We start from the raw sequence: 68,080 nt of genomic DNA, 5'->3' as shown, positions 1-68,080 counted from the left end.
TTTCATTTGCATAGTATTCCCAACCTGCCGGGTATATAAAAATAAATGTTTTGGATGTATACGTTTATGATTAAATATGTTTCAATATTGAATATCTCATTCATTCAGATGGACACATTTTCAGATTTGTATTGATGTGGTAGAGCATTGACTACCCAGCGATATATTGCAAACTCACCAGGATCATTTAATAGAGTGAAGATCGCCTTTGTGCATACTCAAGTCCGTGAAGTATGACCCCAATGTGAGTTATAAGTTCTATCATTTTAATCATTTATATTATTTTATTTTACCGTTAATCGTACATCATACTTTGGTAATGTTGGATCAAATGACAATTTCTTTATGAATTTCTGGTTAGGGTTTTGGTATTACTAATCTGTTCCTATTTACAAATGATGCTTTGTTTTGTGATGACACCGATACGCTGGTAGCGGTTTGTAGCGGTGATATTCTATTAGAAAATATTGAGTTTAAAGGTAAGCTTTATCGTACCAAGCGAAAAACCAATAAGGTTAATTTTATAACCTCTATTTGCTGTAATACGTCGCTAGCGGAGAGAAGGATTAACTGCGTATTTTAGGGAGACTGCGGTATGTTCGTGTTGTGTTTCCTTGTATAGTGGAACTATTACAGCCCTGCAGGTAGGGCGTTAGAATTGTACATGTTGCCTCTACTGTATGATCGTAAAAGGCGACTAAATTTAGGATCTTATCTTTTCTCATCTTCCTAGCTAACTTATCTTTCCTAATGTCTCCCTTGACACCGCTTCACTTTTGGCCTTGAGTTGAGCGTTCGCCCCTGTGAGGAAGGCTCTGGGTTCTGTCCCCTAGCCGTGAGTGACGGCGTGACACACCAAAGTCTATAATAGCGGTATAATAGCGGTAGTTTGTGACCCTGCTTAGCGCTCAGCAAACAGGGAGAGGGACGACTGGTTCGTCCGTTGTCAGTATAATGTGACCAGGTGGGGTGTGTTGCTTGGTATCTTTGGCGGTATACTTCAGTGATTTAGTACTATAAAAAGGGCAACAGTTCCACTATATAAAAGATACAACACGAGCATACCGCTGTCTCCCAATACACGCACCTCGCACTTCACACGCGCTACACACTGCATACATGGGAGGCCGTCCTTACAGGACCCTGGCTGTTAATAGGACGTTTAAATAATCAGACACACTTGTATAGTAGAACTATTGCCCTTTCATAGTACTATATGACTTGAGCATGCCGCTGAAAACACCCAGAAACGTTCCCCACCCAGTCACATTATACTGACAACTGAAAAACCAGTCATCCCACTCCCTGCTGCTGAGCGCTAGGCAGCAGTAGAAACTACCACTTTTAAAGACTAATTATAGTGTAAGGAGAATACGGTGATTAGTTCCTCAAAACGAAATATGATGGTTTATTTCCCGGACATGTGATATGTTTAAACTAGTCACAGGCGCTGTTACAACATACTATTATAAGTATCGCTTCTATAGGCGGTAGTTGTGTTAATTTGTATTTGAAATACATTTGACATTTGATTAAGGAGTTTTGATTAAATTACATTCAAACAACCACAGCTTTTACGTTTTCTAGCTACTGTTACCAGGGCTGACCTTATCAAATATTAATCACAACAGGAAATAGAGTTGCGTAATGTTTTCAAACTTCAGCACGTGTGACAAAAGGTGTTTAAATCATAGGTGATACAAACTAATGAAAACATCAATGACGTTAGCCCGTTTAGATATTAATTAACTGGCCAACCAGTCGTCCTGAGAGCTAAGCGGGAGCAGAAACTACCACTTTTATAGACTTTGGTGTGTCTCGGCCAGGGTACAGAACCAAGAGTCTATCTCCCAGGGGTGAGCGCTCAACAGAAGGCCAAAAAAAATAGGTGGTGTCAAGGGAGGCGTTAGGAAGAGAGAGCAATGTTATTGAGGAAAAAAAGAAAAAATAATATCCTAAATTTAGTCGCCTTTTACGATGCAGGTACAAGTCTAAACCCCTACCTGCAGGGCAGTTAAGGTATCGATTAACATTGATGATCATTTACTCAAGGTACCATGTTAATAACTTCCAATAGTATTGTGATGGGCAACAACTCCGTGAGTTACGATGGAATAAAAGCGGTTTCGAACTCGTTCGAGATCAACAACTCAGTGAGCTACGGTGGAATAAAAGCTGATTCGTGATCAATAACTCCCTGAGTTACCGTGGGACAAAAGCGGTTTCGATATCAGCAACTCCCTTAGTTACGGTGGAATAAAAGCGGTTTCGAGATCAATAACTCCCTAAGATACGGTGGAGTAAAAGCGGTTTTGAACTCATTACGGATCAACAACTCCGTGAGTTACTATGTGATATGTCGTTCGGGATGTTCCTAGTGTAAATCTGCATACACAGTTTCATTATTGTTTAAACAAGTTGTACATATCATGAATGGCTATGCATAAATTTGTTGCGCGATATCAATAGTATATAATACACCTCGAGCCTATTTTAAAGAATATCATATTTTATATTTAATATTTTTATTTCATGGGTGAAGATTAAAAAGACTATTACAATATAATGTATTGCAATATCTGATTGAGAGAAACAATTTGGAAAACTTATTTTCGGAAAAACGTTTTCCTTATCATGACTACGTTTAAAAACGGATTAGTTTTATTAAGATCTGTTATTGAATCAGATTGGGATATTGCCATTTCATGATTTCCTCATTTGGAGATGCTTATCAAAAACATACATTTTATATATTTTTTGAAATACCCACATGACCAAAAATCTAATGTGAAAGATTAATAAATAGTGTTGCCGGTATAACAAATAAGTGATAACTCTACGGTACAAAACACCTCGGTATAAACATTTTAACGAATCGCGAAGCAATATTATCGAATTCATCATCTTTATCAACTACAGACAACGTAATGTCAAAATAATGTTAACGCATGTTATAAAGATGATTATGAAAAAAGTAATTGTTTGGGCAATAATCCAGCAATCAATTACAAAAAACAACATTTTAATATCCTATATTGTATATCCTCGAGGTAATAGCAAGCTTTATCAATTTGATGAAGCAGGAAATGAGTTCTGTCAGTATCCGGGGTATTGCAACAGAGCCACTCGTTGATACTCTGTGAAGATTGGGTTTAGAAAGGGACTGGAAATTTATCGATCTTTGTGACAATAAATGTTGTTTTGTCCATACGAGTATTAAGTACCGACAAAGCTAATTGTGCGTGATCCTTTTAGCGTCCTCATGAGTGGTTTCAGAAGGAGGCCATATACAAGATGTCTCTGCTATTCTATTTAAACCGTCCGGTAATGATGCCTTAGCACAATCCTATTATTGTCTTTTCTAAAATTGGATTCCTTGCTATTTATTTTTATTTTGTTTCTCTATTTTACAGTCCTAAAAATCAGGATTAATTACACGTTGAATGAAATGTGGCCAAGAAATGCAAGATCTCCGTTGTTAAGTTATTCCAAAGGATTGTTCAAGGATTCATTTAAGAAACTTTCGTTTGTATAACTTATACTGTCATGTGTCTAATTTGTTCATCACATGTTCGTTATGGCTAAGACAATGACCTGAAAGGATTTACATATACTGTGATCAGGGAGTAAAATATAGCCGAATAATGTGTTATCGGCTTTGTAAATTTAATCAAATTACATGCAACTTCGTATTTGGTAAAATTTAATTCAACTTGCGAACTACATGGATGTACATATAAATCTTTATATGGGGTAAATATTATAGTAGAAATTCACAAATGGTATTATCAACAACATCGTCGTTACGCACCTCTCACAACATACACGCAACACACAGCATACATGGGAGGCCGTCCTTACATGACCTTAGCTGTTAATAGGACGTTAATTAATCAAACAAACAAACAAACAAAAAAATGAGTACAATGCGATTTTCCACGTTACTGTCACTGGCATTGCTGTGATTAAACCCCCTCCCACACGAGTAAGGGGTAGGCGGTAATTAGAATGGACCATGTTGTCCGTGTTGTCCGTCCGTCTGTAGAAAAACCGTCGTCTCCTTCTAAACTTATGAAGTGATTTTAAAGCAATAATCCCTACACAGTGTATAAATGTGCGTAATTTATATCACTTTTTTGGAGTTATGACCCTTGTTACAGAATTAGAACATGGCTACTCCTCCTAAAATAGTGGAGGAATTGCAATGACACTAAGTGGAAATAATCCTGATATAGTGTAGATATGTACAATTGATATCAGATCAAGGTATCTCCATCTTTGTCAAGTAACGTCCCTTTGTTACAAAGAAAATAGGGGTGGGGGTGGAGAGGAGAGGGTTAGTTAGCTTTCTGGACGACATTTCTAGTGGATTTTGTTGAAGGCAAATTAAGGAGCGAACGAAATGTAAATCCACAATTAGTGTGCAGATTATGTGGAATTTATCACGATCAGAAACTATGAAAAATGGCAACGTAATTGTGTGAATCGCCATAGTAGATAACACTTAGTGTGGGTATCACACATGTCCGCCGTATCTCTCAATACACCATTAGCTATATAGGTACCTTAAAATGTCTCGTTCTGCATGTTTTGTCGTTGCATAAAAAGGTCTGCTGGACATTGGCGAAAATTGTTTTAAGTTATGAAATATATTGCCTACAACAACGCCGCCAAGCCTTAAATACAACATGAAGTTGAATCATGATCGCCACCCCACCCACATGCAGTGTATCATGTATTTAATTAACGCTATTTGTTTTTTTGTTTTTTTTTTCATTTTATTTACGTCCTATTAACAGCCAGGGTAATGTAAGAACCGCCTCCCAGGTATGAGATGTGTAGCGTGTATGAAGTGACTTCGCCACTTTGCACAATGCAATACAAGTCATTGTCATACTGAAAGACCAGTTGTAGCAATATTGTCTGACGTCCCCCTTACAATTCACCAAATCAACTTATTATTGAAATTCGTCCATCGCAATATGACGATGTATATTCTTATTTTGAGTGAGGATTTAAAATTTTAGAAATGACTGTGCAGCCTGGATAGCTTGAGGGGCGGGGCAAAAAAGGGTCGATCTGGTTATGTTTGATATACACTACTACTTCGAAACGCTATGAATCGGTGTCATTCATATTTCGTGCACATGTAACATCTGTATATATTTCGGATTCAAAATTGTACAAATACAGGAGCCTGAGGGGCGTTATCAAATTTGACAGACTTATTCTCTGAACGATATTTATGAATATTATGTGTATCATAATGTATAACAACTTTGTTTAATTTTGATTGAAAGTCACACATCCAAACGCATTCCAAACCCGTTTGGAAATTTTAGCTTTTAATATGATGAAAGCCACATTAAAGTCAACATGGATCATGTTGTAAATAATCGATCCGGAATTTAGTTACATATATATAGTCATATGACATAGCAATGTTCAGCTGTGTCCGAAGAATAAAAAAAAAACACCTTATCCTACCAATATAGAAATGCAAAACACAAATCGATTTGATGGAACTTTCCTCAAATGTATTTATCAAGTAGAAAAATCGTGAATGATGAACAGATGGTCTTTAGAGGAATCTATATAATTCACTATGTTCTTTGACTAAATCGGTTACCGCTTAATAAGGGACCGGAAGTGAAGAAGATACTGCGTGCATCTTTTGATTACAGAAGTTTCGTGACCCTGACTAATGCCATTCCCGCCGTCCAGACAACCGGAAGTTGACAGCTACTCGCCCATATGTAAGGTCGTGTCGATAGGTAGTAAAAGTATGGTTAGACACGATTATAGAATGGAAATAAATATTAACGTGTATTCTTAAATATGGTTTTAAAGAACAACTGCATTCAACGATAAACATTTTGTTAACAAAACACTTTTCATTCGGAATACTTAAGCATTGTTATTCGTACAGAAACGCGAGACAAATAAATAACTGTACAATGGTTATTCTACTATTGCATGAAGGATTGTCCTTCTCTAACTTGTCTAAGACACGAAATAGCCGGGCACATTTGTCTGTATCGTTGCTCCAATAACCGCCTTAGAATTACTTCAGTCACGGACATACGTACAGATCGTTGAATACTTATGTGGACGTTTCGAAAGACATAAAATTTGCGATTTCCTCTTGAATAATGGCTGGCGTTCTATTTATTTCCGGTAAAATTGACGCTTTCACATCTGTCCCATAATCACGTAAATGATAAACGTTTCATCCGTGAGAAATACTTAATAAAAGATGCTTGATGAAAACATTACTCTACACCGGAAGATCATTACGTTACGTCACTAGTCATGTGATCAGAAATTTTAACGTGAGAATATTGAATTCAAATTACTGAAATGTGTCAACTACGATAACACTTTAAACAAAAATCGATTCAATTGGATTAAATGTTCATTAGTGATTCCGATTTCTGTTAAACTATGATTAGACCTAATTCTTATTGGAGTTAATATCCGCCAAACGGTTAAAGGAATCATCAGGATGTGCTGCCAATGATCAAAAGTCAAATCAGAACGAATTAAAGTCGATTTAACGTTATCCTTTTATTAAAAGCAAGGCCATAGCCAGGATAAAATGGGCTGATAGTGTCACCCCCTTAATTAAACCAAGATGTGTTAAATTTGACGCCAAGCACTACTTTAGTGACAACGCATTTTGAAAAGGAATGACAGATCTCAAATGCTATTTTGTTCTTCATTCAACGAATGTAAGCATTAGTTTGTCTGCTCAGTATGGCATGTATATAATAAAAATCATAACATTTTATTCCATTTTTTAATATTAATATACTGAAATTCGTAGCTAATAAACCGGACATATTATATATTGTAAATTTGTATTTTGTTTAACGTAATCGCCTGATGTTTTTGTTATCCACAAATCTTAATTCATGCATACAAATTAAAATACATTACATAACATGATATAGAAGACTACCAATATTTTTCAATACAACATGAGCTCCTCACATCTTTCCCGAAAACATAACCTACAAACAAAATCGTACCTCTGTTACCTCTGAGTAAGCATGCTTAAGTTTGAATATTTGGAAACGTACTTTAGGAAAATTCAATCTCAACATCGTATTCATTTATTGCAATTAATCTTGTTCGACTAGAATATTTGAATCACAGAATAAGATCAACCTGTGAGTGTAGATACTGTACTTATGTGCTTGAATGTGTAGACTTGACACTATCGTGACATTGAGTTACATGATGTCGATTCAGCACATTATCGAGTTATCACCCATATATAGTTACTTTTGTAAATGCCAGGATATGCGTGTACTAAATTAATATCATTTGTTCCGCTGTATACAAATATATCTGTAACTAAGTTACGGCTTCTTCCTAGCATTTCTTGGGTTATATTGATCGATTTAGTGGAAAACGTCTAACTAACAGTATCGGACCACGTATTCTATGAAATTTGCCTAGATAAGGCTATGATGATGAAGAGAAGCCTTTTAAGGTGTTGGTGGAGAAAATATAACATAGAGGAACTCTTATAGAGAACAACCAACTATATAATTTTACATAGACCACAGTATTAAACTTTGTTGAAGTTTTGTACTGTATTATTAAAACAAAGGAATATTAGTTAGCTGTTGTGTTCTATAATTAAAGTCTAGGTTCTTATATAACACTAGATGGAAATAAAATCTGGGTCCTTCTTCACAAACTCCAACTATGGTAGCTATATTGAAATCAGGCGCATTTTGCACTAAAAATCCCGAAATTTAAATATTTTTACCTATTCATTATTAAAATTTGCATTATTATTTTGAACCTAAATCTCAATTTGACTTTGGAAATTATTATTCTTTTTTATTTAGTTTGTTGTTCTCTATATTAATACATTAAATTGGTTAAAGATATATTTCATGTCATTTTTCACTCTAACAAACTGTTTTAAAATATACAATGGTCGAATATGAATATATATGCATGATGCTTTAGTTCAATAAAACGCATCAGAATGCCGTTCAGGAAGAGGGAAGACAGAATGCATTTTTTTCGGCCATTGACCAAAGACATGTTTAAAACGTTCTGGTAATATCAGAAACTCTCGTTGCATTATGTAACCGGCATCGGCGATAACCTAATTATAGTTCGGAACATCCCGATTCGTTTCACGTGACCAACAATGGCAATACCCATACAGATCGGAATAGCTCGGCAGTTTCCGATCTATTTAATACGTGTATACAAAAAGTTAAAAAAAAAAAAACACAACTATAAAACAGTTTTTTCCGCCCTAGCGCTTTCTCGGCTCTTGCCGGTCTTCAGGGGTTTGAATTCTTTTATTTGTAAAACATGACGTCAAAGTAAGATTACGTCATAACATGGTACATCAAGATATTGTGAATGGTCCTGGAAGAAACTTACAAAAAATGAGGACAAAATAAAAACTAATATGAAGTTCCTTTAAAAAAAGATTTATATATGCTAGTAATCAATCATTTAATAACTTTGCGACTACAAACTATTTTTAAAAAGTAGATAAATATGGAAAGTTCAAAACTCAGAGACGCGGAAAAATATGTAGAACACTTTCAATGTTTTTTTCTATCAATAAATAGAGAGCGAATAATAGACTATACAACTTTAAACTGTATGTTGCCAATTCTGTTAAAGACGCCCTTTCCTTCTCGATACGTTTGATTGATACACTAGAATTAAAATTGCATCTAACATGGTTCGTGAACATCGATATCCCGTAAGTCAGAACGGCAAACACACAAGTTCATCCTTCGGACTACCATTTCGGCTTTGTATCATAAAAACTAACACAAGACACTTATACAGACCGACTTTAATAACCGGTACATACAAATGTATTAACGACATCACAGAAAGATAACTTAACCAAATTTTGATTTATTGTTCAACAGAAAGTGACAACCATTCTATATAGATACTTTGTACTCAATATAATGTTGACAACCATTCTATAAAGATACTTTGTACATTCTCGACATTGTGACGCGGTATTTAAAACATTAAGATAGTCCGGTCCAGCTTCGGCTCCAGCTATTGTTGCACAACAATGGCGGAATGTCTGACAACGACAATGGTCACTATCGATCTGAAACAGTGACAATACCCGCACATAGAGTAAATAGCCAGTGAACACATGAAGTATTGTCCCAACGGTTGTCCAGGGGAAGACAGAATAAGATCATACATCACATCGGTCAAAGTTTCTTCCTTTTACCAGACGCTATTTTGTGCTTATTTAACAATAAGCCAGATATTATATTGCTTGATACCCTGCCCTTTAATTTCTATTTCATCAAAAATGATATATTATGGTTTTCGTTTACAAAATAAGCAAGAGGGCGTAATACCGAATCTAGTATGATTGTTTGCAGTAATAAACAACATATCCCAAAGGGTTCTTAACGCCCACAAAACAATGATATACGTCTGACAATGAAGAGAGATGACCTTTTCTCTGTTTTTCAAACATCGGTTATCAAAATCTAAGATGACGGCCGGTTGGTTATCTTGTTCACCGATCGGTCTCAAAATGCAATATGCACAAGAAGGGCCATATGGAAACCTGCTTATGGAATTTGAGCCAGATTCCTTCAGTATGATTTGAGAAATACCAGTAACAATTGTTAACGAACGGACGAAAAGCAATTTGTAAAGCCCATGGACATCGCCTGATTAAACACAATATCGCTTGCATATTTGACTGCAAGACATATATATGAACATCTAAATTGATAATGAAATCAATAATATCTCAAGCGTTTCGTAAATACCTCTTGAACTATAGGATGAACTAGATATACTATTTTGAAAAAGTCGGATCATAAGGTGTCCTTCATCGCATTATACAGTAGTTACTACTGTTTACACGTGCTAAGCCATAAGTGTAGTATTCAAAAAGTGGAGAGTCCCACGCGCGTCTATTTACGGCCGCGCGTGCGTCTTGCGTGCAGCTGGGCATCACCACGTGCTATGTTATTATCATGTAAAGACCGCACAAGAGGAATCATTTGCATAGAGATTGATTTTATGTATGGTAGATCCTTCAGCAGTCGTCAAAAACCTACCGTATATGCCAATTTGGGTCTGTTTGTGATGGTTAGCAAATTAGTGTCGAGACTTAGTAAACAAAACTATTGATGTTGCATTTTAAATCATATCATCTGTTACTCACGGAAACCTAAGCAATGTTTGGAGAGCATGTTAATTTAACCACCGATGACACACTAGATTTGCTTAAAATACCTTGGCGTTTATTGTAAGCCTTCACTGGAGATATTGGCGAAACGGGTATTATGTCCAAAAGGTAAAGGCTCAATTTGTTGTCTAATATTATTTTGTCTGTATTTTTTTGTTGAATGCGCGCCCCTGTGAGGTAGGCATTTTTGTCTCCTAGCTGATACACTCCAAAGCCTATAAAAGTGGTAGTTTCTGATCCTGCTAAGCGCTCATCATTAAGGGAGTGGGACGACTGGTTCGCCCGTTGCCATTATAATGTGACCGGGTTGGGTGTATTACTTGGTGCCTTGGTCAATACACTTCAGTGATAAAGCACTATAACAAGGGCAACAGTTTCAGGAAAGTAAAACGACTGGTTGTTTATCGGACGTTAATTAATCAAACTAACAAAATTAACAACATACCATTTGAACGTTCTATGTTTACCTCGTGTTATCACAATCGTACGATGAACCTCCATATCTATACTTGTGGAATTAAACCTATTCATCGTAAGTATTGTAATTCTCAAAAACTCTTCTTGATTCGTGAATATGAAAGTCACGGCACATATATAATTGTTAGGGGTATCTGCTGTGTAGACAGAATCAAATAACACTATCTTCCTATACAATCATTTTCTACTTCGTCCATAGCATATGAATCATGTCAAAGTTGACAAACAGCTTCGACATGTTAAGACATCCAATATAAACTGCAATTTCGTTCCGCTAGTTTCGATGTTACGTTACTCCCGTAAAAGGGCAATGTCGTGAAACAATGTCGACATTTGTCAAAGACTTTCCCCTTTGAAACCAGTGTCTATGCGCTTTGTTTATCCCAAACGGATTACGTTTAATACATTCGTCAAGATACAAAAAATATCCTGTCTATTACAGTTTTATGTCCCTGCTCCGGATCTAAACTAGGCAAATGATACAAGCACATGTTTTTCAATAAGCCGCAATTTTTCCATTTACTAATTGTGTTTCACTTTTTAGACACAAATTCAGAGTACAAAATTATAAGATAATCAAATGCAACACACTTATGCTCAAACTTATAAAAATGAAAACGGTAATAGGAAAGATGAACGTAATATTTCATTTAAATAGGTTATCCCGCAATAGAACCATTCACTTTGAAAAACAATATAATAGTTTGGAGGTTCAAGTGTTTCAGTAATTTCAGAACTTTAGTTATATTTCTTCCAAAAAAGCTTCATATAACGACAAGAGACTTTCAGTAGGAAACGACACAGATCATATCAAGTATCAGACCGCAACCCTGATTACGTGGATAATCGCCAACGCTTTTGATAATACCAGCAGGGAAATATATTCTGATGTCAACAGGGTCAAATGAAATTTGGCCGCAAGTAATGACGTGACATCAGAAATCTAAGATTGTAGACGGTGGGATCAAATGAAAACATATATATGACACTTTGAGTTTATTGCCGACACGAGATACGGTTATTTTAGTAGTGTCATAAACAACGATGTTCATTTGTACTCATTCCTACCAATATTCATACGCTTACATTCATATTTGCTAGTTTACTCAAATAAAAGTATAATATCATTTTGAATCTCCAACAGTTTTACTTATCAATGTGAGTAAAACCTTACATCACAACTAATATTATATATGAGCAAATTAAGAATAGGCCGTCTTTGTGTTAACCCGGATAAAATAATATCTTCCATATTACATACATGTAATTTAAAATACTTTCAGAAAACGTTATGAAGTAGTCTTATGTTTGGAAAAACGATTTATGATTTCAGTGATGGCATAATAAAAGGAAAAGCATAAAGTGATCAATGTAAGATAAATAGAGGTTACACAACGAGTGGTTGTTGGAAATAGAATTTATTCCAAACGAATGAATTATATTTTTAAAGTTACAAAAGACACGAACTGAACTTCAGCGAGTGGCTTTTGTAACTTTTAAAAAATAACTTAGAGTGTGGAATAAATTCAATACCCAACAACCACGAGTCGTGTGAGCTATTTCTACCACAATCACATTCGCTTTTAGTCGATAGAAATACGACGAGGATAAGATAATGTGTGTTTGCCGAGATATGCAAATAAGATGTAATGATATTTTTATCAGCAAAAAGGCACTAATGAATGTTCAAAAGTGGTATTTTGATAAAGAATCCATGGATATCAAATTTTTCTAATTGGAAACATCTTTAGGATGGAAAAAATCTCATTTAACGTCTTGTTTAGTTTATTTTTTTAAAGTTTCTTCAACAATTTTTGTTTGTTTGTTTTATTTATTAACGTCCTATTAACAGCTATGGTCATGTAAGGACGGCCTCCCATGTATGCGGTGTGTTGCGTGTATGTTGTGCGAGGTGAGTGTACTGGGAGACTGCGGTATGTTCGTGTTGTGTCTTCTTGTATAGTGGAACTGTTGCCCTTTTTAAAGTGCTATATCACTGAAGCATGCCGCCGAAGACACCAAGCAACACACCCCACCCGGTCACATTATACTGACAACGGGCGAACCAGTCGTCCCACTGCCTGTATGCTGAACGCTAAGCAGGAACAGAAACTACTACTTTTATAGACTTTGGTGTGTCTCCGCCAGGGGACAGAACCCAGAGCCTTCCTCACAGGGGCGAACGCTCAACTCAAGGCTTAAAGTAAGGCGGTGCCAAGGGAGGCATTAGGAAAGATAAAGTCAGTTAGGAAGAAGAGAAAAGATAAGATCCTAAATTTAGTTGTCTTTTACGATCATGCAATAGTGGCAGCAGGTACAATTCTAACGCCCTACCTGCAGGGCCATTCTTCAACAATATACCACTCATTATCGAACTATACAAAGGAATGCGCACGGCATAACCGTGCTGATTACTTCCCGCCAAATACTCATCAAGTAATTGTAATCAAGTTCAAGTCCGTTTCAGACTCGTTTTATCCAAGATCATTTTCCGTCAAAACGAGTTACACAGATTATACAAATATAAAAACGTCAAGTTTTGACAGAACGACCACGACACATACTGTACGCTTTCCAATGGCAGTTTTGACGTCAAGCGGCGACCACAACAAACATGTAGCATGACGTCACTTGATTATTAATAACGATGACAAATGATGACGTGGCACTGAGGTATAAGTAGTTTGGTCAAAGTTTACTGTGACAGCCAATAAGAATGCGTTTTTACCAAGTGTGGTATAAACAAATTGTTACTCAATAGCTGCATTGTTTATTTGATACCCTGAGAGTTAATTAACACCACATTTTGTAGTAGAAAGTGATAGAACTACTTTATGATAAATTCTGATGAATGAAATAAAGCTTTTCTTCATGTTTTATTGTGTTACTTTCGGTTATAATATCTACTTATTCTGATTTTATGGGGAATTTCAAGGCATTTTATATATTTATGTTTTTATTTTGTCTAGTCGACAGCAATAATTGTCCCCAGAAATATACATAATATGGAGAAAGGAAATTGGTTTTTATGGATATATATCGAATCTGCTAAACAAAACACATGTAACAAATTACTGTGTGTAAGATTTTTTGAAGTTAGAATTACTTCTTTGCCCTATAAGATTTTTTGTATTGATAGGGATTTTCTTGGAACTGCTTCTCAGTTAAATAAGTATGTATAATGTATAATTTAAATTGTCTAAACCCGATGTCACTGGGACTACTGTATTTGGTCCGTGTAGTGAAAGTTCCAGATTACAAAAGGTTTAATTATGATATATTAAGAAGAAAGATGACATACAATTACGCACACCATAAATACACAGGGACCCGGATTAGACTGGGACCGGCTAGTTAAGACAAAATATGCTGTATGAATAACATAACAATGATTTGTTGCTGTTTCTATTTGCGCAAAAATAACATTAAAAAGTAAACCGCAAAAATATACATCTACATGCATATTAAGCAGATTTGATATTAAGATCTGTTTACGTTAGGTAATGGAAATCATTTTCAAAAAAATGAATTCAGTTCCCTGATTTTTCTTTTATTTTTTATTTTTCAATATTTACGTAACTTTCATATAAAGACATGTGATAATTTTGTATATAAACACAAAGCTCCCGACCTACTTTTGTTCCATTTCATATTTCCTGGACGGAATATTTGCAGAGAAATGAAAATAACGTACAAGACGCGGGGATACAGCACAACAACTAGCTTATAATATTAATGATATTTAATGAACAATGTTTATTCTTTTGTATTTTAGACAGTGACGTTTATTATCAGGTTTTTTAAAGAGTACATATGACTTCCATAAATCATCCTAAAAGGACAGAAATATATGTTCTGAAGAAACGCGGACATATTCATGGATATATTTGTGGAAATTAGACATCTATCTCAGTGAAGTATGTTCTTCAAATTACAGCAATACGACAAACATCAGAAGAAAATTGACAGAATGGCTAATGACTTGAGAGTAACTGACTGTGAGCTAGTCAGGGATATGGCTTCACTGTCTAGTCGAGGCGGGCTTGATGGCTTTAACATTATGTAATAGTACATAGAAAGGGAACGTAAAGCGTTTTATTAAATTGATTAACCTTTCTGTTGTGATAAACATATATATTTCACTTGCTCCTCACCATTCACGACATTTTCTATTCACTTGTTATGTATAAGATTAGGCGATTGTAACACAAATCGATAGAAATATATCAATGGATACTTAGGATTGTCTTATTTGAGTTGTTAAAACCGACAGAGCATAAACGATACTCATCATTTGAACAAAAATCGTTAACATATATATGTGTGTGTGTAAGTAACATAAATAAATATAAATTTATTTATTTTGCGTTTGGTTCATGTGCAATCAGTATTTAATTCTATATAGATAAAGTGCCACGGAATTGTTTCCGGACTCAAGTAATAATTTTCGACAATTTTATCTTGAAGTAAAATTAGATGTTAAACCTTTTCAATGGTAGTAATGGTATAAAGTAGTATTTTTTGTAACTGAAGAAAAATCCTGATTCGTCTGCTCCTGTTTTTGATAGATAGAAACATACCTTTGGTCACATGCGGAGCATTTTTAATAGTCAGGCCATTTGAATGGATATTCCACTATTTGATGTTGCTAAAAGTTAAAATAATTTATTGATACAATTGGAGTCCTTGTGTTCCCAAAATCATTCGGGGATAAATAATAAAGGTGTTTATCAATGAAACCGATACACACGTGTCTTGGACCCCAGAGACATGATATACCAGATGTTCGAACAATTCAGATAGAAAGGTTTCGTATTATTACATTGTTTTGCAAGTTTCTTTATTTCAAGTTTGCAGAACTGATATAGTCATCTCGATGTATTGTAACTGCAACAAAGATAGAAAAATAAGTTTGCTTTATGATATTTACGTCCTTTTTAACAGCAGCAACCAGTGTCATTTAAGGACAGCTTCCCGTGTATGTGGTGTCTTGCGTGTGCGAAGTGCGAGGTGCGTATTTTAGGAGACTGGTATTTTTGGGTTGCGTACTCTGGTATCGTGGAACTCTTGCCCTTTTTGATAATTTTATAAGCAGCTAAAGCAGAAGTAGAAACTATTGCTTTTTCAGACAATAGTATATTAGGGCTAAGGTGACAGAACTCAAAGCCTTCCTCACAGGGGCGAGCACTCAACCACAGGCAAAAAGTGAGGTGGTGTCAAGGGAGACGTTAGAAAGAGGAAGAGAAAAGATAATATATATACAATAGGACAGCAGGTACAAATCTTACGCGCTACTTACAGAAGTAATACGTTGCTAAATATCTAAATATACTCAGTAATGCACGATCAATTTCCCGCCAAAACTGTTTTAATAAGTTGAATGATTTCGGGTATTTATTTACTCTACGCAATACAGACAAACCATTGGTATATAAAAGAAATATAATAGTAAGAAAATGTCAAAGCCACATAAAAAGATATCAAAACAGTTACAACCCAACTTTTCGATATTTCCCATTTTAAATATAATTACATGCATATAACAATATATAATGAATATCAAAAATCAATAGTAACTATAATATACATTTAATATAAATTCGTTTCCAATTCCGATATTTCGTCAACACATGTAGTAATAGAAGATAGCTATTTCGATGTCTTCCCCTGCGAGACGGTGAATGATTCATGAACTTTGAAAATAATTCATAAATATTCATCAAATGGCTCTCATGAACTCTTCATGAAGTTTTATGAATCCATGATACATCCATGATTGTTCATGATCAATGTCTCAAGAATTATCCATTAAGTTTAATGCATGACTGATATTCATTAAAATCCTTCAAAATGTGTGAAAATATTTCAATCATTTTTAAGAATTATAATGAATATCAGTTATGCATAAAACTTCATGAATAATTCATGACATATTATTTCATTCATGCTGATGAATTTTGATGAATATCCACTGAAGTCACATGACATGTTACATGACTTCTATATCAATTTCCCGCCAAAGCAGTCACAATCCAAAATATGGATTATACATATTGTCATTTGTTTGATCAAATATTGAGTTGTTTCAAATAGAAATGTCATTGCTTTGATAGAAAATTTCAATTCTGGACCCCAAGTAAAGAAAATGAAATTCAGATACTGCTGACTCCAACTTGCATTCATTAAACTTCATGAACACGACTCAAGGTCATATATATTCATTAATTGTTCCAGTTCATGAAGTTTCATTAATATTCATGCATTGTGTGTGCATACCACTGCGAGTTGTAGTTCATGAATAACTCATGAGTTATTATGAATCATCATGAATACATGTAAACATTCATGTTCATTCATGATGGTTTTAAGTTCATGAATATGCTTAAAATATTAATGAACATGTTTTGAATTTTCATGAATGGGTTGTTCATGAATATTCATGGTTTCATGAATAAAAGAGATTGATGAATTCATGAATGAATGTTCATGAAACATTTTTCCTAAATTATTCATGAAGTTTAAAGTTCATGAATTGCAAGAAAATATTCATTGATAATTGAAGAATATTCTTAATTTTATTCGTGAAAAATTCACTAACTATTCATGAATGTTCATGAATTATTCATCAACGTCTCGGAGGGGTCGTTATAATTGGAGATTTACATGACAAAGAAAAGGATGATATAAGTAGTTTTAAAGGTGTCCCGCTGAGACAGACATTTTCAAAGTACGAATAAATCGACAGTCATCGAGGAAAGTTTGACAGCATTGTTAATGAAGTGAGAGTAGCCGACCTTTAGTATGTCCGAAATATGGCTTCGCTGTCTAGCCATAGATAGCTGGTTAGTTATGACATTCTGTAATAGTACGGAGGTTCCATTCACTACCGCGAACTTGGAATTAACGTTTAATCGTTCTCTTGACTCAGCTTTACCTTTTTTGTGTTGGTGATTATCACTTTCTGTTTCTCATCCATACGTTCCCGACTCTGCAGTTTCCCGATGTTTACTGTTTGCTATTTTTTCTTCAATAATCTAATGAAAATGATCAGATATGATGGATAAGATATTAAAAGCTCTGCTTGAACATTATGGAACATATAAATTTAAGTGATTTAAATAAAAAACAATCCAAATGAAATTGTTGCTTTTACACAAGAAGAGACAGGTTTGGTCATTTCCGGGCAGAACATTAATATATGAGAATCTTAATGGAAATCATGCCCAACCGTCTTTGACGGACATCTATTGTTATTATTGTTGTTTTGTTCATCTTAAATTTAAGAAAGATGAATTTCAGAAAACTATGTACACAAAGACAGAAATGTTCAGCTGTTCAAACCAAATTTGAATATTTAAACATGTACATGAATATGGTATTAATTCATTTATTGTGTAATTAATGTTACAGAAAACAAAATCGTTGGAAGTATATACATGTATATGGAACAGCAGCTAATGCGAAGCATGCTTGACTATCAGATTAGGACAGTGAGCATTTTCGTTGCCCTTACCAGGACGAAAATTGATCGAATCTAAATTACGGTCCTGTATGTATTATTAGCGGTCTAAGCAACATTGTTTATTGGGAGCCTAAGCGACATATTATCGTCAAAGTCCGATCGGCATGTTTCACGATATTCAATGTTGGTCCCTTGGGGGAAAGCTTCGTACATTAACAGATTTTCGCTCGGTGGAGATCTCGGAGCTGCCGAAGTCAACGCTAATGACATTCATGAGATGGTCTGGAATGTGAGGCGTAATACAGATTGTACGTTAGCGGGACATCTTCGTTGTAATCCGCTGATGGGGTCCAAATCCATTATGTAGTGTATAGTTCTCAGACAAGACTTCTAAAGTAGTATTAGCTAACTTCAATGCTGAAATATTCAAATTTGTCTTTCTTTCTTTATATGTCTTCATTTGGTTTTATAATTTTGTCTTCATTTATGACCATCATTAATATTCATCCCGATTTCTCATTTGGTTTCCAACACCAAATTACATTAAACGGAAATATGCCGTACTAATAGCTTGCTTGGGGATTTAGAAAGCTGACAAATTTTTGGCACTTTCTGGTTTTTGCTGATAATCAGACAAACGCATTGTGCAACACGACAAATTACTCGTAGCATAATTACATACATATAGCTATACAAGCATCATGGGTCGTCTAGGGGCTTTCCGTATGATTGCGGGGCTATTTTCGGTAAATACCGCACAAGGAATTCATTGTGTACGAAATATTATGCGATATTTTGATTAGGCCACATCAAAATCTACGTCCATCTTTAATGCATCGCTAACTCGGTAAACCAGACATCTAACGGAATAGAGTATAATTTTATTAAAATACCACGTTGTGTTCTCAGAAGCTCCCGAACTTAGATATTTTGAATTAAAAAAATATTCCAGATCCGAGTGGAGTGATTTCAGTAACTTAGTCGTACGTAGCAAAGGTGTGGTTGGGCGTAACGCCCTTTTAACAGATATGTTACTTTAAATCGGCCTCTATCAAACGGAACCTTTATAACACAAAAAACATTGAGCCAAGAGTTGATTTTTTTTTGCAATTTTTCTAATTAACGGCTTGATATCGATCTGTTAGCATATCCCAACGGTCGCATTTTTTTTACTTATTTCTGGACTTGTAGGTATCGCGTTAGAATTGAACATGTCCCAATAAAATAATCGTAAAAGACGACTATATTTATGATGTAATGTTTTCTCTCCTTACGTTTCCCTTGAGACCACTTACATTTGACCTACAATTGAGCGCTCGACCCTGTGCGAAAGGTATTATGTTCTATACCCTGGCCGAGATACACCATGTCTACTATGTAAAGCTGTCTGCTCTGGCATAGCTCTCATCATAAATGAATTGGGACGACTCATTTGTCCGTTTTCAGTATAATGTATGGTATCCTTGTTCGGCATCTTCTACCACATGCTTCAGTAAGGTAGCTTTATGAAAAGGTTGAGAGACCGTCTTTAAATTATCATAGATGCGGTAGAACTTTAAACCCAAAAAACCAAACCATTTTTACTATTCTATTTCTATAATTTTATTGTCCATGCCACATGTAGGAGACAATTCCGCTACCACATCTCAACGTTTGGTTTGGTGTATTAGACTAACGTCCGATTAACAACCATGGTCACTTAAAGACGGCCTCCAATGCGTGTAATATGTTGCGGTATTCATATGCCTATGTTTTGGGAGGCTGCGGTATATTCCTATTTGTGTCACCTTGTATTAGTAGAACTTTTGTCCATTTTATAGTGTCATCGCACTAAAGATTGTCATCGAAGACACTGAACAAGCACACCTAATCCGGCACATTATATTGTGAAAGAGCAAACCAATCGTCCCACTCCATTTATGTGCTAAGCATGACAAAAAACTACTGCTTTTATAGTATATTGTTTGTGCCGGTCAGGGGACAGAACACAGAGCCTTGCTCACAGGAGCGAGTACTCAACTGAAGTCCAAATCGTGAAGTGGTGTCAAGGGAGCCGTTAGCAAGATGAAAGATAGGTGTCATTTTGAAAAAAAAAAACTGTTTGCAATATTGTTATTGAACTATCAAATATAAGTTGAACAGTATCGGTTCCTATTTTCAGCAGTGACAATTAGTAAATTGGATTTTCGTTTAGAAATGTAAAGTGTATGGATACTAATAACATCTATCGAATTTCATATTTCTTAAAACTCAATCTACATATCTTCAATGATTCAAGGCCAATTAATTTGTGAAATGGAACAATAACGAATCCAAACTTTATGCTATAAACCAACAAAATTAAATAAAAAATGACCTTTTATGTGCGTTTCATCAAGGCCTGCATCCCATCACGGTTTCTAACGAATATGTTTATCTGTTAAAAACATTTTTCGATCGATCCTTTCTGTAATAACTAGATATGTGACTTATCATCTTGTTCTTGCTGGGTTTTTTAATTATATATCAAATACATATCTAGTTAAAATTCAGTCACTCTTAAATATTACTTTTTGTTAGTTGTTTTGATATTTTTTAAGTTTTCATTTTCCTTCGTAGTCTCATAACGGTAATAAATTTTTAAGATGACTGAACACTGATTGGACAGAGTACCTAAAACATAAAACATTTAAATGGTTTAGTACATTTTTTAGTTTCTCTGTATTTAAACAAAGATCAACCGAAACAAACCGCTTCCAAATATTTCTTGTGGTTTTGTCCTACTACCATCCAATGGCACTTGACCAGTAGGATGGGAACTTCATGGATATGCAAAGCAAGCAATAATATCACTACAAAAGGTCCACACTAGTCCATAAAAAGCTTTAACGATCACTAAAACATCTAAGTAGGTGACTCTGTAATCTAATTTATTAACGAGCACCATACATATGTAGTTGTCTCATTGGCTAACACAGACGTTGTCCCGGCTAGCTCACAATACAGGCGTAATTCTGACGAACCGTCTTCGATACCAGTCAATTGGACAATAGAATAATGTTTCTTTTTACGTTATGATAATCAATTTATTTTATTTCATATTATGTAACTATGCGGCTCCCTCATTCATACCGTGAGTTAATAGATTTACGCTTTTTAATTGCAAGATTCACGTCATTGTATGGCAATATTGCTAATAAATCATGTATTTATATGCAACTGTTCTACATTGATATTTGAATCAGTATAACATACAAGAGTTTTTAATTTAAGCATTTGCCTGTTCCTGCTTAACGCTCAGCATACAGGGAGTAGGACGTCTGGTTCGCCCGTTGTCAGTATAATGTGACTGGGTGAGGTGTGTTGCTTGATGTCTTTAGTGGTAGGTTTCAGTGATATACAAGTAGTACTATAAAAAGGTCAAGAGTTCCACTATACAAGAAGACACAACGCTAATACGAATATACCGCAGTCTCCCAAAACATACATTGCGCACTTCAGTCACGCTACACACCGCATTCATGGGGGGCCGTCCTTACATGACCATGGCTGTTAATAGGACGTTTATTAATCAAACAAACAAACAAACAAACGTTTTCTTAGTCCATTGATAACTATCTTTTCATGTATTTATATTTGTGCAAGTCTTCTCAAAACAGGAACTGCGTCTTTTAAAAGCATTCCATTCTTGATTTGGCAATACAATGTTGCTAAACATAACGACGAACAAGGTCCTTTAGACTGGTAGCCTATTATAAAAAGATATAAAACTTCCTTTCATTTTCGTCCCATCGACGGCCATTTTCATCGCTTAGGAAGCAAGGGGATAAAAACAAATATCGTTTAATGACAGCTGCTTCAAATATTGATAATCAGCACAAACATATCATTTGAGCGGATAGACTTAAGCGTATCTCGGACAGAGAACATAACCCAGAGCCTACCTCACAGGGACGAGCGCTCAACAGAAGGCAAAAAGTGAGGTGGTATCAAGGGAGGCGTGACCATATGGGGCGTGTTGCTTGGTGTCTGCGGCGGCATGCTTCAGTGATATAGCACTATAAAAAGGACAAGAGTTCCATAATACAAGAAGACACGACACGAACATACCGCAGTCTCCCAAAACACACACTCGCAACACATCGCATACACAGGAGGCCGCCCTTACATGACCTTAGCTGTCCATAGGGCGTCGATCTATTCAAACAATAGAGCGGATATCACACACATTTAGTTATGTTTAATATCAAGAATCATATGCATGAAAAAAACCTCTACGTGCTTTTTGCCCGTTTTGATTTATTCATTAAGATTTAGATAAATGGTTTGTTGAATAAGTATTGTTGAACAACCCGTCGAGTATATAAATATTTAATTTGAACTACGTCTTGTTTAGGTTTTAGTCGGCCTATTCTAAAACTTCAGCTTTGAGCATTACTGACGAGATCTTAATGACAACAGCCGGTTAATAAGGCCCATTAGTGGCGACACCGTTCACTGTTATATGTAGCGAAAAGGGAGACTTAGTCACAGCCAAAACTACGAGAATATATGACAAAGCTGAAATAGTCATCGTGGTCGGTCTGTTGAAAGCGTTCTTAACAACAATGCCACGAACAAAAAGAACAAGCTTTAGTCCATGTGTCAAAATATAACCTTTCTAATGGGAAGCTACAGTAGTCACTTAATTAATTTTAAAATGTATCTACCATTGTCAGAGTGTCACATATTCAAGTTTGCTTATAGTTATTCATAATGGAATTTCGATTAAAAATACATAATTATGGGTCTTCCACACGAGACAGTATATTTGATAACCCTTCATAGTAGGAAAGATAAGTGAAAACGGACAAAAAGAATATCTCGTTATTTTAAAACGGATTATTGCATATTTCATAGACAACACAGCTCTTTCATTCCTCAATATTCATTGCGTCAGTAACCAGATGGATTGACAGTATCGCTGTTTGTGTGACTTGCTTCCTATGTTAGATTGGTGTTCGATCCGGATATATCAGCAATCGGTGCGGACAGCACAGCGGCGACACATTCTACTCTTTAGCAGCCATCTTTTCGGTGTGTTCTAGCGTAGCCGATAATTTGTGATTGTATTTACAAAGAAAGATACAACTTAGCTTGTGACGTCACGCTCAAGAGACAGCCATAATGAAATTTTGAATTAGAGTCATGTCCCATGTGACCACCGATGCACTAGTTACCATCATGATTCCTTTTGATCGCCGCTTTTGAGTGTCGCCAAGGAGTACTCAGAAACCTTTTCAGTCATGTTCACACCAAAGAATCCCAAAGCATACCCAGATAACCATTGTTATTTACCTAATAGTTTACACTCGACAATCAACCGTAAATAAAAGTGTTAGATCAATGCTTTTTGTCCTAAAATATGAAAGGGGAACATGGTCTAGCAGTTCTTGTTAGCTGATGTGGTTACTTGTTCTACCGATATTGAGCCAATCAGCACCCACACGTATTCTACAAAGTACCTAGAGTTATAAGTACAAATATTTAACGATAGGAGAAAGTGGTTGGCTGGTTGAATAGGCTTAAGGTAGCTTCATACGTTTGGGAAAACCCATGTCATTTTTTTCTTACAGGTATTTTCAAAACTATTATATTGTTTTTGGTAGAAAATCCTAGGCTTATATTCGAGACCGGCCTATTTTCGAGCCCGTCTTATTTTCGATGTCATTTGTCCTGTAACGAACCATAGGCTTACTTACGAGACCGGCTTATTTTCGAAATCTTTCATCGTTGTACGTACATGTACATAATAATACTCATGACCAATTACAACTGTTATTCAGTTAAAACGCTCTTTCTCTGAATTTAACAAAGATGCACACGTTCGATAAAATATAGGAAACCATTGCATTCTGGAATTCAAAAGAACCACCGCAGTTTCCGGTTTAGCGTCATATGAATTGGCGCAGTTTTCAAAAGTATGGACCTACCTTAACCTCTCGCGTGTTGCGTGTCCTAATGTATGTGTGTTTTGAGTGGCAACGCCAACAGTATATTCGTGTTTTGTGTGTATGTAGTTAATAGTTATGATAAGAGAGGTGTGGCTCTGTTAGGAAAATGACATCTAATGCATCGCATAAATGAATTAGTAATACATTTGTTAAATATCATATAAGAAACACAATTTAACAAAAGATGAAAATGTATTGATTCGTGCCCTATCCGGGCCTTGAACTTACGATCTACGGTACCCAATCGCCTAGCCAAACATACCTGCGCCTTCTATCACCGCGCCACATCTACGTACCCCCAAAAAGGACGTTTCTATGACGAAGTGATAGTCGGTTCGACATGCTGACATGATTATTGTGGAAATTGTCAAATTATAACTTTGGATCAACAACACATAGTGAATATGATATATTGTGTTTAGTAATAATGACATATCAAAGAAACATAATTTAACAAAGAATGACAATTTATTGACTCGTGCCCTATCAGGGCCTCGAACTCATGATTGTCATCCTTTGTTAAACTGTGTGTCTTTGATATGTAATACATTTGTTAGATGTACTACTCATTAATGTTTCATTGCAGGTCATATAATCTTAGTTCATACCATCTGCACCCAGAAATCACCTCTTCAGAAACTGCAATATTGCCTGCAATGGCTTCACAAAGAGGCCCTCTATCTCCTAAAAGATGTCTGTAAATAGGATTATAGACTACAGTGCCTGTTGTTAAATAAGAAAACCTCAGTTTTCCTATTTAAATTGCTTTCCCTGTGTTACTTTAAATCCAATCACGCGGCGAAACACTAGTATATAGAATAGCTATTAAATAATCATGAAAATATCATTAATTTTTTTGCATTAAAACCTCAATAAAATTGAATGAATTTGCATGAAAAAGAACATTATTTGATTCTTAATCTTTTCACAAAAGATCATCTTTAATGCTGTTAAAATATCATATAAGCGAAAAATAACTTACAGATGCTCCACCGCTGACAAATGGTATTTTTTGTCTCTGTCAAAAACAGAAGCAGACGATTATGTATTTTTCTTCAGTTACAAAAGATACTTACTTTACACCATTACCGCCATTGAAAAGTTTGAGATTCTAATTTTTCTTCAAGATTAAAATATCAAAAATAATTAATTGTATACCGAAAAAATTCGGTAGCACTATGTTTTATATGGAATGAAATTCTGACTGCACATACGCCAAAAGCAATACTAATGATTTAAAATTATTTTTTGTGTTAATTAGACATATATATACACGATTAAACGCCAAATATTGTTCAATTGATGAGTTTATCGTTTATGCTCTGTCGCCGGTCGAGCATCTTTAGCGAGGTTTTAATGATTTGATTAATGATATTTTTGAATTAGTTTTAATGATTTGATTAATGATATTTTTGAATTAATCAAAAATTATTTTCAAAAATTGTTAAACTATAATTTTCTTTTAATTGTCTTCATCACTGGTTTAAAAATAATTAAAATCATTAAAATCAATGAAATTAGTGCATGATTAAGAACATTTAAATGTTTAATGGTAATGAAAAAATAAATTGAAATTTTAATAGCTACGTACGCCTTAATTTATTCCTTATTAATCAATTGATGTTGAAAAAATAAGTCAAAAAGTTTTGCTGAGTATAATTAAATTAATTTTATATAAAGCGTTTTGGTAGGCAAATAAGAACAGGTGGGTAGCATCTTAACAACAAAGATTTATTGATGGTTATAGTTAAATCAATAAAAAATGTTTTTTCGAAATACGAGTAAGTTATACATTTCAAAAGCCCATCTTATATTATCAAAATAGGTAACCTGTAGCATATATCACACACCCGCGCTCGTTGATGTACTCAAGCGGTTTGATTTGGTTAATTAGATTTACGTCCTATTAACAGCCAGAGTCATGTAAGGACGGCCTCTCATGCGGTGTGTAGCGTGTATGTAGTGTGTTTTGGGGGACTGCGGTATAATGGTGTTGTGTCTTCTTGTAAAGTGGAACTTTTTCCCTTTTTTCATTGTGCAATATCACAGAAGCATGCTGTCGAAGATACCAAGCAACATACGTGTACCTTACCCGGGCACATTATACTGACAACGGGCAAACCAGTCGTCCCATTACCGGTATGCTGAACATTAAGCAGGGACAGAAACTACCTTTTTATTGTGATCCGGCCAGTGGACACAACCTCACAGAGCCTACCTCACAGGGGCCAGCGCTCAACCAAAGGCCAAAAGTGAGGCGGTGTTAAGGTAGAGGTTAGGATGTACTCAAGAGGACAAACGTATATGAAGCTTGGAATACATATACAGAGATTCAGGCTACTTTGTGCCCTCTTCCTAAACAGTCAAAGTATCGCTCGAAACTCCAAATTGATGAATTACCTCTCCAATTTGGTCACCTCGCCCGTCTAGCTGAAGTGAGATTTTCGTCCGGAAACATGCTATTGATTTTCCTGAATCCATATATAACCTTAGCGGACTTAATATTTACCATGTCGCATTTAGATGGTACGCTTCGTTGACGGTAATGTGACCTTTTGGTACTGGTCGATCACCAGTCAAGTACGATTAACAAAAATAGCGGTCGAAACAGATAGTTAGGATTTCAACAAACTGAATGGAATTGCAATTATTCATCTGGTAGCATTAATGTCGTGAAAACAGTGAAGCACGAACATAAAGAGTGTTGCTGGCGTAACTGATTGTCAACGTTTAATTAAAAAGGCTATTTAGAAGACAGATTTGTACACAAATAACAATTGATAAATTAACGACAAAATATTTGTTTTCTTTGTGTTCAATTGTAACTTTTTCCCTTCAACTCAGTATGTGTTTTAATAAGAGTTATTCTGTAGAAAATTAAAGACTCAATAGATAAGTTACTATGTTTTGCTGAATTGAGTACATAGTATGTTGTTGTAAATATTATGTCGCACTTACAACGCAAGTAATGAAGTAATTTATTACTTGAAAATAACGATACCCATTTGTATTTGTTCTTATTCTGTTGAATACGAGTACAGTAATATGTTATAAAGCGTCTACTTGTCAATGCTTTAGACATCAAAGATCCAGAAAACAAATATTTTGATTTTTAAATACAATTCATTTCCAATTGTAAATGTCATTTTAAAGGAGCACCTTTAATACAAAGATATCATATTAAATAATTCCTTTCGCTTTTTGTACATGCGCAATCAGTACTTTATTTTATATAGGACATAGGCCAAAGATTTTTTTTCAGAGCGCAATTTAATATTTGTTTTAATATTTTTTAACATAAAAGTAAAATAAACAGGTATTAATGGTGTAAAGTAAGTAACTTTTGCAACTGAAGAAAAATACTAAATTTTCTGTTCCTGTTTCTGATAGAGAAAAAACGCCATTTGTCATCGGTGCAGCATTTTAAAATGATAATACTCATTGCTTTGCAATATTCATAGTGAAATTGTTAGAAACATTCAGTAATTATTCAGAATAATTGGGTTATACGCAAGGTGGAAAAAATAACAAAACATTACATAAATGTCAGTGAAGAGCGTTAATTTCAAGTGACGAATGCAGGTACAATAGAATTACATGATGCTAAAGTGATGCGGGTATTATCGTTAAGAAGGCTTTGAGGAAAACATGCTCCCTTGTGCATGGTTGTCGGTTTTAAAATCCGATCTTTATTTTTGTAGAACTAAGGGACGAATCAATTAAGCGTCTTAACTTAATTATGAAGAACGTAATTGCCATTAATGAAATCAATACTTGAAATTTCTTACAACAATGGACACTGAAAGGCTTGAAAAAAAGATGGTATATCAGAACATTGTTGAAATAAACGTTTACTTGAAATGGCATATATCAAGCATTCATACATGTATAAACCAAGAGATTCCAGACGGATCCTGGCGGCCACAAAAGAATTATTTATGTCTGACAATAGAATCAATGATCTTTTCTCTGCTTTTCAAGCTTTAACTTTCAAAAGATGCGTGCATGTATATACAACCTGTCGGCCATCTTGTTGACCGTCGGTCTCGAAAAGCAATATGCACAACAAGGGACCTACGAAAACCTTTATATCTCTTAAATATGTTCTGAGAAATAACGGTAACAAGAATTAACTATCCAAATCCAAGATGGCTGCCTGTCGACCATTTTGTCTTCCGATCGATCTCAAAATGCAATGTGCATAACTAAGGCCAAAGGAATCCACAAATGAAATATGAGACAGATCCCTTCCATATTTTCTGAGAGAAATCCTATTTGTACTTTCTGAGAAATAGCTCTTACAAGAATTGTCAACGAATGGACCACGGACGAAACGCAATTTGAATAACACATTGTTTGGTTTGTTTGAACAATCATGGTAGCTCAATACTTTTGGGAAAACCCATGTCATTTTTTTCTAACAGTTCTTATTTTCTTGCATTTTTCTTGTAGATTTCAAAATCGCAAAGAAGAATTGATGTTTTCGAACTTGTTTTTGTGGTATTTGAGTTTAGAATATACCATCCGTGCAAATATGCTGGCCGAAAATAGAAAAAATTATTTTCAAAAAAAATCGTAATATTAGGGTGAATGTAGTCTCTATCCTGTTGTTTTTTGTCCTTAATTTCTAACGATAGTACAATATACAAAACCTCTGTATCTTACAAATGCTAACTAATTTTCGTTATTTCTCAGGACTGTTTCTATACGTAATTATCATGTTTTGCCATATTTTCGCCCCTAAAAAAATCAGTGAATAGGCCAAAAAGGAAATGAAAACCCATGTCAATTTACAATATTTTTTTATAAATCTGGAATTTCGTTCCGGACGGGTTCCCTCTTATCATTACTTCCGGTATTTGAAAATCCATTCACTTTTACGACAGGGACCGCAACAACCTCAGAGATATCATCTAATTTTTATTTCATTGCTTTTATTTGATACATTTAATGATTTTAAACATTCAATGTTATATAAAGACAATTTTCTCCTATTAGAAAAATAAAAGTGGAATGTCATAGCGTATCGGAAACCCTTCTGGAATTCAGAACAACCTCCGCAGCTTCCGGTATAGCGTCATATAAATTGGTGCGGTATTCCAATGTATGGACGAACTTAACGTCCAGGATCATATAAGGGCGGCCTCTTATATATGTATGCGGATGTAGCGTGTATGTAGTGCACAGTGCGTGTTTTAGTAATGACTCACTTTATGCCAGACTTTAATCCAAATCGAGGTGCACAGACAGACAGACAGACAGACAGACGGACAACCTGATTCCAGTATACCCACCCAACCAGCACACGCCACCTTGACTTCGTTACGCGGGGGTATAGGCATAACTCGATTGTTTCATTTGATGATTGCATCAGGCGTCTGGAATCAGTATCTGAAAGTGTTTTGACAGTATTACATGCATATTTGTATCATCATCATCATAGTCAATTCAGTTTAAAATACTTCATGAATCAATTTGATTTATATGTTCCACGAAAAAACTTAAATGCATGTACCCTCATATGATTTCTTTTTAGAGTGAGAGTTATTTTTTGTTTACAATTTTTAATGGATCATAGTGTTTCAAGCACATCAAAAGTAGGTTTGGTTATTAAAAATGTAAGAATTGGTTATTAAAAATGTAGAAAGTATTGGGAAAAGATAAAAAAAAACCACAATCATCTATAGTTTGATACTATAACTTTAATTTTAATTATGCTTATTACCTTGGGTACCATATAACCCTCTCATCATATTCAAAGAAGATTTTGTCAGTGTCTAGCACTAACCAGGGACACATATCGGCCCCATCAGAGACGTATTAGGGCTCAGTATTACTGGATCAAGAATTAATGCTATTTATGTCGCCAAATGAAGTTAGCGCGATGGACTATCTGCATGCATAATGACTGGAAGTTCTTGTGTATTTTGCTGCGGCGTTTCCGGTACTGACTCTCTAACTGGCCTTACTGATTAGTTTAATTAAGATGCCGGTCATCTCAAAGCGATTTGGAATTCCTAAACAGTTACAGCCATAGTTTAGTGTCCTAGAACCCACAAACAGATACTATAAAACAGTGTAAAGTGGCTTTGTTTAATATACCAACCAAATTCATTTGGGTCGAGTTGTACACAGGACCTATCAATATAGTGCTAATTACAACACGTATAGTCGTATTGCAATGAATGGTATGCAATGTAAACGACTTTATGATAGAACAAAAACCGAAATTCCAAATAAGACAATTATGTTTTGGTTTTAAGTTGACAACGGATAACTCCTAGCTTTTCTAACTAACAACACTGTAATCGTTTATTAAAGCGATGGTGTTCCCGGCTTAGTTGGATTAAGTATTTGATCACTTGCCCGATTTGGTTGGATTCTATTGCTTTCCATTTCGTCCATCAACATCAATGTTTGCGCGTCTCCGTTTAAACTCATACGGCTGTGATCAATCGAACTAGAATAACAAAAGTAGTGGTAACTTCAGCAGTGAAATGTTGATTTGTATTATGTTTCAAGATAGATAGCTTAATATATCAACACACATTATCAATAAACCGAACTTAAAATCGGAAACGCGAGTATGTTATAGATATGTAAGTTGGATGTAAATGTCATTAAAACGCTGCTTGTCATAACATGACTTAAATGATTTTGAACAATTTAGGCAGGGAAATAAACACAATTTGTAAAATATAGTAACTGATTTCCTAAGGCATGTGTGGTGTGGCGTGATTGAGCGGGGTGCAATAGTGGAAATACGATACTTTCATTTTAATCCCTACTAGTCAAAAGTATGTAATGGATCGTACGCAAATAGGTGAGACACATCACTTGGGGAAAGGAAGCGAATATTAGCAAGGAAAATAGTTAAGACCTCCCTGTTTTACCTCTCATAACTCGTAACGGACTCTGGCATGACCTTAATCGTATGGCATATTATGATCACCTTACTGCAAGGTGTCTGTAAACAATCAAAATAAAACTAAACGGTCATGTGCACAAGAGGACTCTAGTTCACACCCGTCCTTTTTCACATTCGTTACCACGGATATAGCACACCAAGATTTAATTCACATTAACCACAACAACGCTCTCAATTATATTGGAGTATTGTTGTAGGAACTAAGGTGAAGGAGACTGGTGAAGGTTGATGAAATTGTTACATTTGATATTTTGCAGCAGTTGCTGCCCAGTTTGCTTTATCTTATGCTGATAGATTGGTTTGATTCCTTCAACGCCCTACTAACGTCCATGATCAGTTAAGGAAGTGACAGATTTAGATGGTGAATGAAAGCTGCAGTTTCCAAAGGAAAAAACCTTACCGACCAGCTTAGCATTAAAGAGGCGCCCACCGAGTAATGATCTATGTCTGACAATTGAAAGAGTGATCGTTTCTCTGCTTTTCAAACTTCAAATCAAAATCCAAGATGTCGGCTAGTCGATCATATTGACGACTGATCAATCCCAAAATGCAATATACACAACAACGGCGCTATAGGAACAAACAGAAGAAATATGAGACAGATCCGTTCAGTACTTTCTGAGAAATAGCGATAACAATTAGCAAAATTAAAGATAGCAGCCTTTCGGCCATTTTCTTGACTGATCAGTCCCAGAATGCAATATGCAAAACTAGGGCATTAGAAGAACCTACAAATGTACATATGAAATTTGAGAAAGATCCCTTCAGCACTTTCCGAGAAATAGCGGTAACAATCTATAACTTTCAAAATTAAAAAGATGGCTGCCTGGCGGCCATCTTGTTGACCAATTGGTTTTAAAATATGATATGCCCAACTAAGGCCATAGGTGAACATACATAATTATGAAATCTTATATCTCTTCAGAAATTTCTGCGAAATAGCGGTAGCCAGAATTGTTAACAGACGGCGGAACCACGGATGAAAAAGCGATTTGAGTAAAAAGGGCAACAGTTCAACAAGAAGACACGAATATACTGCAGTCAATCAAATAACGTTCCACTCACTTCATATATGCAACACACCGCATATTTGAGAGGTCGTCCTTACATGACTCTTGCTCTTATTACGATGTTAATTTAATCAAATAAACAAAATATTCTTATTCCAAAACAGGTGCCGATTAACACAAGACTATGATGGGTATGACGTCTTTGGTTGAGCAGAAAAAAAAATCTTTTTTCATGACCATCCTAACACTTTGTACACTTCGGAGGCTGTCGTTAAAATCCAAACCAAGCAAAACAATTCTAAGCCCTAACTGCAGATAATCAACATGGTCATCTGTTCAAGTTTCAATTACTTTGCCAATCTTAATTAAATTTATGTTTATCAATAGCATTTTCATGGTATTTATCAGAAGTTGAAATTTGGAAAAGTCATTAATAAATGACATTATCATTCATATCATTCCAAAAATTGTACATCAAACACAGCTGGGATAACTTTTATCTGACAGAGGTGATATAAATCTATCTGTCAATTCAGCTGTGTTTACTTTAATAGTTGTTTATCTCATAGTGTCAGGAGTGCTAAAGTATGTCATATACACCATAGTGCGGTCTTAAAAGTGTTAGAACATAACAAATAGTCATAGTTATAGAGAAGGAAATCATGCGCATTCTGAAATTGATCCACACAAGCAACACTCTTAAAATCGGTATTAAACTGATTCACGTGAATTTAATGAGTATCAAATCGAAATTTAAATCCTCGAAGGAAATGATGAAAGTGTAATGCGGGTTGTATTGTACTGAAGTCAAAACGTGGTTCTACTGGGCAACACTGAATTAGTTTTTCGATTACGTTTTACTCTCAAATGTGTTACAATGTCAACAACGGTTTGGTTAAATAGTGTGGGCTGATAATCACATTACATCTTTTCAAACACAAAGCGAAAGTTTAATTTGAAAAAGTCCCAACACAACGTAATTTGATTTTTCCGTCCCAGTTGTTTTTAGTGAAATATTGGGAGTTTTCGCATGCGTGTGTCGTTCATAAAATTATGTCCGTAAAAACATTTCTTCTGATGGACATTTTAATGAATTGTTTGCCTGTTTAATAAACGTCCAATTAACAGCCAGGGTCATGTTAGTACGATGTCCCGTGTATGCAATGCGTATTTTGGAAGACTGCGGTATATTAATGTCGTGTCTTTATTTTGGAAGACTGTGGTTTATTTGTGTTGTGTCTTCTTCCATAGTGGAAGTTCTGTCGTTTTTATAGTTCAACATGAATATCAGTGAAGCATGTCGCCAAGACACCAAGCAAATGACAACGCGCGAACCAGTCGTCCTACTGCTGTATAAACCGTTGTTTTAGAAGACGTCACTGATAAATGGTGCGAGGCGGGAAAATCTCATATCGACAAGTTATTAAACTTTAGTTTTTGGCAGTTTAGGCATCTTAATCCGAGGGTCTTGATTATCCTGTCTCATCGCATTGGGGATGGATAATTATTTTAATCTTAACCTGACTTCCAAAAAGTGGTTGTGCATGGTTGAGTATTAATGACGTTACAATTCCGACGGAACTATTTAATCAGGTCGTGTAATGGTCAAGTCTCTTGCCTTTCACCTAGCCAGCCAGGGTAGCCAGATACGTACTGGAAGCGACCAGCTCGGGTTAAGAGAGAATAGCGACCAGGAGTAATACCGCAGTGTACCAAGGGAGGCAATTCTAACTAAGACCGGAGATAGATTTGGACATGTGGTGTCATTCAATAATGTGGAATACAAAAATTGATTCAAATTCAGTGGTTACCATTTAATAATGAATACGCCAACAACACAAGAGAAACGTGTAATAGCATACAATCTGTGTAACTGTTATTTGGCATAGTAACTTTTTTATGCATGTTACTATAGTTAAACAGTGCTATAGGTTACTGTACTTTAGTTTCGTGACATACATTGTGGTTTTGATACGCCTTTCTGATATGTTTCAGTAGTTCTTAGATATGCTCAACCCGACAGAGCTCAAAAACGATAATTATCATTTGAACTATAGTTGGTGTTTACCCATGTAACAGTATTTCTAATTATTAACACAAAAATATAAAATGACAATTGCGCAATAAATATATAATTCCGTAGAGGCTGTAATGTCATGGGAGTTTTTTCGGGACGCAATTAATTCTTTTCAATGTTTTAATCATGAAGTAAAATTAGATGCTCAAACTTTTCAATGTTGGTAATGATGTAAAGAAAGTAACTTTTAACTGAAGATTAATACTAATTCATCTGGTCTGCTATTGTTTTTGTTAGATAAGAATACCAAAAGCCTTCCTCATATAGGGACGAGCGCTCAACCAATGGCCAAAAGTGGGGTTGTGTCAAAGGAAGTTACATGAAGTAAAAGTAATGTAGAAGGAAAGAAAAGATAACATCTTAAATTCTAAATTTAGTCGCATTTTATGATACAGGTACAATTCTTACGTAGGTAAGGTAACGCAGGTAGGACGTTGGAATTGGGATAGCAGTAAAAAAAAAAGGACATGAGTCACAACACAAAATAGTATACCAAATCCTTCCACAGCTACACACTCAGCTCAGACAATTAACATGCTGCTTATACGAGAGTCCTTGATTGGCACTGGCTGTTAATAGAACATTGTTACAATCCGACAAGCATTGAACTGTATTATTTTGGCAATGACAGGAGTATTAATGCCAACTGGACAAATAGTAAATTGAAATAAACATACATAATTTTATTTAAAACTACAATGACTTCATCTAAATGTTGTTATGAACAAAAACATTAGTTACAAACAAGATATTGACATGACTCCTGTGGAAAAACTAATGAAAGTCTCCTTGTATCATTAGTAACATGTACTTAATATTTATATCCAAGATGTCCGTTGATAAGTAGAGACTACCGCAACTACTTGAGATACACCACATGGTAGGATACACACATTCAATTGTTTTTTGTCTGGGCCTTCAGGTTTTTCATCACTTTCAATTATTCAACTCGTGTCAACCGTCACTTCTGTTAAACGCTGAGTCGAAACCATTTAAAATTCATTCAGAAAATTAAAAACTTAAGAACAAAGCGGATAAAATCGAGTTATTAATGTCCTTGATGTTTATATTATCCTTTTAATCTTTGCTAAAGTCTGGTTGAGTTCTATATTATATGTACGTCCTATAACCGCCCAAGGTCATGCATGCGATGTGTACCTTGTGTGGAGTGTGTGGTGCGTGGTTTTGGAGACTTATGTATATTCGTGTTGTGTCTTCTTGTTCTTTTTATAGTGTTTCATCACTGGAGTATGCTACCAAAGACACTGAGCAACACACCCCACCTGGTCACACTATACTGATAACGGGTGAACCAGTCGTTTCATTTCATTTATGCCGAGCGCTAAACTGCAGCAAAAACTACCAATTTTATAGTCTTTGCTAAATGTATGTTCATCCTAAGGATGGAATGAAAGATGATAAAATAATTACTTAATGGTTTTGTTGTGTTTATCTTTAGATATATGTAATGCTTAATATTATTTTCATCAAAAGTATGTCTTATGATAAAAAGGCTACAACCAAACCTGTCCTCACATGGGCGACAACTCCACTGAAGGCCAAAAATGACACAGTGTCAATATAGACGTTAGAACGTTAAGAGTCACTTTGAAAGAACAGTAAGATCATTTTCTAAACTTTGTCACCTTTTTTTCTAAAGCTCCTTTTTGCAAGATGTGTTAAGAATTTGCAAGATGTGTTAGGAATTGACTTGTATAATGTAATTTAAATAGAAAATGCATAACCAAGTTTTTCATATTAACAAAATAATGAGATTGTAAGCAACACACAGAACATTGATATGCTCGTAAAATTTCAAACAGACTTAATTTGTTTTATAAAGTAACCAATTAAGAAGAATAGAAATAAGAATCAAGGTAGCCAATGTTTAGAATATTGTGACAAGAAACACAGATTTCGTCCATCATTCGCACGAATCCCCTCCAGTGTGGTGCGACATATCTTACTACTTCGAAATAGGCTATGTAAAAACTACATATGGACTTTAACATTGTATTAGAATATCAAGTAAACAAACCATTGTCGCAGTGTGGTAATTATGGACACGTTTCTTTACATATTAACAACACTGGTCATGACAACCTCATTGACCGCAGGTTAGTATTTTCTGCTTGAAACATGAAATCATATGAACCACTTGTATTGAAAATATATAGCTGAAAATTAGATATACTCATCGTAAACAGTAAGTAATATATTACATTTTACCTTGTTACTTAGTAATTAAATTTATAGTGTCATAGGTTGTTTTTTTTTATTTTGTTTGGTGCTTATATACGTGTGTGTTTGGATCCAAGAAAGGGTCATAATATGTCTCGTGACATCGTATTTAACAATCAGATAATACGATTAACAACATTGTATTAGCAAACCGAAGGAATTAGCGACCATGAATCAGAAATCTGTGATATCAGATACACAACTCATGTCGTTAAGCTGTTCACTCCATGACTAACTATTAATGATTCGGATCTTGATAATAGTATTCTGTGATCTCGTCATAGTCTCGTCATAGTCTCGTCATCTCGTCATAGACTCGGGATAGTCGATTAATGCATTATGTATACATGTAATGTACGCATATTGTACCTGCTATTGATATAGTCATTATACAACATTACGATTCATGCGATACGCACGTATTGTAGTAAATTCCCAATTAAAATGTTTCGTGCATACTTATGATTGATTGAACTATTTTTTCTGGTACACTGTACCAAGCAAGCACTCATAATTTAATATACAGTATATACTGGAGATGGACAAAACATGTAGTGATTTTGGCGGCATGCTTCAGTTAAATAGCACTATAATAGGAATGAGTGCCAATATTACAAGGAGACACAACACAAATATACCACAGTCTCCCAAAACATACCGACATTCACACTAAACAATCGACTTTATTATACAGGCCTGAATCCGTTTACCTCCCCTGGTCCGATAGTGATGGAAACCACATCGGACAGTACGGTGTTCAGCAAATTTAACTACAATATGGTGAGTACGTTACTAAAGGTGATATGAAATGTTAAAATTTGTCGGCAGTCACCTTATTAACATTTGATATTTATCAACAGTTTATCATTGTTTGTTACTGCAATACTGAAGATCATTAATCTGACTTGCCATGGGGAATTTGAAATTAAAAAAATGTTTATTTACATCGATTGCAAAACAATTTATACAATTTTCAAGAGCCCGAAATAAACCTACGTGATTGGGTAGGTGACCCCTGCCTTTTTCACGCCGGGAATGAAACCCCGTCAAACGTTTAACATCATATTCAATATTTGGTCCTGGCTGATCCTTAGAGGTCATAGGCGCGAGGTCAAATGGATAAATTCATTTCAAATCTTCTGTATTCGCTGATGTGATAGAATCAAATACTCTATAGATTAAAAGGTCAAATTGATTTCACTGACTGGCTGAGCCTGCTTGATGCAATAGGCCAATGTATAGTGTTTATACGTCATTGTTTATTCTGTATTACTCATGGACATGAACTACCGTTTAATCAAGAAAAATATCTATCAATGGCCGTGCAAGATTCTATCTCATTCTATGTGACACAGTTTCAGTGTATTCGATATGCTCGAGGTTTTAGCAGACATCAAATTGGCCTTCTGTTGAGCGATCTACCTCGTGAGTTAGTCTCTTGGCTCTGTCTTCTCGTCAAGACACACCAAAGTCTGTAAAAGTGGTAGTTTCTACTCCTGCTAATCGCCCAGCATACAGGGAGTTGAACGACTGGTTCGCCCGTTGTCAGTATTATGTGACCGTGGAATACCTTGATTGATTTCATCGGCAGCATGCTTGACTGATATAGCACTATAAAAACGCAACACTATATAAGAAGACAGAGCACGAATATACCGCAGTCTTCCAAAACACGCATCAAAAACTACATACACGCTACACAACATATACATGGGAGGACGTCCTTACATGACCATGGCTGTTAATAAGGACGTTGTTTATTAAAAAAATCAAACAAAAATCAACTAACTCGCTGTCAGACATCTGGTAGTGTGTGATATATTGTAAGGTCGGCATATTTTGTGAACGTCCATAGACTTGTTAAGACCTTTTCGCTCCAATACGATTTATTTATTCCAAGATTTCAATCTACTAGTATAAAGTAGATTATATACAGGTTGAAACTAATTGAATTATTTCTTTTTTGTAATTTTAGTGTTGACATTCTACTTTCAAATCCTTTTTATTCAGGACTCGACAAATCACCTGGCAGAGTATCCAGACCGAATGTTTACGTCATTGTCGGTGTATCCACTCGGCCAGACTTGTGTATTGGTCGATAGGACTCACAAGACTATTTGTGTACGTATACAAAATCAAAACTCGCTAGGATAATTTGAGATGTTGAACTTATCCCAATACAAAGTATTTCTTGGAAACTTTGTTATTCAAAACAGATGTTGTGATTGACAGAAGAAATGTCCCTGGCGGCCAATGGGCCGTTAAACTAAAGCAAATATACAATAGAAGTAAAACGCAAAACAATTATATGACGTTCGACTCTGATCCAACTTTATATACACATGTAGGAAAGAGTATGTTTTCGTACACTGAATTAAGTCTTTTTTTTATAAATTATCAAAATGTTTTATGAAGACAAATTCGTTATCCAGCATTGGTAAATAAAGAAATACAACTATCTGGATTTTCATTTGTTGCTATACGTCTACGTTGTATCACCTTAAGACTTTAGTATTTTTTGCTTAATTCCATTGTGTTGATATATATAAGTAAAGCCACTATCAATTATTCTTACACGATTTTTTTGGCATTTACAGAAGATAACATATGCCAACGAGTTATGGAATCAGCCAGAGTGCGTGGAGACATTTGGAACTATAAATGGTAGGTGATAAATAGTGATTTAAGAATGCTGAGTTTGCATTTCACTCAGATATTAAATTATCCAGGTATCCGATTACTTTTCAAACGATAATATAATATTTTAATGCATTTTTTTATTTCGCCCAAATTTCTATCACCATCTCAGGTAATACAGGTTGACATCCTTTGTATGCAGTGTGGATATATGTTGAGAATGTTTGCAAGCATACGGATAAATATTGACTTCATCTCATTATCTTTTCTGTCACGCAGTTGACCATTAATACACTACGCAGCGAAATGTGTTTCAGCATAGGTCACCTGTGACAAAGTACCAAACAATTTTCTTCTTGAATCAAATTTGGTAAAATAAGGTACTCTTTATACGTTAGAGATATAAAAAAAAATTGTCAAAAAGAAAAAACAATCTTGTATCAAGAGGTTTTCCTTTGCGAAGGTGTTCAATTTGATAAAAGTCTTTTATAAGTAAAATACCTTTATGAATATATAAATGTATTCATTCATTAGTCCTAGAGGACACTATTCAAACATTGTATGATTATTAGTATTGGGATAGAATTTGAACATTATGGATATATTTACTGACCATTAGGCCTGAAGGGCGAGGCCAAAATTGATCTTAATGAAAAAAATAAATAATCCATCTTTGCTCTCAGAATCAAAATCCTTACAAAATGTGAATTCCATTACCCACAGCTTTCACGCCGGGGGAATGTTCATTGTACTAACTTTTATAACTTATTTTTGCACATTTGTGATAGCAGTTGACTTCTATGAACAATTTGGCCTTTTAGTACCTCCAGAAATCTTTGAGGAAAGCAGCTGAGGTCGTTTGGATTTATATAACTGTTTGGTATTAATAGTATGCACGCATTGGTTCTTGCTGAGATGCAGGAACTGTTTGAGAATATATTGCGATTTTTAAGAATCATCTGACCCGAAAAAAGACCTATTGTCATCATGCATCGTCCGTCCTTATCCGCCGTGCGCCGTCCGCCGTGCGTAAAAAGAATACAAATGACCTTGACCTTTATTAAGGTCACAGGGATCAAATAGGTTAAATATTTTAATCGACTTCTTCTCAAGAACCAAAAGGCCTAGAGTACTTACGTATATTGAGCCTGATGGGATGAAGGACTACACACTACATTTAAGGTCACAGGGGTCAAATAGGCTAAAATCTTTAAACAACTTCTATGAGGCCTACAGATCTTTTGGATATTGGAATTGTAGTAGCATGGTGGGGATCAAGGAATCTTCATTTATTGTCTATTTTTTTCTATTAAAATAGTTGTTTTGTATTTTCTGAATTGTTTGCCACTGCTATTTTGTTTGAGGTGTTGTGCCAATAGTCAGATGACCGTCAAGGCCCATGGACCTCTTGTTGATATTATTACGGTATTCATCCCCTCCATGTATTTATTCCCTTACATATTAATAAGATCTAGGATGAAAATGTTTATATTGACACAAAAGTCGTGAAATATACCATTTAAATTCGAGGTACAAGTGATATACTAATTATCATATTATTAATTTATTGCATGTTTTAGTCATGAAAAATATTTCGCATGTTTTCATTTGCTTACCCATGCTACCATATTTTAATTACATATATTATGTTGGAGGGAACTATAATGATTTTCTCTTTTTTCCTGAGCATTAAGATATGTATTAGATATGCTCCTATTATCCATCATTCTTATTGACTATCACACTGTCACGTGAAGGGCGATAACTAGCATATTGACTAGATGTTTCCATTTTTAGAAACACCGAGTTTATATTTCCTATTGTGACGTCTCTCCGAGTCGATATAGCGATGTAGACGTCACAATACCTCAATGTCGAGTTCTTCGGAAAGATATAATCGAGCCATTCTTCATGTATTTCTAGATTACTAAGCATGAAGCAAATTTTTAAAACAATAATTATATTTAATATTAAGGAAATTTGATTCGGTCAGTGTCATAACAAAATATCAAATAATGACCTCGGGCGGATATATTTTAATATAATTATTATTACGTTAAAGGATTGGATATAGACGATGTGAGAGGCCTTGTGTTCTGGACTGATCCTGATTATAACGCTATCATCATGGCACGGATATCAAACCTGACTGATCATCATGTTATTGTCGATACGTTAGTGGATAGGCCTGGCGGTATAGCTGTCCATCCGGAAGCAGGGTGGGTATTACCACCATGAATACGAATAATCATCGGAAATAGGAACATACAAATCACGAACCTGGAAGAGATATTAGTCATAATGTGTATAGGTCACTCTTGTATATCTTTTATCATTTAAACACAAAATACAAAGAAAATATTTTTTTTTTGTAAATATCCCATAAATACATAAAAGATCATGAATACAAGTTTAACTTTTTTCGAGATTATTTTTCACCATTCAGAATTTAATTTGTCTTGGTTTTAACTTGTTTGTTTAAACCATGTTTATGTGATACTCTGTACTATATGATGCATTGGTTTTTTTGTAGTTTACTCTTTTGGACTGACTTTGGCACGTTGCCAAAAGTGGAACGCTCAACCCTTACTGGACGTGATCGACGAACGTTAATGATTGGGGGATCGCCATATATGTTAACTATAGACCGAGCTGAGAACAGGTATTTCGTTCACTTGTTTTGTTTTAATGAAACATGCATATATAACATTCAATACAACTCAGCTGCTCAAATGGCGTTGACTGTTGCGGTTCTTTCAAAACGTGAAATATTTCAAGCAAACATTTACTACTATGTTTATAGCATATTGGTACTTTTATTGACTTGAACCATCACATACTATTTTATGACAGTTTATCATAGTGAAAATTACATGATATATAACTTTAACATACGAGGAAACTACATATAGTGCCAACGTATCCAAATCCAACATGTTGGCGAACTTGTTGACCAATGAGTTCAAAATACAATGTACAAAATGGAAAAACGTCAGCAATCATAATATCCTAGGTGTCGCCATATTGTTGAAGGTGTGATCCTGAAATTCTTTCCGCACAATGAGAAACCCTAATTCCGTATTTTGTATTCATTCCATATTCCTTAAAAAAGTAGTTATTAGTCACGCCTTTTCATGAAAATGTCGGCCAACATGTGCAGTTATAGTGAATCATTTTTTATCTTGAATTGCTAAGCTAAGAGAAATCAGTTGAACTATTTTTGAATTATTTTACACAAGCATTGCCTGAAGTGTATAATTATAATGCAATCTGGACCGAAAACCGCCATTTTGTTTATGATGATAACTTTTGTTTGGCTAATCTAAGAAAAATGGTAAGTTGGTCGAAATAAATATTTAGTAACCATCCAGAATGCTTATGTTGAACTTAAAAACATCTTTATTGAAAAGAAAGAATATGAATTTATAAGGGTAAGAAGGATGGTATAATCCTGTCGACACTACTAGCAACTTTAAGGAAGGCTCTGAGTTATGTTCCATGGCCGAAACACTCCATCGTCTTTATGTCTTTAAAATTGGTAGTAATTGAGGGATTGGGACGACTGATTCGCCCGTTGTCAAGCTAATGTGACTGGTTTGGGTGTTTTGCTTGCTGATTCGGCAGCGTGCTTCAGTGATTAAGCACTATAAAAAGGGTAAATGTTCCACTTTACAAGAAGACGGATATACTGCAGTCTCCCAAAACATACACCTGCACGTCATACACGGAACAAACCGCATCATGGATGGCCATCCTTACATGACTTTGGCTGTTAATAAAACATTAATTGAATGCAACAAACAAGAATCAATGTGAGTAGCAAATGGATGACTTTGATTCTACACCATGTAAAAAAGTACCATTCTCAGATACCTAAAAATCGTCCGTTCCCGAATTATGTTATGAAGTGTGTAACTGTTCATTTTGATGATTATTGTTTTGACAAAGCTTATTTGAAGAGATAATTTAGCCAGTATATTTCAGACTATTCTGGATCAACAGTGGAAGTAACACGATTGAGTCCTGTGATACAACTGGAGAAAGACGCTATCCTATGTTTGTAAACATTGACAGATCCACAGCATCTTTTGTCTGGTCCAGTATGGTTGTCTATCAGGTAAGCAGAAGACACAGATATGCAGAAATCCCTGCAGAGACTAATATTACATTTACTGAAAACAAAACTAAGCTCAAACCCAACTGAGCGATAAACAAGTGCTGTGTGTTGCTTGTTGTCTTCTGCAGCATGCTTCAGTGATTCAGCACTAAAAATGGACAAGAGTTACACTATACAAGAAGACACTTCATGCAAATTACCAATCTCTCAAAACATGCACCTCGCACTTAACAAATGCAAGACGCCGCATACAGGGGAGGTCTTCCTTAATTGACCCTGGCTATTAATAGAACGTAAATATTATAAATCAAATCAAACCAGGAACCTTTGGGCATCCTGTATTATAAGACTCTTTCATTTGGGGATATAATGGATAGGAATATTCTACCCGAGTATCACCAAACATAGTAAACCTCGAGGATTTTAAACACTATTTAGATCATTTTCATTTTTTTAAATGCGTAAATTAATGAAATCTAATCCACCATATTCTTAATACGCACTTTAGAGTTAAATATTTACAAACTAGCATATTTATACCTTTTATGTGATACATTTCGGACCCTACCACCTGCTACTTGTATGTTTCCCTCCAGATACATTTGTTTTATTTCTGTTTTATATTGTTTTATTTATGTTCATTTCTAAACCTGTTTCATATTACTCTTTTTACCGAGTTTTGATTTAAATTTCCGTCCCTACCTAGAGCCGTTTGTTATTGTCGTGGAGAGATAATAGCCGAGCAGGAGCTCTGTCCCTGGGACTCGGTGCAGAAAGTCAACAGCTACGGTCATTGTCTACCTCTTTCAGTGATATTTCAATTGTTCGAGAACAACCCCAACTTCAAGGAATGGAGGCAGGTGAGTTGATAAAGAAACCAATTGAAGGGAATTTTCTATCTTATGTTTCATCAAACAATTAAAAACATAGTTATGGAACTTTATTAACAAATTTGTTTCAGGGTTTGCTCATGACCGAATAACGGATTACAGAATTTCCGTTACTGACAAAACGTTGATGCGATTCCATTAAATATCCATTCTCTTTATCAAAACAATCAGAAGAGGCACTCTACATTTCCTTGAAGCCAGTATTGCATGTCATTAAGAAATTTTATATGCAATTCAATATGTGAAAAAATACTGGTTCGATTTGTTTCCTAGAATGCGTTTTCCTTAAAAAATTTTTTCCATATCTCTTATCACTAGGTATTGCCATTTTATTTACAGAATGCGTTGACTGTTTCTGTCGTTTGCGATCTACGTATAACAACGGCTCCCTCACAACAGAATGTGGTATGTATTAATTAGTCTTTAATACACTAATTATGCATGCTAGACCCGTTTATTAATCACCGTGTCTGTCAACAATTGGTTTCCGTCAAATCCGATTCATTTCCTCTGGAAGTTTACATGCTAATATATTATAATTATAGTGGTAATATGTAGATGTGCAATAGGGGTTTGGTGTTCTTCTGATAAATCTGATATGGTCACCATAACCCATAAAATGATCAAAATTTGAGTATCTATTGTTATTTTTCAGTGGTTGTACTAGCAGTTCAATGACAATGCTTTTATTTCAGCATCGGAATATAGTTCCCATGGTTACGTTTTCTACACGACAACAAGAGGGTTGTACCGTATGGATAGCTACCATCTCACTACGTCACAACTCCCCCAGGCCACTCTTATTTACGGGGCAAACCTTTCCGTATTTACCACTGACCTCGTCAACGAAAAATTATTTGCATATAGCTATGAAAGTGAGGTATGCCTGACAGCAACGACTGACAGTTCTTATATTGAATATCATATAATAACATACCATTATCGTATAACGATCTCAAAATGCATAGTAAAGCAGATGGCAAGTCAGTGAGGGGAGCTTGTTTCTAGCACAGAAAGTTTCAAATAGATATATTTATTTCTTGATGTACAAACATATACTTCTGGCGATGTGACTTGTGACCATTGCAACAACTGAAAATAAAGTGATAGTCAGTTTAATTTTCGAAATAGTATTTTAATGATCTCACTCATGCAAAATTGATTTAATTTCAAACTAACATTTGCTGCGTTTCCTCTTTTTATCAAATGTGAATAAAAATTGATATTCCAGGCAATAATAGAGGTCACCCAAGATTCTCTGACCGGAAACTGGATAACACGTGACCTTATCATGACACCAGCACCAGTCAAAAGTGAGTCTGACTTTCGATTAGTTATAATAGATAACGACTTGCTTGACGTGATTCAGGTGTATCAGGTTTTGTATCAAACAAGATAACATTTGTATTAGTACTAATGACCTTAGGAATCACTGTAAAAATTGTACAAACATAATAATATCAAATTAAATTATTTTCCCTCGTTTCTCAGTGTTTCGTTACATGTTTATATTTAGGCATTGCTGTGGATTGGATGTCCCGGAATATATACTGGATAGAACATGGGTCGGAACATATCTCTGTTGCCAATTACGAGGGGAAATATCGGAAGTGGTTGATGGCACAAGTCTGGGCAGACGACATTAAAGTCGATCCTCATAACAGGTACTGGCTATTACGAAAGGTTTTAATAAGATTAAATAAGATAACTTATGGACGCAGGCATGCAGCATGCCTCTATTTCAATATCTCAAACTTTATCATAATACATAAATGAATATACAAAATGATAATTGTAATATGAAATTAATTAGTACTTCTGGATTCCAGTTTGTATCTGCCCAAATGGGTGTATTTGAGACCCAAATTTGCCCAATTTGTAGTGTATAACTGTCCAGGTAAACTGTCTATATATCGATAGTTCTAAAACCAAAGGAATATCTAAGCCTATTTAACCTACAATAGCTTTCTTTAATTTGACACATTTGTCTTTTTTATATGTATATAGTTTAAGTTTTTTATACATGTAGCATGACTGTGACGTATAAATGAAGACAGTGGTGACTCGAGGAGTCCGTCTGTATCTGTCAAGGGTGACGGACCTGTCGAGGGCATATCAACAGTAACTTTGGTTCTGTGCTAGTTTTGGGAGGCTGCGGTATTTTTCTAGTTGTGTCTTTGTACTTTTATTTTGCTATATCACTGCAATTTGTTGCCGAAGACATGAATTTAGTGAATGCATTATTCCATTATAATTGTCTTTTGAAATAACATCCGCTTAAGGAGATAATGCATATCAAGAAAAGAAGAAGCATATATACCAGTCATTATTATCCTTTAGTGGTCCTGCGTAGTGCTCAGCATTAAGGGAATGGTGGCGTCGGCGGCATGCTTCAGTGATTAAGCACTATCCAAAGACAAATAGTTCCACTATATAATAGTCACAACATGAACATACCGCAATCTCCCAAAACAGGCACCTCATACTTCAATCATGCAAGACACCAGCTGAACGTGAGACCGTTCTTCAATGCCCTTGCTGTTCGTAGAACTTAAATAAATGTATTAGAAAGCAAATCGAATAAATGATGCGAAGGAAAAGAGTTCTAGTATACAAGAATGCACAATATGATTATACTGCACCACGTATTTCATACACACTACACACCGCATACACGGGAGGCCGTCCTTACATGACAATGTCTGTTGATAGGACGTTAATTAATCAAACAAACAAAAGCGAGGGTACTTTGCTAGCGCTTTTACTATGAATATGACTGATTGTGTTCCAGGAGGCTATTTTGGTTAAACTCGTCCTTGGGATTAATTGAGGGAGCCAATCTAGATGGAAATGGCCAATTCAGGATAGGATATACCAACAGACAATTCACGGCTCTCACTATCGACTGTGCAGCTCAGAGGCTCATCACGTTTGACTTCCGGTCACGAGAACTCGTTTCCATCGACTACTTAAATAGTTCACCACCGGATGTGATTCGACAGGGGTTTTGGCACGTGACGTTTATGGCTATGATAAAAGTTGGTATCGGTGTTATGATTTAATTCCAATTTACAATTTATTTTTTATTTAAAATACATTACTTAATTTTCATATGAAAAGATATTTTTGTTTATGTACTTTTTGTTTATTTTTGCTTAGGATTACGTAGTTGTAAGCAACGATTCCCGATATCTGACTCTGGTTAACACGCGGACAGGAATCCCCCTTGAGACAAGATACGTTGCTGACAGCGCAATCATTCATATGGAAATTAATCATGTTGATAACGTCATTAATACCAGTAAGTCAAACAGAAAAAATAAAATCTGCATTGCAATTAAGGTCATTGATGAAGATCTCCCATGTATGCAATGTGTATGTGTGGAAATCTATGTTTTGAATGGCTGTTGTATGTTTGTGTTGTGTCTTTTTGCGATAGTGGAAATGCGTGCCCTTTATTGTGCTATCACACTGAATCATACTGCCAGTTAAATTTATATGTGCCATAATTGAGCGAAAAGTTTGACATATCGATTGGGTTATTTTCAGTAAACTATTGAAATCACTAGATGAATATAAAAGTTATGAAAATCATCCAAATGACAAAGATTAATGACACTTTATAAGCATTTGCAACAACACAGAATGCATTCACTGTTATAGTTCCTGTTTAAATGCTTTATGTATGTTTAAATGAAAACATATTCGAAGGAGTCACTTTATATTTACTAATACCACAGTTAAAATGTGAAATGAAATTGTAGGCTACAGCTTGAGTCCTTGGTTTGACTACGGTTAACTCATTTCACTACATTAGACCTAATTATAAGAAAGCTACCACAGTGATAAGTTCAGTACTTTGATTTCCTCAAATTATGAAGCAGGTCCATGAGTTATAGAATTTAAATGCAGGTCCATGTATGGAAGCCAACGGGGGTTGTGAGCAGTTGTGTCTACCGAACCCGTCCACCAGAAGCTGTCGCTGTGGATTCGGTTACCACGAGTCCTCCATAGATAACGGATGCTCGACACGTAAGTGATATACAATTATTGACTTTTTGCGTTCTTAGTACACTGATTTAATAACCCAAGGTATGAATATATACCAAGACCTGAGGCCTGTTAAATGTTTCCTGTGAAGAAATGGTGGATACATTCTCTTGTTAACATTTAATTATTTTTATTTTCTACAATTAATAATAACGCATATTTTTATGCATCTGGCACAATTTCCGTAGGGCTGGTTATTACCAGAACAAAGAAGTCCCATCAATTATTGAAAGTTTCACTTTTTGCTTGTCAAGTAATAGATAGCTTATACAATTTCAAAAGCTCACACTGGATCGACAATCGAAGTTTTTAGAATTAATGTGTTAAGTTATATTTCTCCTAAAAAAGTGTTCCTGACAATCTGACCAAAGAAGACAACTCTTTCGTATTTCTGTTTACCATGTACGTTTTCTGCGAATGATGTGCATCATTTCTGGTGAAACTGACTCAATGATTAGACAGTCGAAAAAAAAGTAAATTGTCACATAATTGTCTTCCATTGTTTTGTAGGTTTCATGAGTAATTCATTTTTGCTGGTCGTTGATCAGATCGCTCCCGCTATATATCAGTATTACGATGACCCTCAGAGACAAGTTATAGACCGTTATACCATTATTCCGGCTGTCGGATTAAAGCAACCCTACGCTGTGGCGTACGACGATCGCGCTCAATTCGTAAGTATGGCTCTTGACAGATAAAGCAAATTGAGGTTTTAATACTTTATAAGTAAAGATGTGGATTCCCTATTATGATCAAACCGATTTGATTTTCGTTTTTACAATAACGATGGAAGTAAATGGAGTATTGTTCTCAAGTTTGGTGGTATTGCATGCCATCTAGATCTGCTCTTACACTAACGAAATTCAAAATGGTTGCTCAGTGGCAATCTTCTATTTCAACATTGGCAAAAGAAATGAAATTATACTTACAATTATCAGATCACTTGGTAAGCCAATGTATGGCCGTATAACCGCTGGTCGGAATTAAAACAAGTTTGCATAACTGATTTTGACAAAACTCGACACCTGTCACAAAACTTTAAATATTGAAGGATAGATGTGTAAGGATAGTATCACCTGGTACCAATAACATAATATTGATATAAGGAAATTAGAATAGTCATGCTTATCATACACATTTAACAACGCGATGTCTAACATCTACGTTATTTTTCATATTTAAAAGATATACTGGTCAGATATTCAACAAAATAGCGTAAGCCGAATACACAAAGATGGTCATTCCCAGGAGATCGTGCTTGGAGATCAATACTTATGTAAGTACAAAATAGTTGCAGTGATAAATTGGTGAAACTGGTGACCCATTATCATGACAAAAATCAGTATAGTGATTTTAAAAGGCGTGACATACACACACACACAAAAAGATTTTTTTCTGTGTGTGCAGAAAGGGAACATAATTTCAAGTTTAAGAAGAAAATTCGATATCTGGCATAAATTTGCAAATTTTTGTCAATTTTACCATACAAGAAAAAATAAGTGAAGGGCAATGTATGATATCGGTTTTATTCGATGACAAATAGTACCGATTCGCATATCGTCGGGGTCATCTATAGACACTTTGGACTAGACGACAAAATACAAAGTACACTATTATGTTGATTTTGTCTGTTATTTCATTGTTAATAGAATCAATCACCACCGAACATTACTTAAATATCTTGATTATTTGAAAATTATTCCTTATTCTGTAAGAAATAGATCGCAAAATAGCAACCGCTTTATTTACCTCTAGTCATTATCTCATGATATGACTGGCGGCAAAAAAAATCCCTTTAAATTTAAAGTTTAGAAGAAGAAGAAAACATGAAATAAAAAAAAATCTCACGATAATGAGTTGCCAGATTATTTTTTAACATTAACACATACGAAGTAGTCTGTTTCGGATAATGTTGCAAAACTAATGTATCCTTAGTTATTGTGTAATTATTTGTCATATCTGGTTTTCTTAGATGTCTTAGACATGACCATAAGTGTGTCTACACGTTGGCTGTTTATCTCGGACTATTCAAGGAACCATATCATTGCCCTGAATGTGAACACTCTGCGGACAACAACATTTTCTGGTCCAGTGAATCGCGTCTATGGACTGAGTCTGGACCAAGCAAACCGGTATAACATGCCATACTAAATAGCTTTGAATTACACCATGCAAGGTCATGTTGGCAAAAATAATAACCATGGTAGATTCAAATGTCCACGATAGTCTATGTTATACTCTTATAAAACGAGTATTGGTCTACATCCGACAGTTAGATTTTTGTAATTCCTTTTCCTTCGTTCGATAAATATATCAAATCCTATACATCTGACTGTTTTATATACAGTATTCAACCGTAAGGTAAGCATCTGACTGTCATATCTTTAGACTCTTGACAAATATATATATATATATGCGTCTGGACATTATATTTTTTTTTCTTTTTCGGCATGTATCTTTATCTGAACGTTTAATCGTTTCTTTGACAGACATGTAGACATTTAACCATCACATGTTTTTTTTATATTATATTTTTCCTTTTTCGGCATGTATCTTTATCTGAACGTTTAATCGTTTCTTTGGCAGACATGTAGACATTTGACCATCACATGCTTTTTTATATTATATTTTTTCCTTTTTCAACATGTATCTTTATCTGGACGTTTAACCGTTTCTTTGACAGACAAGTAGACATTTGACCATCACATGCTTTTTTATATTATATTTTTTCCTTTTTCAACATGTATCTTTATCTGGACGTTTAACCGTTTCTTTGACAGACAAGTAGACATTTGACCATCACATGCTTTTTATATTATATTTTTCCTTTTTCAACATGTATCTTTATCTGGACGTTTAATCGTGTCTTTGACAGACATGTAGACTTTTGACCATCATATGTTTTTTTATATTATATTTTTCCTTTTTCGACATGTATCTGTATCTGGACGTCTAATCGTTTCTTTGACAGACATGTAGACATTTGACCATCACATACTTTTTTTTATATTATATATTTTTCCTTTTTCGACATGTATCTTTATCTGAACATCTAATCGTTTCTTTAACAGACATGTAGACATTTGACCATCACATACTTTTTTTTATATTATATTTTTCCTTTTTCGACATGTATCTTTATCTGAACATCTAATCGTTTCTTTGACAGACAAGTAGACATTTGACCATCACATGATTTTTATATTAAATTTTTCCTTTTTCGGCATGTATCTTTATCTGAACGTTAATCGTTTTCTTTGACAGACATGTAGACATTTGACCATCACATGCTTTTTATATTATAGTTTTCCTTTTTCGGCATGTATCTTTATCTGAACGTCTAATCGTTTCTTTGACAGACATGTAGACATTTGACCATCACATGCTTTTTATATTATAGTTTTCCTTTTTCGGCATGTATCTTTATCTGAACGTCTAATCGTTTCTTTGACAGACATGTAGACATTTGACCATCACATGCTTTTTATATTATAGTTTTCCTTTTTCGGCATGTATCTTTATCTGAACGTCTAATCGTTTCTTTGACAGACATGTAGACATTTGACCATCACATGCTTTTTATATTATAGTTTTCCTTTTTCGGCATGTATCTTTATCTGAACGTCTAATCGTTTCTTTGACAGACATGTAGACATTTGACCATCACATGATTTTTATATTATATTTTTCCTTTTTCGGCATGTATCTTTATCTGAACATCTAATCGTTTCTTTGACAGACATGTAGACATTTGACCATCACATGCTTTTTATATTATATTTTTCCTTTTTCGACATGTACCTTTATCTCAACGTTTAATCGTTTCTTTGACAGACAAGTAGACATTTGACCATCACATGCTTTTTATATCATATTTTTCCTTTTTCGACATGTATCTTTATCTGAACGTCTAATCGTTTCTTTAACAGACATGTAGACATTTGACCATCACATGTTTTTTTATTTATATTTTTCCTTTTTCGGCATGTATCTTTATCTCAACGTTTAATCGTTTCTTTGACAGACAAGTAGACATTTGACCATCACATGATTTTTATATTAAATTTTTCCTTTTTCGGCATGTATCTTTATCTGAACGTCTAATCGTTTCTTTAACAGACATGTAGACATTTGACCATCACATGTTTTTTTTTATATTATATTTTTCCTTATTCGACATGTATCTTTATCTGAACGTTTAATCGTTTCTTTGACAGACAAGTAGACATTTGACCATCACATGATTTTTATATTAATTTTTTCCTTTTTCGGCATGTATCTTTATCTGAACGTCTAATCGTTTCTTTCACAGACATGCAGACATTTGACCATCACATGTTTTTTATATTATATTTTTTTCCTTATTCGACATGTATCTGTATATGAACGTCTAATCGTTTCTTTGACAGACAAGTAGACATTTGACCATCACATGTTTTTTTTATATTATATTTTTCCTTTTTCGGCATGTATCTTTATCTGAACGTTTAATCGTTTCTTTGACAGACATGTAGACATTTGACCATCACATGTTTTTTATATTATATTTTTCCTTTTTCGGCATGTATCTTTATCTGAACGTCTAATCGTTTCTTTGACAGACATGTAGACATTTGACCATCACATGTTTTTTTATATTATATTTTTCCTTTTTCGGCATGTATCTTTATCTGGACGTTTAATCGTTTCGTTTCTTTGACAGACATGTAGACATTTGACCATCATATGTTTTTTTATATTATATTTTTCCTTTTTCGGCATGTATCTTTATCTGAACGTCTAATCGTTTCTTTGACAGACATGTAGACATTTGACCATCACATGTTTTTTTATATTATATTTTTCCTTTTTCGGCATGTATCTTTATCTGAACGTCTAATCGTTTCTTTGACAGACATGTAGACATTTGACCATCATATGTTTTTTATATTATATTTTTTCCTTTTTCGGCATGTATCTTTATCTGAACGTTTAATCGTTTCTTTGACAGACATGTAGACATTTGACCATCATATGTTTTTTTATATTATATTTTTCCTTTTTCGGCATGTATCTTTATCTGGACGTTTAATCATTTCTTTGACAGACATGTAGACATTTGACCATCTCATGTGCATTTCCCTAATTGTCCATCTTTAACAGATATATGTACGCTACTGGCTATGGAACCACTCCTAACCTGGTCCGGATTGACATGTACACAGGAATGCCGTCATTAGATCGTTTGCCGTCGCTTGTGTTGCCAGGGAAAATTGTCGCACATGATACTGGTATAAATTACATATTCTAAACCTTAACAAAACTCACAAATTATTGATATGTAATTCAATTTCATATGTTACACTCATGTTTATTAGTTAGATTGTTGAACTTTTCCATAAACCAAACGAATTATACGTCAATATTATGACGTCATACATACGGAATGATTTCGTGGGATATTTTAAAAGCGGCATAATCATTGGCCAAACTGAATTATTGGATAAGATATCAATGCTGCACAAATCAATTTGTGTCAATTTATATCTAATTAGTACCTGAGTGAGTTATCTGATATAAATTATAAGCATTATTCTTAATTTTTTGAGTTGATGAAGTCATACACACACAAAAAACCGGACGGACATTCTTTTTCATTGACGCGAGACCTTTCTAGTTTTTGTCTATGACTTCATTAAACCAAAAGATATTGAGAATAATGTTTCTGAAAATGTGGCTTCTATCCTTAACTTCCACTAACTTCCACTGCTACTTTAAAAAATGGTGAAATTGAGTTCCTTTTACTTAAAATGGTTGTGTTCTTTGGAAACAGGTATCTATCTAATTGAACAGTATCTACGACTCATTATCCGAATAGACAGAACTGGTAATCAAGAGGATATTCATCAATTTCAAGATGGCCACGAGGTACAGTTTATTACAGCTGACACCATTTACCTGTATTGGACAGAACGAAATACAAAGATGATTTACAGGTAACATATGCCCATGTTAACTGATCACTACAAAAGACAGCTGCCTGAATAAACTGCTTATCTTATCCATAGTCCATTTCATAACGTACCTTACAACATCAGAAAACACGAAAGAGACCAATTTTAAATATCTAATTTATTTCAAAATATTTTTACGTTTTCTATAGATATGGAGTCAGTAAAAAACGATGCTTCTCACTGTATTAGTAGCAACATATTAGGCTTTACGTATATATATATATACCACCAAGTGTTATTTTACCAACTTTAGATTAAATCTACAAACGAGAACAATTTCCCAAATAGGACTGCAAGGAATGTTGGTACGGCCAGCTGGGCTAACCTATTTTGGGTTACGTAGGACGTATCCAGGTATGTTGCTATGGTTCATATGGTATATTCTAAAACCAACCAAACAGGTTATATATATATATATATATATATCTTAATGCCAAACAGTAATTATGGGAGAAGTTAGGGTATTGCAAAAGATGATTTATTTTGTAGTTTTATAAAACTAATAAATACATTTTGGTTTGTTACGGGTGTCCTTAAGAAAATAAGTACACATAATAATTTGAATAACTGATTTTATTTTTGCCTTAGAGTTGTGCACCCTTATTTGATGTGTTTGGATACATGAAGTAGATATTTTCCTTTTTCAGACGTAATATGTCCCAGTCCGTGCTCTGGTACGTGTTCGACAGCAGGAGATGAGCCTACTTCCTGTGACGGCCGCACAACCTTAGGGAATACTATTAATCTCCCTTACAGTGGTATGTACATGTACACATCCAACAAACACACCGACCCAACGCAATGTTCCTGGTTTTTTTTAAATGTTAAAGAATATCTGCATGCATGCTTTTACACCTTACGGACTTTTGTTGGGTAAAATGGTGTTAAACCGATCCGGTAGAGACACTAGCATAAAAGCTATTAAGTTTGTATTTGATTAGATCTATTCTGTTGGTTTTACGGCCAAAGTACACTTGCCTGGGAGAGATGTACACTAAAGTAGTGTACCAAGCAAACAGTACAAAATACTTTAACTCAATATTACCAAAACTATTTATCTATTTGTAATCATTCTTTTAATGATTTGATAGTCATACAATATAACATTGGTATGTGTGTTTTTTTATGGTGTTTTTTAACAATTCCATCAGCATAAATGATAAATGTCGAACCAAACAACCAATCAACGATACTTTCGATGTAACTAATCATCCTAGACGTTTTGTACCTAAACACTAAGAACACGTTATTATCAAGTCTTCACGTCGAAATATTGCAGTGAACAAGAACCTTGGGACGAAGACTAATAATACGAGGCGCTCACATTACTTTATCATTTTCGAACATTCTTCATTATTATCTCTCCATCAATTTAAAATGATTTGTATTATTTGTAGACATCTGTATTGTACCACACGATTCAGATATCATATTTGGTAAGGTTACACATCTTCGGCCGGGTTCCCGAGTACCCGAAGGCTCAGTGTTCCGAGTACAGTGTTTGCCTGCGCATAGCGTCATAGGAACCAACACCGCAGTCTGTCGAAATCGTTCCTGGAACAACATTCCTAGGTGTCAACCAGGTAAACTATTTATAATCAGGTGTAACGAAGGTACATTAATTATCACCTTGGATGAACAAGGTTAACCACTATCCCTAGGTGTCACCCAGATGTTTTATTTGTCTCTATGTGTTGCCTAGGTAAATTGTTCACCCTTTAGTCTCTGCTAGATTATTGACATATCCGCGAGTGATATTGATATCCTCGTGGTAACACTAGGCGCTGTCACCCTCTAATGTGGGTAGTATTTAGTTTATGTCGATCTTGTAAACAATTGATCATGTGGACATACTAATGTAACAAGATGACCATGGTTACCTGATTATAATACAAAGCTTTCTTTATAACTATCTCGTCAAACTTTCCATAGGTAACTGAGAAATCATTTCTATTTTGATTTTTTTTTCTAGACATAATAAATGTTAAGCAGACTACAATCTCATTTATCATTAGTGAATGCCTAGTCAAATGATTGTGCTGACAGAGTAAACCAAATTCGTCGTTACTAAGGGCAACAACTGTGTAGGTTACTGTCAATTAATTTGATTTGGTTTGATTTCATATATCTATGTCCTATTAACAGCCAGGGTCATGAAAGGTCGGCCTCCCATGTATGCGGTGTGTAGCAAGTATTTTGTGTGTGATGCGTATTTTGGGAGACTGCGGTATATTCGTGTTATGTTTTCTTTTCAAATAATTGCCATGTTAAAACTTTTCCAAAGTATAAGACTACCTAAAAAGTTCCATTAAGCTCGGTAAATACATATGCGTATCTACCCATTTTTCTTTGTAAAAATGTATAATAGTGTTTATTATTACAAAGGGCAATTATTCCGATAATAACTATCTGCTGATTCTAAGAACACTAGGCGGTATATTAAGTTTCATAAAGTTTTCTTGATATTTTCTTTGTTTGCACAAAAATAATTACTATTGTACAGGTTATATATATCTGTTTCTTTGATTATCGTCCTAACAAAATCCTGTAAAGAGGGCCTCCTATGTATGCGGTGAGTGTATATATTGTGAGGTGGGTTTTTTGGGAGACTGCGGTATGTTCGCGTTGTATCCTCTTGTGAAGTGGAACTATTGTACCATATCACTGAAGCATGCAGCTGATGACACCAAGCAACAAACCCCACCTGGTACAGGTGCACCAGTTGTCACACTCCCTTTATGTTGAGCGCTAAGCAGGCGCAGAAACTGTCAATTTTGAGTTCGGTGTGTCTCGGCCATGGGACAGAACCCACATCCTACCTCACAGGGGCGGCGAGCGCTTAATTAGATAGGAAAAAGAGAAAAGATGATATCCTATTAAGTCGCCTTTTACTATCACGCAATAGCGGCCGCAAGTATATGTCTAATACCCTACCAGCAGGGCAGTGTTGCAAAGGGCAATAACAGAGTAATAGCTCTGTCGAATGATCCCGATGGACAAAAGACTACCGCAAATGATCATCATAACCTATGGCTAGGTGATCTAATGGTGTGTAGTCCTATCATCAATTTATATGAGATGCTCACAAAATAAGTGCACTAATAAAGCAAATCAATGTTATAATAATATGAGGATACCGGGAGGTTAAATATAAAAATCCCATGATGTACTATGGTAGAAGTGAACGAAGACATGATGAAAGGGGACAAATTCAAATTCAAATTCATTTGATTTCTCTTTTCTTTATAAACACACAGAGAAAACATATTTACAATATTATATACAATCATTAGTATTCGGAAAAAAGGTTAAATTTGCTATCCTCTTACTAGCTTTTTCAAAGATATAGTGGTTGTTTATATGAATAACATGAGCTAAGAATAAATGATATTGTTAATTATCCTAATAAAACATTAAAAGTACATTAAATTTAATTGTTATCAATTACCCGCATGTTATCTTTATTGAAATCACATTTCTGTCCATTTACATAACTATGGCTTTTAATAGGACATTAATTAATTAAACAAAAATGTGCGTATCATGTTGATTGCATTGACAAGTGGTACTAAATAACAAATTTAATAAAATAAAATGTTTAATTCACTATTCACGCAAGTGCGCCGGACATCTCAGACATGCCGCTTGCATAGCAATTATCTATGCTTAATGCCGTGTCACTTACATCACAGCCATGGTTACATAGTAGAGGTAATATTGATACGCTGTTATTTTTACGGTGTTTTATGTATAAAACTTAATTTATACGTTGTACATAGAAATGCTAAAATGACTTTAATTGGGTGATAGCTTCACAGTATTGCATTACTATCCCATTATTTTCATTGGTACGTTCAAGAGACTAAGTTATGTTTGAAATACTCTAGCAAATCTAGCTAAAAACATACCCTTATTAGCATTCCCATTCACGCTGTTAAATTTGCTATCCAAGAGCAATCTCGCTATTTATAGGACGTTAAATCTAATTAATGAAACCAAACTTTGGTGCATGCGCAATCAGTACTTCCTTCCATAAAGGATATAGTGACACGGATTTTTTCCGGGATGCAATTAATTATTTTTCATATTCTTGACTTGAAGTAAAATTAGAAGCTCAATTTTTCAATGGTGGTAATGGTGTAAAGGAAGTAACTTTTGTAACTGAAGAAAAATACTAAATCGTCTGGTCCTGTTTTTGATAGTGCAAAAATACCATTTGTCAGCGGTTGAGCATCTTTAAACTAATAAATTCAATGACTTCCGATGTGCTTTTTACAACTTGGACGTAAGCTTCCATAGCAGATGTAACTAGTTTTTGTATATATCTGGAGTTAGGTGAAGACCAGCCTTTTTTGTCAAAATTTCTCTCCATTTCGTGATGTTTTAATGGAAAGAAGTATTCTATGTTGTATTCTACCATAATACTGTATAGGTCCGATAAGAATACGTTTCCATGAAGAGGACTTAATCTAATAAATCAAACCAAAGGGAAATGTAATATTTTGCTCTTTTGTATTTGCATAATTAGTGTAACCGTCTGTAAAAGGTCTATCGATTGAAGGTATATCGATTGTCAATGCACTGATGCATGCTCATTGTTACGTGAAACATATCAAAAAAGAGTGAGTATAGTTGAGACATTCGATAACATTAAATTAATTTTCTGCTTAGCGTAGGTTCATGCTTTTAAAAATTGATAAGTGATAATATTTTAAGCTCATTTATTTCAAAAATTATTCGAGAATCTATTCTTTCTTTACAAATTTTTGATATCTTAATGAAAATTCCAAGAAGCGATGTGAAATTATGGATATATATTTTTTGCAATCGCAATTATTCATAGTTCATTGTTATTTAACGTCCTAATTGGTAAAACGATTCAAATTATTTTGAGAAAATATGACATGCAATGCAGGACAACACGTATAACTGCGGGAGCGATCCTTTAAAATCCTTTTGAACACACACACTTAAAAGGAACAATTGCTTAACATCAATTAAAAACTAAATTATAATTATAATTATGCCGGTTGTATTGCAGATAACAAAATTTTCGGATCACGAAATGGCGGATGGACGATATTTACTCAATCCGGAAACTTTTATGTGTATTCCTGGATGACTACTATAAAGGTGTTAGTGATTGGTGGCGGAGGAGGTGGCTATCAATCGTCTGATCAAACAAATAGTGCTGGAAACGGACAAGGGTCAAGGTTTGGAAATGTGAGATCGCTTATCGCAACGGCAGGTGGTGGTTACGGAGGCAGCTATGCATCAGGTACAGAATTGGTTTACTTCACATTCACTTTGATAAAAATTCTTATCCTTATCACTCAGTTTTATAAAGGATCTGAACAACATGTCTTTAGGGATCACATCCTGGTAAACTGTAACTCAACTGCATTGTCTACGCCTACTCCTAAAATGTAGCTACATCGATTGAAAACGACATTTTCCCAGTATACATATACATATACCTTTGCTGTCTATGTACAAGAAAATATTTCTGACAGCTCTTTCAAACTATTGCGTTCAATCAAATTCAGCAATATGACCAATTCGTAAGGTCCCTAATTGACCTTCTGAATCTTCTATCAATTATTAAGACAGAGTGGTAGTGAGAGTATATATATGTAGCTCTCTCTAAAATCTAACTTAATAGGTAGGGTTAGACATAGCTTGAAACGTATTCCTTTATATTCTGGTAGGTGGAGCTGGCGGTATGGGAGAGCGAACCTCCGGTTCAGCAGGACGTTTCGCCTACGATACCTGCTCTCGTGGAGGATCTGTATGGAATAATGTTCCTATAAAGACACATAGCCTTTTCTGTGCAAATGACTATGGACCAAATAACTGTTTCTCTGGTAAGTTTTTATTTTATATTTGTCATTACTTAAAATTCACTACAACAACCTGTCATTTCTTCACAGAATGATGTTTACATTCATATACACATTCGATACTGGTACAGATATCATTTTGGGCATACCAAGGCATGTTAAAGTCAATACTTATACGGAAAATGCTCCGAACCAATGTCTGTCAGTCATCATCGCGATGTAAATTACAATTTTGCACTTACTTGCTATTTTGCGTATTTTTCAAAGGGTCAAAATTGGGTTTATTGTATCCTTCCCGAGAATATTGTTTTTATAATTACGTGTATCTGTGCATTTCAGAAACAGCTTACAATAACATCAGCACTAGAATCAGGCGAGATTGTCGCATAGACACAGCATGCAAATATTTTGGTGATGGGGCAGAGTCACTTCGGGGCGGCTCCGGAGGCGGAGGAGGCTACTCACGGCCGAGTCGATCAGTCTCCGCCTACCGAAAAACTTTGATTCCTATTGAAGTTGGGCTTGGCGGGAGCCCGTCATACGGAACTCCTGGTGGAGGCGTAGTCATAATTTGGTGGGGCTGGAACGAAGAACTAAGTGATGTGGAAACAGCCGAAATAGAATCACTTTGCTATCAATCGCCTAATATAGAGCCATAACGACAGTTTGGGAAAAACTGCATTTGGAGTATTTGGAATAACAAAGAAATATACAATGAACTTTTTTGTCAGAAAGGGGGTTTAGTACAGGGTTTCCCACTGCGATCTTGATGATTTTAAGATGTTCGTTGAAAAACGATTAGGGTATTGTTTTTGGCTTGTATAGGCTGACCGTGTATTTTATTCCGTAATAAGGTTTGATTTATATAGGAAATAATTTTCCATTTTTTTTTAACAAATGCATCATCGATCAATTATTATATTAGCGACTTGTAGCTGTCAATGTAAAGTATGCTTATGAATAATCATTAAAGTTGTTTTGATTATTTGATTTAACGTCCTATTTACAGCCACGGACATTAAGGACGACCTCCAATGTATGCAATATTTGTGGTATGTACAAATGTAAATGTCTAGATTTTGTGAGGCTGTGGTATATCCGTGTTGTATCCCCTTATAAAAGTGGAATGATCGCCCTTTTCACTGAAGTATGTTGCCGAAGACATCGATTAAGCACATCCCATCCAGTTCTTCGGAGCACAAAATATACATTTTTTACGTGAAAGTACATTAAATCATCTTAACTCTTAGCCTGCCAAATATTTGACGTCGCAAGTTTTAACTGTTTACAGCTGTTTCACCAGCGATGACATTACGGCAATTTTGACGTTTTGGGACCTGTATGTACAGTACAGGGATTCGTCACTGTTATTTTTACCAATTGCATCTTTATTCAATGTATTGATGGACTTTAACATTTGGCATACTTGTAGAAAATTGTCCATATATGTATAATAAAATTTCATATGTTTCACTTATTTCTATTGGTTGGATATATAATCTGTATCTTACAGGGTCCGTAAAACAAACAATGACAAAATATGGTGTAATAGCCCTAAAAAGTTATGAATTTTCCCAAAATTACAAGTCTAGAAAGTTCTCAGATCCAAAGATAAAGATATGCAAAAGTTTATTTTAAACTGCTACGCGGTCCGCCAGGAAGTCAAAAGATACCCCCGCCCAAGCTTAGAAATGCTACTTTGAGAATGTCCCAACATAAAAAAGTTGTTTACCGCAATAGAGCGAGCTTTGCAGTGAAAGCTCACCGGTTAGAATCAACTGCTGATTCGACGTAAATAAGAAGGCAAGTATGCTAAGCAATGTTTGGTATCTCTAAGAATATTATATGGAGACGAATTCGAGCTATGACAACAACTATAATATGTGCATGATCTACAACAAAACACATAAGCTCACTTCTCCTTGACTATATAAGGTGAGTGGGGCCCCCGAAAGGGTAACAGTTATATTCTAGAAAAGTGTTTGGTCGCTTTTCGGAACTGGTACCATAGTAATAAAAGAGATAAAAAAATGTGTGTATTAATTGGGGAACGTAAAACAGATTCAATCTCGGATTACAACAGAAGCATACATAGAGTTGTATTATACAGGTATATATATCCTTTTTGCATATGCTATGAATATTAAAGAAGCCACTACGAGCTTACTTCATCAGTGCCAGTGTTTTAGCTTAGACTTACAGTCACTTAGTCACGTTATCCTGTCTGCTGGTCTGAATCATATAAAAATCATATCAATACATCAAAAAATGATATATGTAAGGGATAGTAATTTGACTTGTTACTAAATGTATTTTAAACTCCAATACATACATAGATTCTGGCATTAGTACTGTAAGTACCATTATTCTTCATATGATAATGCCTAAGTTAGATCCCTATAATTCAAGGAATGACTCTCAGTATAGTGTCTAGTGAGGTTTGATTTTAACAGGTTTCAAAAGATATGTAATTGTAATAAATTTGTGTTTGACAGAAAATATTTGGAATTACAAATGTATATAGTTTGTTTTACATGAAGGTTTACACTGGAAGAGTATGTACATGTAATTGTCTCTGTACATTAACTGACATTTACTCCATATTTAATTTTTGTAGAAATTACGGGAACTTCAGCCGGATGACAGATGTGATGGCAGTTCGCCCAAAAATAAAAGGGAAAAACAATTACATGTATCTCTGAGATTATTCAGTAATTATGTAAGTCGAACTATGAATTAAAGATACATATTTATATGATAAATACCTGTAAATTAAGTTTTTAAGAATAACGTTCTTTTAGAGATCACATGACAATTTATCGCAAAGATTCTTTTATTGAAAGTATAACCTTTGCTTTTATAAAATCACTGGTATTGGCAAATATATCAATTTCTGTTTTGTTGTCAAAATGACTTTTATAAGTAATTAAATTATAAAGAAAGTGTTTATACGATTTTATATATTTTTCTCAATCATATTATCTTATCTTATTATGGTAATTATACTTGTTGTTGATCTCTGACTAATGATATGCATTCAGGCTAATGAAAAAGCTGGTTTATCTCCTGGACACCACACTGTAAAATATGCTGACAAGACACTGTGGCAGAGAAGGCAGTCGCAGGCCAGAACACAACTACCTTCTACCAAACGTCGACGACTAGTTTTGAAGCAGGAGAGGGTCATTACTCAAGGTGCACAGGTAACACTTGAGGGGTATACTTATGAGTCAAGTAAGAGATCTGTAAAAAAACCTCAAAATTGATTATGTACATGTATTTATTTTGACAAGTCTAGTTCAAAATACACTCATGGAAGTAATGGTAAGGTCTGTCTGATTCACGTCTTCCCAAGAGCTGTCTTAACACATTGATACCCTGAGGAACTGTTTATGCTTGTAAATCATACATTGTATTTTCAATTTTCTAGGTATTGCACTCAACACAGAAACAGATATTGAAGCATTACCAGACGCAGTAGCACCTGGGAAATTTTCACCAGAAGAATTGCCATCACCTGACAGTGCAGCATTGGTTACGTTTGATTTGGAGACAACAGATCTTAGTAAGTATCTGCAATTTATCAAACATCAGAAGGAATACAAATTTCATTTTCACCCACCATGAAATGGGGTATGTTTGAAGCAAAGTTGCTCTTATAGATACATTTTCTCTTGCATAAAGCCAATTCCCCAAGCACTTGTCCATTTGGTGAAACAATAGAATATAAAATTACTTTAGTTCATAAAGTATTTGATAAATTTGTTATCTGAAATCAATTGATAAAGTTGATTTATATTATTTTGAGAATAACTTGTTATAAAGTTTTGTGTAGTGTATAAATGAATTCCTATTTTTCCCAGTTCAAGGAAGACGGATGCCACATATCACACAGATAGCAGCTGCGGAGCTCAATAGCGGTAAAATCTTCAACAGTTACGTGTGGCCGAAAGCACCCCAAACAATTGCTGCAAAAGCAATTACAAGAATCATAGCAAACGAAGATGGAAGCATGTCTGTGGATGGCAGGATGGTGAAGCCCGACAGCTTACAGACAGCTGCATCAAGATTCATGAACTGGAAGGGGAAGTTCCATAATGTTTTTCTAATAGCCCATAACGGTCGGAGATTCGAATTTCCTGTCCTGTTGACCACGTTTAGATATATACATAAAGAACAGGAGCTGTATGATATTGTCACAGGCTGTCTGGACAGTATCCATCTTTTCAAAAAGACATATCCAGGGCAGAAGTCATACAAACAGAAAGACCTTTTCCACTCTGTGTTACAGGGGACATATGAGGCAAACAATGCTATTGCAGATGTGCAGGCTTTAGGAAAATTTGTAAGCAGCACAAACCTTTCCAAAAGTGACATACTTCCTTTTAGCTTTTCACCCAAGGCTGTACTGTGCCAACTGAACTATAATAATGAAAAGGCTAAAAACTTTAGCTCCTTGGCATCACTTGTTGATAAGAAAATTCAATCAAAATGCATGACTGAAAAAATCGTGGGATCAGGATTGACACTTTACCATCTTCAGGCAATAATGAAACGTGATGGTGAGGATGGACTAAGGAACACTTTCATGTTAAAGAATAGCCAAGGACAGAATGGAAGGTCGATCAGCATGTAAGCGGTGTTTAAATTAGACACAAAATATTTTTTAACAATATTTGCATGGAATGTTTCTGTATTTAACACATTGTAGTGAAATGGAATTAAACATTCGTATTTATATGTATTAGTCAGTTACGAAAATATAGTCGTTCATTTATGTTGATGAGAGAGAAAAAAAAACACCAAACCGCAACCTGACTTCATAGTTACTAAATATAGTAGAAGTCCCAGTTCAGCTAAAAACAATATCTGCCTGACGAAATTGATAGCATTGTTCAGATAATAACCTCATACTAATATCATACATATTCATTGTTATTATTATTTTATTCATTTATTTATTTACTTGTTTTTTATTGATTTTTTTTGGTTTCAAAAAAGTATATAACATGTTAAGATACCTTCGTACAAAATAACTAATTACTATATTGTTTCATTACAGCGAAGACATCACCATCTGTGTGTCGATAACGGCATTCTACTGAAACAAAGACATTACATGTTTGATCCATAATACATAAAGGCCTTTCAAGCAACAATTGTATTTTCGTCTCAATGCCATAATCTCAACAGTTGCTATTATATCGTACTAATTCTTATAGATTTATTTTTCATTGATTGTTAACAAATTATAGCAGTATAATGTATCTGTCTTATCAACTCCACAAGGTTATATCAATAAAACTTCTATTAAAGTAGTTCCACCGCCGACAGAGCAAAAATCACACTCATCATTTGAACAGTAATTGGTGTTTAATCGTGTATATATACATCTAATTAACACAAAAAAAATAATACATTTTGCTGTTGGTGCATGCGCAATCAGTACTTCCTTCGATAAAGGACATAGTGCCATGGATTTTTTTCGTGGTGCAATTAATTATTATTAATACAATGTATTTTAATCTTGACGTAAAATTAGAAGCTCAAACCTATCAATGGTGGTAATGGTGTAAAGTAAGTAACTTTTGTAACTGAAGAAAATTACTCAATCATCTGCTGCTGTTTTTGATAGAGGAAAAATACCATTTGTCAGCGGTGGAGCATCGTTAATAATTTTTCAAAATATATCTGTCACCAATAGTTGTTGATAGTATTCCTATCTCTGATATTCACACCAGACGTACTTGATTTTCAAACTCGAACTTTTTTATGTTTACTACATTTTTTCATACCACGTAAGAAGTAGCACATCACTTTTATCTTTTTAGAAAGCAGTTACTAATTTTTATGGAGTACATTTGTAAATATATGTTCTTCCTTTAGTTGTATTTTATATCCTCATCATATGTGCCACATTTTTCATGAAAGAATATAGATGGTTTTTTTTGTTAATTTTTTATTTTCAAATATTTAACAGAGTATACCTAAAAGGATACCAACACATAAACACTTGCATACACCCTCACCTGCAACACTTAAACATAAAGGTGTACGTTTTGTTACATAATGTACATATTAAACATGACATAGCATGGCAAGTTGTTACCCGCGTAAGATATACATGTATGCACACCAGCTTAACACGACATACTTACATGCATGCAAGCATACACATACACATTTTACATTTAAACGTATAGCTCTCTCTCTTCTCTCTCTCTCTCTCTCTCTCTCTCTCTCTCTCTCTCTCTCTCTCTCTCTCTCTCTCTCTCTCTCTTGCCAATAAATGAACTGTTGCGTCGAGTAGTCCAAGACTGTTAAAATCGACGGTTAAAATGTGCTGTTGGACCGGAGTGACGTCACAATAGTGTATAACAAAAGAGTTATCGACTGGGTTTTCGGGCAACAGATGAATTGTTGGACCTTCACACAAACTGTTGTCTTCGGCCTTCGGCCTCGGGCAACAGTTTGTCTTCGGGTCCAACAAATCATCTGTTACCCTCAACCCCAGTCAACACCTGTATACTGTTGGATATGATGATTACTGAATGCGAATAAAATATTAAAAGCTCCTTTTGATACGTTAAACTTCATTATCTCTCATTAGGTACAGTAATGACTTACATGTAATTATTTCTTTTGTACATTTTCAGTGTGATTTACCTGTGTTTGTCAATCTTCTGATCTGTCAGAGTTACTCCGAAACGAAGAGAAGTAAGAAAATGTAGCTCTAGGAGGGAATTGCATTTTTAGATAACGCCTGACAGCCTCCATCCTCGATACTCCAGGGGTTCCAATCACTTACGATCTCTTCACCCCTGGACCATCCTCGATACACCAGGGGTTCCAATCACTTACGATCTCTTCACCCCTGGATCATCCTCGATACTCCAGGGGTTCCAATCGCTTACGATTCATACGCTCCTGCACTATCTATCTCATAAAACCAGAAACATATATACATAGAGATTGGCAACTCCGCCATTTTTACGATCAGCAGATGTACCTCTGTATGTGCTAAGGGTTTTTTATATAAACTCTTAAAGAGTTAAATACAGCATAATAACTTTGATATGTTATAACAGTTCAGTAGTTTTCAGATGGCTTGAGTACAATTTCGGATAGAAAAAGAATATTTTAACTTATATTTTAATAAAACAAAGTGCACTTCCGGTTTTAAATGTATGATTTTCGAAAAACCAGGCAAAATTGCTGATTTTCATGCTTTCAAAAATCATATTGAATAATATCAATCGGAAAAACTGGTAACATCAAACCATGATTTAATGTTTAAACTTTGTGTTGATGCAAAAATATCATGTTTAAAAGAATACACTCGAAAGTAGTTAGCCAAGGAAAAATGCCTATAAACCGGAGGTCCCGCTGCCTGTCAACAAAGACAAAGAAGGAGTTTCCAATCTCTATGTATCCCTATATGTTTCTGATAAAACTGAAGTAAAACTGAAGGCAGGTCAGAGGAAAAAATCTTAACCGCTCATGAGTAATTTAACATTTCTTATTTCTTTTTAAATGTTAATAAGAACACTTTTTGAAAATTAAAAGCTATGGAATACAGTCAAAATATCCACCAAGCGAAAGATGAGCACAAGGAATCATGACGTCACATCACGTCAACAAATGTCGCGAAATACGCGGCACCCCAGCTAGGCTTGAAGCTCGGCACTGCATGTGCTCAGAAAAGCATCGTCCAAATCCGAATCGTTGACTTTTATTTCTAAATTGTGTCTTCTAATATATTGAAATAAGAAAAGAAAAGAAACATATATACATCTACCAGGTTATCATACATTGAAGTCTGTGCTATGTACAGGAGTGTTAATTTGATTTAGGTAGTTTTTTAATTGTTCTAAAGTCGTAGGCCTAGTTAACTTTGTGACCGCATCAGAAGAGAGTTTGTTCCACTCTATAAAGTTGTTCGTGGAAAGAATGAAGGAGAGCTTCGCTCTTCCCATTCCCATGCCGTGCATGATTCATATTAGTTGCATTTATTTCTACAGTATGTATATTTGTTATTGCACTCTTCTAAGTCTTCACTTCAGTGATCTATTTATGTACCTTTGACCCAAATTCAGGGGAACACCGTGAGAACAGGTCTTATCTAGGGTGTGTTTGCTGTTTAGCAGTCACATTCATCAAC

The 68,080-nt window shown here is 34.9% G+C and overlaps 2 protein-coding genes across 2 annotated transcripts; both read left to right on the top strand.

The window, feature by feature from the left end:
* Window positions 1-36,130: 36,130 nt before the first annotated feature.
* Window positions 36,131-60,808, top strand: LOC138317550 (low-density lipoprotein receptor-related protein 4-like). The gene is made up of 26 exons (XM_069259302.1): window positions 36,131-36,268; window positions 37,087-37,172; window positions 38,403-38,513; window positions 38,990-39,056; window positions 41,092-41,248; window positions 41,563-41,691; window positions 43,014-43,146; window positions 43,853-44,006; window positions 44,376-44,441; window positions 44,732-44,916; window positions 45,268-45,349; window positions 45,553-45,700; window positions 46,828-47,074; window positions 47,196-47,337; window positions 47,949-48,068; window positions 48,597-48,760; window positions 49,272-49,362; window positions 50,059-50,218; window positions 53,229-53,356; window positions 53,899-54,061; window positions 54,333-54,433; window positions 54,727-54,837; window positions 55,477-55,662; window positions 59,121-59,357; window positions 59,788-59,943; window positions 60,259-60,808. Exons 1-26 carry the CDS (start codon window positions 36,211-36,213, stop codon window positions 60,576-60,578), a joined length of 3,702 nt encoding a protein of 1,233 aa, XP_069115403.1. The 5' UTR covers window positions 36,131-36,210; the 3' UTR covers window positions 60,579-60,808.
* A 1,522-nt stretch (window positions 60,809-62,330) lies between these two features.
* On the top strand, window positions 62,331-66,116 carry LOC138319470 (uncharacterized). The gene is made up of 6 exons (XM_069262626.1): window positions 62,331-62,357; window positions 62,537-62,638; window positions 62,961-63,153; window positions 63,350-63,484; window positions 63,783-64,551; window positions 64,982-66,116. The coding sequence occupies exons 1-6, from the start codon at window positions 62,331-62,333 to the stop codon at window positions 65,022-65,024; spliced, it is 1,269 nt and encodes a 422-aa protein (XP_069118727.1). The 3' UTR covers window positions 65,025-66,116.
* The last annotated feature ends 1,964 nt before the right edge of the window (window positions 66,117-68,080 follow it).

The sequence above is a fragment of the Argopecten irradians genome, chromosome 3 (genome assembly GCF_041381155.1).
Source record: "Argopecten irradians isolate NY chromosome 3, Ai_NY, whole genome shotgun sequence".
NCBI lineage: Eukaryota > Metazoa > Mollusca > Bivalvia > Pectinida > Pectinidae > Argopecten > Argopecten irradians.
Note: the sequence above shows the minus strand (reverse complement) of the source record. Positions and strands in the feature narration are given on the sequence as shown.

Excerpts from the sequence above, each read along its gene's own strand:
- LOC138317550 (XM_069259302.1), top strand. The coding sequence starts at position 36,211 with ATGGACACGTTTCTTTACATATTAACAACACTGGTCATGACAACCTCA. Across the intron at positions 41,249-41,562 it reads GCTGTCCATCCGGAAGCAGG|TTTACTCTTTTGGACTGACT; the intron begins GTGGGTATTACC and ends GTTTTTTTGTAG. Across the intron at positions 44,917-45,267 it reads CATATAGCTATGAAAGTGAG|GCAATAATAGAGGTCACCCA; the intron begins GTATGCCTGACA and ends TTGATATTCCAG.
- LOC138319470 (XM_069262626.1), top strand. The coding sequence starts at position 62,331 with ATGACTCTCAGTATAGTGTCTAGTGAG. Across the intron at positions 62,639-62,960 it reads TGAGATTATTCAGTAATTAT|GCTAATGAAAAAGCTGGTTT; the intron begins GTAAGTCGAACT and ends ATATGCATTCAG. Across the intron at positions 64,552-64,981 it reads AATGGAAGGTCGATCAGCAT|CGAAGACATCACCATCTGTG; the intron begins GTAAGCGGTGTT and ends GTTTCATTACAG.